Source organism: Mytilus galloprovincialis, chromosome 9 (genome assembly GCF_965363235.1).
Source record: "Mytilus galloprovincialis chromosome 9, xbMytGall1.hap1.1, whole genome shotgun sequence".
Classification (NCBI taxonomy): Eukaryota; Metazoa; Mollusca; class Bivalvia; order Mytilida; family Mytilidae; genus Mytilus; species Mytilus galloprovincialis.
In genome coordinates, this window is record NC_134846.1 from 61,968,064 (window position 1) to 62,024,135 (window position 56,072).

Here is a 56,072-nt window from a genome sequence, read left to right on the forward strand (position 1 = left end):
ACAATAGTACACATGACACAACATAGAAAACTAAAGAATAAATAACACGAACCCCACCAAAAACTAGGAGTGATCTCAGGTGCTCCGGAAGGGTAAGCAGATCCTGCTCCACAGGTGGCATCCGTCGTGTTGCTTATGTGATAACAAATCCGGTAAATAGTATAATTCGGTAGGTCATATTCATGAAAGGGAATGGGACTGTAGTTACGACGTAAGGAACATATCCGATATCATTTGTGAAACGGTTATTCCATAACGGTCAACCAACTCGTGATGGCGTCCGTAAAATTTACGAAGGGATGATTTCAACTTCACCATTTGGAACTCTTGGTTTAATAGCTGCCTTGTGAGCAGCAACCATCTATCAAGAAAATCATGATAGGAAATGCAAGCACGGGAATATCGTATCAATTGGGAGATATATACCCCGTATGCAGGTGCTGCTGGAATGTTGCTACTTAGAAATGGAAAGTTCATAATTGGAAAGCTGAAATCATCTATTTTGTAGTAAAGTTTTGTTTTCAACCGACCCTCATTGTCAATTTCTAGATGTAAGTCAAGATATGAGGCCGACTTAACTGTATCTTTAGTATCCTTTATCTCTAGTTCGATGGGATAGATGACAGTTGTTATCCATTCGTTTGATGTGTTTGAGCTTTTGATTTTGGCATTTGATTAGGGAGTTCAGTATTTTTGTGATTTTACTTTTTTCTTTGCCCATTTATACAAGGGTAGGTATCATATGTGTCAACATTTGTACACCTCGCTTATATTATGCTTATTACTGATGTTAAAAATGAGCATAGAGCATGGTATGAAATAATTATCAAATAGTTATCAAAGGTACCAGGATTATAATTTAGTATGCCAGACGCGCCAAATAATACACAGATTTGACACTTCTTACAGCTAAAGTTTTTTGAACACAGACAAACTAAGTCTCAATTAGAATAGTATTTTCTGATTTACATGGGATTTTAAAAAAGGACCATGATACAAATTGTATCGATCCAATAATTATTGGATAACAGCACACTAACATAAACATCGCATGTTTAAGTTCAAGTGAAGATTCTGTCCCTTTCAGCTGACTATATCCATATATGTCTAATATAGCTGCTACGAACATTGGAGACAAGGAAATCGCCGGTCTTCCTATCAATGAACTGGTTCCAAATACCATGGAAGATAAAGGTCTTCTGAAACATAAAGATAAGTTTTTAACATAAGCAAATTGGAAGATAAAGCAAAAGTTGGTAAAAAAATGAACACACACAAATAAGTCAGTTTAAGGTTCGTAAAGGGTAATCAATAATAACCATGCACTAATATTAGTTAGCTAGACATATCAAAAGTTATATTGCAGAGCTTTGATTATTTTTGTTCAAATTTCTAAAATGTAAAGACTCGGAAAGACTTAGATTGACAAACTGTATAGATGCCTGTTTATTGTTAAATCTGTTTGTTTTTGTTGCTGTCTCCTTCACGTATATCCCTTTTATTGTATGTATTTCGTATCTGTATGTATTACAGAAAAGGTCTTCACTTGGGCAACACCAATCGACTCATTCAATGTTTTTTTTTTAATTTACTATATTTATCGTTGTTTTTTTTTAATATCTGGGAAAGTGAGGTTGTCAATGCAGTAGCTGATTAAAGGGACATACGATATCAAATTCATTTCCACCAAATCGACACAAACTCGGTAATTTGATTGATGACATAAAAATATTTATCAAAATTTCAAAATTTTGCATGAATTACAAAAGAAATAATAACAATGCATGAAATCGACTAGATAAAATATTAACGTTTTGTTTTGTTTTGGAATTGTGGATCTTCTATGCTCTTCAACTTTGTATTGTTTGGCTTTATAACTATTTTGATATGAGCGTCACTGATGAGTCTTATGTAGACGAAACGCGTGTCTGGCGTACTGAATTATAATCCTGATACTTTTGATAACTATTTGTCTAAATTGTCCCCCGAGATAACCTTAGAACACTACTGATTGTCCTGTGACCAGGTATGAACCAGGTATGAACATAGATATGATTTTTTTTTGCAGACAGACAAGCAAGTACAAAAATATAACTTATATATTTTTGAAAAAGCAAAATAAAAATCAAATGGATACAAGAACGAGATAATCGTCAGTACATCTTGTATAATTTGTAGGAACTTGAATTATGTATTAGGAATAATAATAAAATTAATAGTAACAAGGGTGACCAAATACTAATTTTGAGTATTTGATGAGTATTTTGTGCCAATCTGAAATCCTGATTGACTGTCACCATGAATGGATATCGTGAAATTTCGGCATGTTAGAAAACATGAATCAAACCAAGCTATTATTATCCGCATCAATTTATGTCCACACTTGTAAAAATAGTAAAAATATCAAAAGTTCTTTATATTATGATATGTATTGCTTCACGGTTGTTTTCTCCTATGTTTTATCTTGCTGTTAGGTGTGTTTGGCGCAAATCTATCGAGTGAAGTATTTAAATATATTATTACATATTTTATGTCTGTCTTGTTTTTGGATTCTTTTCCTTTTTCTTTCATTCTTCTGTTGTACCAATGTTTGACTAGTTCGTTTCTTTCTTTTCTTTACTTTTGAATATTTTTTTGTTTTGTTATAGTCGTACATAGGTACTATATTTCTATGAAGAAGAATTAATTTAAGTAGTGATAACTTTTGTCATAATATATTATGTATTGTAAATCAAAATACATATTGATACAGAAAAACTTGAAATACTTACTCTCGTTTATATTTAGTTTTGTTGATATCAGCTAGATCTGCTTGTGCCATACCAAAGAAAGCGTAAACAACACTTATCGCACAGCTAAAAGAAAAATAAATATGTAGCAAATAATATTCATATCTCGGAGTCTTTCAAACCCCTATGATCATACATTGGACACTTTATGTTTAATGTTTTTTGAAATATTTCTACTGTTTTATAGGTTAATATTTGTGAGTTTATACTTTAAATGGTCTCTTTGTTGTTCGTTCTTTTGATATTTAGATGAAAATGTATAGACGTAACAAATAAAAGGATGAATAAACTTCCAACACTACATAAATATTTTTACCTATCAAGCATCAGGAATATGATTAGGCACCAAGTATGCTCTTGTCCAATATATAGCATAATAAATCCTGCTAGTACCATGGATCCATAGACTGATTGTACCACTTTGTAGTAAGAGTATCTCGTCGCAAACGACGCTCCAAATACCACACATATCTATGGCAAAGAATAGCTTTATTGGAGAAAACCTTCTATGTATAAATATACACAATTAATGAGTTATAATAATCTAAGAGAATTATGTAATTTGGGTAAATTTATATTTCGTGCACAAAAATTAAGATCTCTAACGTGATGTAATATGTTTCACACATTACCTTCTGCTATCTATGTATACTTTGTATACTTTGTGTGGTTTATATGTTGTATACCTATAGTTGTTATGACTTTGGTAAATAAAGATATAGTTATTGTTCAATAATAACAAAAATAAAAAACGATACCACGCTCGTTTCATATACTTTTAAGACTCTTCAGTGGTGCTCAAATAATAACCACAAATGGAGCAGGATCTGCTTACCCTTCCGGATCACTTGAGATCACTCCCAGTTTTTGGTGGGGTTCTTGTTGCTTAGTCTTTAGTTTACTATGTTGTGTCTTATGTACTATTATTTGTCTGTTTGTCTTTTTATTTTTAGCCATGACGTTGTCGGTTTATTTTCTATCTATGAGTTTGACGCTCCCTCTGGTATCTTTCGTCCCTCTTTCATAAAACAGTAAGAAGGTCATATTAATCAACGCATCATAGAATTACATATACTGTCATATAGCTTCTTGAACATGTATGATCATTCATTGAGTAACTTGTCATTTTATTCATAATATTACATTCACTTGTCTCAATTACAAATGCCAAAATCATACAGCTTGTCGCCGACACATCAAACCCCCAATATTCAACTTACTGCAGATATTAAAGGGATTCCACCATAAAAAATCTTTCTGGCATCTTTCGGAAACACATCATCTGGAATTAAGTGATCACAAACTATGGCGATGAAATTATTTACAAAATATTTATGAAAAACGTGAAAGAAGAAGGTGACAGCAAAAGCAATAAAGTTAGCATCTGATAAATACTGGCAAACTTGGGTGCAATAAGATTCATTTCCTTCTGAAATATTTTCACTAATTTCATTACCTTGATCTACATGTATGTCTGAATTAGTCCTTTTAATTGTATTCGGGTCATAAGGACTAGAAATATTAATTCCTGCGTAAAGAAATAATAAACCGGAACACACTGCTATCAGTAATGTCGTTATTTGAAAGGTTTTAAAGTTGCTAAGACTGTCCGATGTAAACTCTAGTAATAAAACCGTTGGCGTGCCTAATATACACGCAGTATGGTAATATTTCGTCAGTAGTATTCTGTCCTCTGTTTTGTCAGAAAGTTCTACAAACAATGCAGACATAGTAAGTGACATAAATGTACATACTGTGTCCCAAGAAACGAGACTTACAATTAGATGTAGTCCTACAACCCATGAATTATCTCCCCATGGTAACCATGGTATAATGAATGTTGTTACTAATATAGGCCCACAATATAAAATACTTTCTCGTCTTGTTTTTGTAATTCTCAATCTTTTGCTATCTAGAATATAACCAAATAAAGGATCGTTTATGACATTCCATGTTAGGTATACTAGTTGTGCCATCTGAAACCAATATGCCTCGATGTGATATAGATTCATGAACACTTTGACATAATAGAAACTGTAGGCTGTGCTAACCATCCGGAATGCTATTCCAGAAGCACAATAAGCTATGAGTCTATGTTTGTTGACTGTCATTTGTGAACCTAAAAGAAAATCAGTAAAATTATCCATAGATGTAATGTAGCATGTGCTTTGTTTATACTAGTAATCCTCACTCTCATTTCTCGTTTTTAAAACAGTACACTCTAAATAGATTTCCAGCACATTATCTAAACAAATGATTTAAGGTCAAGTATCAGTAAATAGGCTATGTCACATAATTTTGCATACAACTCTGTATGAATGGATGGATGGACTTCAAATGAAAATCTAAAACATAATGCATTTATCTAATTTATCCTTTGAAAAATTACTGATCGAATTTTTACAAAATGGGTGAATATTTGTATAGAAAGCACATAAATCGGCGAAAAACTTTCTAAAATTTGTCTTAAAATCGTTAAATCTCTAAGTCTACTCCATGTTGTTGATACATAAATTTCCGTTTTAACGATAAAAAAAATAAAGATAGGGTCACCGACTTCGTTTTTACGGTAAACATCTTTCAAAATCTGTTTAAGGTGAAAAAAAATCAATAAAACGTCGAAATATTCGTAACGTCATCGCGTTGCAGTCCGTAAAACGTTGATTTTTTTTTACGTTTTTCACCACAAAAAAGTTAACAATTTGATCACTAGACAAAAAACGAAGTCGGTGACCATATGAGAAAAATGCATGAAATATTACCAACCAAAATATCTGATTCCTGCATAATATGCAAGTCAATAAGAAAAAGTTAGATCTGATTTATAAATTAGAATTCATCAATAACTCTCTCGATTTATATTTTGTTTTATCTTGTCACATATATGACAGCTGCATGAAAATAAAGAGAATATAAAGAAAATAGGCATATGTAAAAGAGACACATACTGTATAAAGATCAACAACATACTATATCAAGGCCAAGAACAAACTATATAATGTTCAACAACATACATCATCAATATTAGTACTAATGTTTCAACTCAATCTATATATGTCACAGTGGATTTATATAATTAGAGATATGCAGAATCACTGATTTTCAAGGATTTTGCAACAAACCAATGACAAAAGTAAAATCAAAAAGATACTCAACTCCGAGGGAAATTGAAAACGGAAAGTTCATAATCAAAACGGCAATATTAAAAGCTAAAACACATCGAACGAATGGACAACAACTGTCATATTCTTGACTTGGACAGACATTTTCTTCTGTAGAAAATGGTGGATTAAACTTGGTTTTATAGCTAGCTAAACCTCTCACTTGTATGACAGTCGCATAAAATTCCATAATATTGATAACGATATGTGAACAAACATTGTAGATTAAAATGTAAAAAAAGGGGTACAGCAGACAACATTGTGAAAGTATATAAATAACTATAAAAACAAACAAAAAAATATGTAAAAACATTTACCATGGCACAATAACACAATGACGGGATGTATAAAGATCAACGTCATATGAAACAAAGAAAAACAAAAAGGCATATAGACCACAGCATATTAGCAAAAATGAAAGACAAGAATACAGAAATTATCATAGAACAATAACACAATGCGGGATGTATAAGAACAGAGCCATGTCAAATGTAAAAAAAAGTAACACAAATAGGCATATAGACAAAGAATATTCGCAAAATTTGAAGACAAAAATGCAAAAATTATGATAAAATAATAACACAATACGGGATGTAGAAGTACAGAAAATGACCAGTGATTTGTACATAATCATTTACCATTTTAAGAATTATTTCCTTAAAATGATTTCATAGATTATCAATAATATACATTTAAGGATTCTTCGTTTAATAAAAAAAAAAATCAAATACAAACAAATAAATCGTATGTATTACAAAAAGTATCCTTTTCTGGTTTAAGTGGTAATTTTTCATACCTTGCCCATTCATCAAATCTCATTTAAGTGAGCAGTTTTTTCCTGTGATATTCTATTTAACTGTAAAGAACCACATTAACTGATAACATGTCAAACAAACTCATCATAGATACCAGGACTAAATTTTGTATATACGCCAGACGCGCGTTTCGTCTACAAAAGACTCATCAGTGACGCTCAAATCCAAAAAAGTTTTAAAAGGCCAAATAATGTACGAAGTTGAAGAGCATTGAGGACCAAAATTCCTAAATGTTTTGCCAAATCCAGCTAAGGTAATCTATGCCTGAAGTATAAAAGCCTTAAATCATTCTCAACATTAAGGTTTTCCTCCATCATACAAAGATAGCATTATCCAGATTTTGCAACATTTGATTTTCGATCCTCTTCATATTTGGTTTTTGGTTTGTGATTCCAACCGTTTTAATTTGAAGGTCATTGAAAGGTCTTATATATTTTTTGTACACATACTTTACAATTTTACTTAGACAAACAAGTGAATAATATATATAAACCTTATATTTGTAAATATAGTCCATCAGCTAGTTTTCAAAAGCGCTCTAGTTAAGGAGTTTGTGTTACACCCCAGGGTACCGCGATTTTTTTTGATAGAATTCAACTTCATTATCTTATTGATAAAATACAAGGTGTTAGACTAAAAAAAAAGTGTCCAAAAGAAGTTTGAAAACGTCCCTTGCAATGGTCCCCTCATTTAGCTAACACGACTAAGTAATTTTGGTTTAAAATTTTTAATATAAAGCGATTTAAAAAAATTAAAGTATAGGTATAAACAGCTAAAACAGATATAAAACTATCCTCTTTAATGTAACACTGAAGATTTTTTGTTTAAAAAAAATGTTTATTTACATTACAAACAATCTGATTTTTTGGGTTAAAATTAATGCATATTTTCTCATTTCATAAAGAAATTCGTAATACAATTACCCGTATTCGTGAATAAAACTTTAGAATAGACCAGTATGCAATGTTTAAACTATTTGCAGTATTTTTATATCGTCTAAGATATGAATTATTCAATAAAACATATGTACGTGCAAATACTCGTAAAATACCGGAAATCATCACATTACCGTCTTCGATTCAGTCGACAATATATTCATACCTGAGTGCACACATCAGCACTTCAAGCTTATCAATTTGCAACTGAAAACACACATTAAATTGCCGATTATGTTGTTTTTGTGAGACAAATTATTTTATAAAGTAAATGTATAACAAAAAATTTTATGAAAAAATGACAAATTAAGGTTAAATTTTTGCGTTCTGAAAGGGTGCACTCTATCAAACTCAATAAAGGTGTGCTTGTTTACGTTTTGTGTTTTAGCTATGTGGTGATTGAATTAAGATTGTTAAGTCATTCAATCGACAAACATTGCTTTGAACGAAGGTCTAATAGTCAGTTGGGGAATTTGTTCAGACTTTTTACTTTCTTTGGCACAAAAATATGTCGATTTGACATACCATCTGGTTACTATTTATTTGCTTTTCGTAATGTATACATTGTTCCTCATTTGATAGTGTTTTTTTCTCATTTTCTTTCCCTCTTACTTGGATTTATTGCTTCACTATTCAATGAATTTAGTCTTGTTTAATAAATTTTGCACATATTGTCAACTGATTTTGTTACTTTGTTTGCATTCAGTTTTTTGCATATCACCTTTAAAACTATTTCCGATACATGTCAGTCTATTTGCTTCATATGCAAAATCTGCCAAATACCCTTCCTGATGCGCATCAATATCTTTCATCTAGTTGTGTTTTGTGTTCAGAGAAGCTCTCATGGATTTTCTAGATCTCCAGTTGACCAAATAATCGAGTAACAATTGAACAGAGATACAAAAACAAGAGGGGCATTGTTGGTTTCAGTTTAAATAAAAGTTTTGTTAATTGTTGGTTGTTGAATGCACATGAAAGAGCTTCAATATCATCAAAATGTCGAGATTTAGCAGGAATAGTTAAGCCTGAAACATCCACACAACAAGAACTTGGCAAAACTCAAATGAAGCGAGATAAAACTGACGTTTTGAAATTGGTTCAAATACTGCAAAGCTGGACAAATCCATTTGAGACATCTGAGCAGTTATCAGGCTTGTCGTCGGGTACTGTTGCTTCTTCTGATTTCTGTGCGACCTTCTGAACGCCGCGTATGAAAGGGGAAAGTTGGCATCAGACAATTTCATCAGTGGACAGCTTGTTCAAAAGTCAATCGACATTTTCTAACCAATCAAAGGACAATCATTGCTTACATTTTCAACAAAGGAAATAAACGGTAAGCAGTTAATGGCTGATAAGGACAATAACACATTGAAAGCAGATAGAAATATTTTTGGTCGCCTGCTTGTAATTGCCCAGACAAGACAGTTGGATACGCGAGAGGTCCTCCAGTTTGAATTAGGTCCTCTTCCATGGTCTCTTGCAAACGTTGATGGTACACCTGTAAAGACAAATAAATCTGTCCTGGCTGGTCTTTTAGAAAAGGGCGTTGAACAAATGCAAGCTATTCCTGAGGAAAGCATGTGGATATTTGATGGCATGGCAGTCATTCAATCCATCACAAGGATACCAAGTACTTTTTCTGATTTGGCAAATGTTGTTTTTGAAACCATCCTTTCAGTTTCAAAAAGAGCTCCCCGCATTGATTTTGTCACTGGTCAGTATCCCACATTATCCATAAAAAAATTAAAACGGGATCGCAGGTCCTTGGGAGGGCAAATCATAACAATAATTTCGAGACCATCACAATCGTGTCCTCGGCAATGGAAGAACTTTGTGTCAGTTGGTAGAAACAAAGTTGCTCTATTTGAATTCTTTGTGTCAGAATTGAGTAAACAATCCTATAGATTTACACTTGAAGGAATTGATTTATTTGTATCACATGGAAGTATGTGCCACAAAATGTCTGTTGAAAATGAAATTGTGACAAGTGTAAAATGCACTGAGCTTTAAAGCAAACAGGAAAAAGCCGACACAAAATTTGGTGAGAATGTTTGTAGAGCACTGCCAGGATTTCACGCTTTTAATGGTTGTGTTTCAGTTAGTGCTTTGTCCGGTAAAGGAAAAAGCAAAGCATTCGGCGTTTTGACACGTTCTGTGGAGTTTTCAGAAGGTCTATCCGGTCTTGGTGAAACTTTTTAAGAGATAGGCGAAGAACTGTCAAAAACACTCGAGAGGTTTTTGTGTGCTATATATGGCTACGAGAATAATAACATCAATGAATTAAAATTCAGTTTTTTTTTGCAATGCAAAAAACATTCATTGTCATTTATTTCTCCCAACAAAAGATGCAATGTTAAAGCACATCAAACGAACCAACTTTCAGGCAAAGATTTGGAAATCTGCTCTTCAACACAACACGGTTCCATCGCCAAACAACCATGGTTGGATTGTTAAGAACGATTTGATCAGCATCCATTGGCTAGACAAACCGCCAGCATTCTTCGATGCTATATTGATACTGATAAGCTGTTCATGAAAAACTGGTTGTGCCACCAAAAGATGTTCATGTGTTCGACAAGGTTTATCCTGGACAGATGGCTGCAAATGTACGAATGCTTGTAGCAACAAGAATAATCAAATCGTTGATATGGCTGACGATGACGACGAAGATGATGAAGATGATGGTGATAAAAATTCGGTAGATGGCGTTGACGAAATTGAAGATGATTGATCATTCTATGGATTGACCTTCTTCATGACCTTAACATGTGGTGATTCTGTTGTTAAAAGAACTTTAATATAGATCTTGAAACCCTCACAGTTCTTTTATTTTTTTAGTACTATGTGTGTTTTTTAATGACTGTGATGTGCATTGCTTATGTTTGTGTTTGTTATTGATTCCATGTTTTTTTCCCTATCTTACCTTTGAATTTTGTTCAACTGCCTTTAGTTACTTGATGCTCTATGTTTCAATGTAAAAAATATGCCTTTTTTTATTCAAGAAAACTAGTATGTATGCTTTGTTTCATTCAAAATCGTGGAGTTTAGATATAACCCTCCCCCCTTTTTTGTGGTCTTATACGATTTAAAAATTATGTAAAAATTAGCCTCCGTATTAATAAGATATGATTTGTTCAATTTAATCAGAGAAAAAGTACCAAATACTTGGTTGTTTTTTCTTTTTTCTGTATAAATGTGTTAAACAAAATTTTTTATATACTCTTAAATAAGACCCCTTGTAACCCCTTTTGGACACTTTTTCAAAAGTCTAACACCTCTTAAAATATTCTTCAGACATTACTCTTTAGATTTATGCAAAAAAATTGCGGTACCCTGGGGTGTAACACAGAACTGACATTTTACCTTACCAGCTGATGGACTAATACCGTATGTGTGCACATAACTTGAATATAGAGACAGGAAGATATTATAATATCGACAGGAAAGATAGATTATGTATTTATTGTAATACAAGTTCCATTGAAGACGAATTTCATTTTTTATTGGAATGTAATAAATATGCTGACATTAGGGAAAAATATATCAAACAATATTATTGGAGACACCCCTCTACTTATAAATTGATACAATTTTTATCTGTACAGAATATTAAAGAACTGAACAATCTTGGTAAATACTTAAAATTAGCGGAGAAACTACGCTGCTAACTTTTAATAATTTTATGAATTTCATACTCTGCGTTATACTTGAAATTGTATGGTATACGAGAATTTTAATGTATTTCAATGTAGTTAACATTTTATTATTATATGTCTGATTATTTAATATGGTGCATGTATAATTAATTTGTCAAAAATTTAATGTATATCCTATAAGCTGTACTTGCTTTTGGAATAAAGTATTATTATTATTATTATATAGAGGAAACGTGCGTCTGGCGTGCTAAATTCTAAACCTGGTATATTTGATGAGTTGTTGGCTACATATAGAAATGCCTGTACCAAGTCAGGAATCTGATAATTCTTTTCCATTCGTTTGGTGCATTGAGGCTTTTTATTTTGCCATTTGATAAAAGATTTTCTGATTTAAATTTTCCTTGGAGTTCATTAGGTTTGGTGTTTTACTTTCTTCATTAAAGAACTGAAAAGGATAATGCCTGGCTTTGAAACATGACATTTTGTTCAGATAATAAACTAAGATTTTATTCGAAATTTCTTGTTGACCTATTGGCACCTTCATATGTTTCTTATCTCTTCAATGCACAGTTAAACACGCGTTTATTTTTTCCATTGCATAATGGACGTTTTGAATTTCCTTTTGGAGGTCGGTTTTTTTTATGTTATTTGACTTTTTTACAGGGACAGTCAGATCTGCTTCATATGTAAATAAAGGCAACAGTATTATACCACTGTTCGAAACTCATAAATCGATAGAAAAAAAACAAATCCGGGTTACAAACTAAAATTGAGTCTTTTTTCTTGTAATGGACGCTGATATCAAACTCATAACACGACACATTGATTCGATTTAACAAAAGTGTATGGTAATTGATACGATATGACGGGACATAGTTTATCTATCAGTGTTAAAAGGTTAACTGCAAAACTACCCCAGTATGGTTATCATCATGATCGGTCTTAGACCGAGTTATTGATCATCACAATTGGTTTATATTTACAAATATCAGAAAAATCAATCTATGTTTTTGTATTTGATGTGATTTCTGTTCTGTTATAACCTCCCTAATGTACGAATATACATCTTATGTGTTAAATAATCATTTCCTATTTGATATGATTTAAAATATCAACCCCACTTTCATGGTTTGCTCTTATGTTGAGTAGTCTCAACACTGTTCCAGGTTCGGGATGGTTTAGCGCACACTTAGCACCACCTCATTCTATTATTAGTCTGTCCCATGTCTGAAGTATGTTATTCAGTAGTTGGTAATAGACTGGCATGTATGATTTTCGTTTATTATTTTAAGCCTTTTACAGGCCGTTGGTTGTTTTAAATTGTTTTACATTTTGCCATACCAGAGGAATTCATAGCTTACTATAGAATAGATGTGTTCTGTCCATACTGTTGAAGACCATACGATGTGAACTATAATTGTTTAACTCATCGTCAGTGTGTCTTTAGCGGGTGGTTGTCTTGTTGGTAATCAAAGCACATCTTATTGTTATATTCCTCATGAGTCATTTATAATATAACTACCTACCATTGTCACTTTTTTTTAAATCATTATAACCACCAGTAATAATGATGAGTATGTTTTTCTTACTATTATAAGACAATGGCTTTAGCAATTTTTAGTAATCTTATATCGTTTGTAAATTTCTAATTCAAACAACTTTAAATTTAGAAACTATTGTGAGGTTTATATTAATGCGAATAATGTGACTTGGTGACGTTACCGCAACGATAAGAACTCGCATTAGGATATCTGAAACACGTCTATGAAATCACAATAATTTTCTAGCATTTTTGTCCATTCTTTAAATATCGCAAAAACAAACACACACAATTATTTCTGACTTAAAAGTAAATTATAAGCCTGATATTTTTGACAAGTGTTTACAAGTACAACAACAAATCGATGTGATAGACAACGTCCTAGGGGCTGTCACTTGATAAGTGCTTGTTTTTAAAAATTCCAACAGGGAACACATACTTTACATTATTGTAGTATTTAATCAATTTTTCAGACGTTTCGGCCTTGGCCTTCTTCAGTTTCTTTATTTTTCTTCTGAACTACATGGCAGACATTTTTTTCTCTTTCAAACATTAAGATGTTATAGATTATCATTAAGATGTTGTATCTATAACAGCTTAATGATTGAAAAATAAAAATGTCTGCCATGTAGTTCAGAAGAAAAATAAAGAAACTGAAGAAGGCCAATGGCCGAAAAGTCTTAAAAATTGCCAAGCTGTCAACTCTGCAAACAAATAGCATTGGCGCAATCATATCTGGTTAATATACTGTTCATAAAATGTTAAAAACTTTCTCCACATTAAGGTTTGCTTCCCCATTACAAAGATAGCATTACCCAGAATTTGTAACATTTGATGCTCAATGCTCATCATATTTGAATTTTATTTTTCAACTGTTTTAATATAAAGGCGAATGAAGCGCTTTATGTAGAAAAAACGGGCGTCTGCGTTAACAATTATAAACCTGTTATCTTTGAAAAGGTTTTTCTTCTTCCCTCAGTGTATACATGTGTGTAACTCAGAAGGGTCACAAGTTTACGGTTGCCTGGCTTTTTTTTATACATTTAAGTGACAGATGAAGAAAGAAATTCTACAAACCTATATAGTTGAAAGATCAGGCATGAATACTTCCACACTAAATCTTATTTCGACATCATATTATTTTAATTCAGGTAAGTTGTAACCTTGGGATCATATCCGTGTAAATACAAATACAAGTGCATTGGCTTGTATCCTGGTTTATTGGAGATATGCACATTAATCATTAATTTAATGTTGACGTGTGTATCGTTACAGATGAATGAACTAACTTTAAATTGTTTAATAAAAAAATGAACCAAATTATAAACCATGACGCCGTATCCTCGAGTGTCACAGTAATGAATTTTAGTCCACTATCGTCTTAGCCATTCGACATCTTTTTTATACTTCACAAACCTGGAATCGATTAAACACTATTTTCTGTTTCGTATGTTTTTGCCGGTTTGTTAGCCTTTTGCAATTTACTCGAGACACCTTCCTTCCACTTTCCTAGTCAAAACTTATTATTGAAGACCTATATGTCTACTATTTGAGAAATTATCGCCTCCCAAAGGTAACTTTTAGGAATTTTTGGTCGTCAATGCTCTTCAACTTCGAACTTTATTTGGCCTTTTCAACTGTTTTTTTTTATTCGAGCGTCTTTTGTAGACGAAACGCGCGTCTGGCGCAAATGCTAAATTTCAATCCTGACATTACCCTGGCATCTATGATAAGTTTAGTTTAATGTGCGCCAAGGAAAATGTTGATTTTACAAAGATCAGTAACTTTGGAAAAGAATGAAAACAAGGAAACGAAATATGACAGATATTTATAAGACATTTATTTGTACTGTTTTCTGTTTAATATCAAAGAATATTTGTACTGTTTTCTGTTTAATATCAAAGAAAGACCAGGCAATGAGTTGCACTAATCCTATAGCTATTGGATACAGACATATAAGCAGGAACATGGCATGTTTCAGTTCATGTGAAGCTTCTACTGTGTTGTTTTTTAATTCACTATATCCGTAATGATTTAAGTGCCAGTCTTTGTAAGAATCAGGCAATTTAGGTAAAAATTAAAACATGATTAGAAAAAACCCACCGAGCTTATCATGCTATTTAATACTAACCATCATCCTGAGTTAAAAAGTATTAGTCTTTCGTTTGTGTTTGTCTGGTAATATCAAATAACTTGGTTAGAAAATTGGTTAGAATGATAGCAAATTACAGAGTTATCTCCCCTTATTTGTTAATTTCTAGTGCATTTCAACCAAATTGTATCTTCTATTACCAGAACAGAAAATGGAAATGAATGTTATTTTTGTGCATAACTACATATTATAAACTGAAATTAATGTCAAATAGGGTGGGTTTTTTTGGTCATGTTTTCACCACTGCCTGATTCTTAGGCAGACTGGCACTTAATATTGAGACAGTAACCATTGGTGACAATGACAAGGCTGGTTTTGACAATAATGCACTTATTCCAAATACAGTGGATGACATAGGTTGTCTGAAAAATAAGAAAAAAGTTATAATGGATTTTTGTCTACTTAATTCATGTTTCAGAGGGAAAATGCACGATTTTGTATATTCTATTTTGTTTACAAATTATTTGAGTAGGCCTACTGTACAAAGTTTAATATACTATTAAAGAAATATTCACCAACAAGAAGAATTACTAAACGTCACAGGAATAAATAAAAAAATCTTTTGTTAGTTCTACCTTCTTTACCAATAAGTCTGTACTGTACATTACTTGACCAAATGTTGAAATTGTTTCAAAAAGAGTAAAACGTAGATTTCAATTAAGAAACTACCAAATATTTGAGAGAGAAAAATGATGACGCAGACTCGATTGCCGAAATAGGGTTGAAGCTTTGAGTTTTTAAAGAAATGTTAGACGATTATTACTGTAATAATTTGAACAGAAACTATCAAAAATATGCTACATCTAAACCAAACCTCCAAATAAAATACCAAAAAAAAAATCAAATAAGATATTAAAGACATAAAACAATTAATGATGTGTATGACTTTAGGATTTATGAATGCAGCGGAGCTATACATGTTTTTGATCGCTCAATACACCCTAGACCTGGCAGAATGGTATTTATGGGTTTTATACAGCACAAACATAATAACAAACTGTAAAAATCAGTTCCAAATAGGGTAAATCAATAGATCAGTATAAAGCAATAAATACAGCTTACATAAAAGCAATAGAAATAAGCACCGATGTCACAGTTACCGAAAGCTAGTTCAAAGCCAAAGACACGAAGAAAGAGGTTCTTGAATTTTGAGAGGAACAATAAGATACATAGAACGAACATTGCCATCGATAATTTTAAAAGGCTTACATTGAAGTTACAGACGACTAAACGGGTAATAGTATAATAATACTATGCAAAGCGTATTGTAGATGCTCCCACTTTCTAAAATCTGATCCACGCTATATCAGCCGCTGTATTTCCTATGCCTGTACCAAGTCAGGAATATGACTTTTTTCACTCGTTCCGTTGGTTTATAGCGTTTGATTTCGTCAAATCTAAGGACTTATCCTTTTTTTAATTTACCTTGGAGTTTTTTACACTCTTTTTTGAAGTGGATTGTTATGATAATATAACACAATAAATTGTTCATATACTTTTTCTATTGTACAAGTTACAATGAAAACAATATTCAAATCACATAATGTCAGATGCCACCAGCCATAAATAATTAATATATTTTATGTTACACTTACTTCCTATTGTATTTGCTTTTGTTATCATCTGCAATATCAGCTAGAGGCATGTTGAATAGTGAAAATGTAGCGCCAGATGCACAGCTAAAAATAACATAATTTATCTCAAAAATACATTCAAGCGGTCACATAAAATATTTAAGTCTACAATTTATTTTAGAAAATAATGTCGTTTAAAAGAGCAGGAACAGTTTGTATATAAAAATAGCAAACTGGTTCAAAAGTTTGTAGAAAACGCTTGTCAAATCAATACCCATAAAGATATACATTCAAAATCTTATAGTGTTTTGATATTTATATTTGTCACTTGTCATGTCAAATATAATTGCTTAACACAAATGTTGGACAGATTTTAAAATGAGTTGAAATTATAGTAATCGTGACGTAAGAAAAAGAGTTGTCGTGAAGACGAATTAGCCCTTTATATCAATATTTTATTATTGCAGAAATATGGTTTATATGATAATGGAAACCACTGAACTGCACTTTACAGTTCTTCTTTACATCTTTATTATGTTAAGTTCGGACAAGTGAGATTGAACACCATGTTCTTTTGAGAGTCATATTAGTTTACCTATCAAATAATCCATATCAGAACAGTTAAAAAAAATAGTAAAGACTACATGTATATAAGGTTGTGCTTAATTTTTGTCATGGTTGATTTTGATTGCGGCACAGCATTTCCCAGTACTTTTTGGAGACTTATCATAGCGTTACAGGTCTGCTGATCAACATTATGGAAAGCCATTCCATTGATTCGTCCTTTTTGGTCTCCTTTGGATCGGTGGCTTATTTGAGGATAAGGCTTATAACATAAGTGAAATTTTATTTAAACAACAGCTTAGACGACAAATTATCTACCGTGCTTTAATACAAAAATGTCCTTTTCGAGTTCAACACGACATAAAAGGATTTTCAATTTGCACATGAAAAAAAACCGTTTCTATTTGGTGCACTGAACTATTTAATATTTTGGCTACCCAAACTTTATTCTTGTATGCACCTGATAGATGATATAACAAACATGTGTAATTTGAATCTCAGATAAGCCATAATAGTGTGCGTGTGTCCTTTGTAACCTTTGTAACGCTCTCAACATTTGGTGTGTCCTATTACATGTCCTCCGCAATTTACTCCTTTATTCAAAATTCATGAAAGGATAAAAGAAATGAAACAAAATTATAGCATACTTATCAGCTAACAGGAATACCATCAGGCACCAGGGATGATCTTGTCCTATATGCAGCATTACAAATCCCGCAAAAACGATATATACAAATGCAGACCTGATCACATAATAGTAGGAATATCTGGAGACAAATGTTGTTACTAGGATTATTACAAACTGGAAAAGAAAGTCACGTATGTAATTACATCTGATTAATTCATTAATTATTTTGAATACATTGATTGGTTGATTGATTGATGGTTTGATATATTGATTGATTGGCCGATTGATTGATATTTGACTTTGGCACCACAACGATGAAATATAACTTTGTCATTTATGATTATAGAAACCTTATGTATTAAAGAGTATACAATTAAAAACCTACAGTTGACATTAATGAAATTCCACCATAAAACAACTTTCGAACACCAAGTGGCACATCATCTTCTGAGATCAACTGGTCACAAACAATTGCAATGAAGCTATTTAGAAACGTTTTGTGGAATGCATGACAAAAATTTGATACGATAAATGCTATGAAATTCCTGTCATAGAAAAGCTGACATACTTGATTCGTGTACGTTTCCTTGTTAACATTTACACGCGAGTTCTTTGAAAGTTCGTATTTTTCTAATTTCTTAACATCATATTCCGTATGAGCATTAAGTCCTGAGTAGTAAAATAAACTGCAAGCACACACTGCAACACACACGGACGTTATCTGGAAGGCTTTAAAATTGTGTAAACTGTCTGAGGTAAATTCTAATAACATAACGCTTGGACCACCAAGTATACTAGCCATTTGTGCATATCGAGTTAACTTTATTCTATCTTCGGTATCCCGAGAAATTTCAGTGAATAATGAAGATACAGCTAATCCTATGAATGTAAACATTGTATCCCAAAGAAAAAAAGTTATAATCAAATGTAGACCAACAAGCCATGAACTGTCTCCCCATGGAAACCAAGGCACGATAAATGAGAAGGCAAACAGAGGACCACAATACAGTATGCTTTCCCGCCTTGTTCTTGAGATTTTAAGCTATGATCCATCTTGTATATAAGCAAACAACGGATTACTGATAGACGTCCAGATCATATGAAAGGTTTGAGCGATCTGGAACCAAGTTTCTTCAATGTGATAGTGGTTTATAAAAACTTTGACATAATAAAAGTTGAATGCAGATGCAATCATGTGAAAAGCTACACCAGCTGCACAATAAGCTAATATTTCCTGCTTTCTTAAAACCATGATCCATAGTCTACGTAGATACTGTGTGTTACAAAGTTCTTTTTTCACAGAAGTCTGAAATAAAAAAAAAGATTGTGCTTTGATAACAATATGTGTTGATGCCTTTCACAAATTAATAATTCAGCTCATGGATACGTCAGCAGCCAAAGACTTTCTTTAAAAGTTTGATGCTATACGCGAAAACGTACTATCTGAACGAAGATTCTTATGCTTTTTAAACTCGAGCGAATAAGATTAACATTAGCAGCTCAACACCACCTTCATAACGAAAAATTGTACAAATTTGTCTTACCGCGATACTCATAAGGCAAACCTGCAAGAAGGTTCAGATGATATTGCAGACTTTAAAATAACATTATACATTTGGTGTAAACTTTAAAAAAAGTAAAAATTCGATGGTATCATGAATTGGTAATAAACTCAGAGTCGAATTCAGGAAGATTGGATTAAGGCTCCGAACGGTACTAGCTTTCTTAGTTTATTGACCTGACTTTGCCTGGATACCGATCTGTTTACAAACGCCGCGGGGAAACATGTCAGCAATTTTATATTCTATACATTGACAAGATATAAAGTGTTTGATAACAAACGTGAAAAGCGAAATTCGGCGAAGATGATTACTTTGCCTGCATGTATAATAAGCGCAAATCTACGTCTGAACAATAAAACCTTCAAAATGTTAACCTTGCATTCACACTTTTCCATATGGGAACATAAGCATACCTAACTTCAAATGTTTCATTCTTTTGCCGTTTTCGAGATAAGCATAACGCCACACGCATGTTTTAGATAGAGTTTTTCCTTTAAGCCAAAAGTCACACTGTTACGTTTTATTATGTAGACGAAACGCGCGTCTAGCGCACTAAATTATAATCCTGGTACCTTTCATAACTATTTACACCACTGGGTCGATGCCACTGCTGGTGGACGTTTCGTCCCCGAGGGTATCACCAGCCCAGTAGTCAACACTTCGGTGTTGACATGAATATTCATAACGTGGTCATTTTATTAAATTTCCTTTACAAAACTGAAATTTTCGAAAAATTAAGGATTTTCTTATCCCAGGTATAGATTACCTTAGCCGTATTTGGCACCAATTTTTAGAATTCTGGATACTCAATGCTCCTCAACCTTGTACTTGTTTGGCTTTATAAATATTTTGATATGAGCGTCACTGATGAGTCTTATGTAGACGAAACGCGCGTCTGGCGTACTAAATTATAATCCTGGTACCTTTGATAACTATTTACATCACTGGGTCGATGCCACTGCTGGTGGACGCTTCGTCCCCGAGGGTATCACCAGCCAGTAGTCAACACTTCTGTGTCGACATGAATATTAATAATGTGGTCATTTTATTAAATTTCCTGTTTACAAAACTGAAATTGTCGAAAAACTAAGGATTTTCTTATTCTAGGTATAGATTACCTTAGCTGTATTTGGCACCACTTTTTGAAATTCTTGATACTCAATGCTCTTCAACTGTGTACTTGTTGGGCTTTATAAATATTTTGATATGAGCGTCACTGATGAGTCTTATGTAGACGAAACGCGCGTCTGGCGTACTAAATTATAATCCTGGTACCTTAGATAACTATTTACATCACTGGGTCGATGCCACTGCTGGTGCACGTTTCGTCCCCGAGGGTATCACCAGCCCAGTAGTCAACACTTCGGTGTTGACATGAATATTAATAATGTGGTCATTTTTATTAAATTTCCTGTTTACAAAACTGAAATGTTCGAAAAACTAAGGATTTTCTTATCCCAGGTATAGATTACCTTAGCCGTATTTGGCACCACTTTTTGGAATTCTGGACACTCAATGCTCTTAAACTTTGTACTTGTTTGGCTTTATAAATATTTTGATATGAGCATCACTGATGAGTCTTATGTAGACGAAACGCGCGTCTCGCGTACTAAATTATAATCCGGGTACCTTAGATAACTATTTACATCACTGGGTCGATGCCACTGCTGGTGCACGTTTCGTCCCCGAGGGTATCACCAGCCCATTAGTCAACACTTCGGTGTTGACATGAATATTCATAACGTGGTCATTTTATTAAATTTCCTTTACAAAACTGAAATTTTCGAAAAATAAGGATTTTCTTATCCCAGGTATAGATTACCTTAGCCGTCTTTGGCACCACTTTTTAGAATTCTGGATACTCAATGCTCCTCAACCTTGTACTTGTTTGGCTTTATAAATATTTTGATATGAGCGTCACTGATGAGTCTTATGTAGACGACACGCGCGTCTGGCGTACTAAATTATAATCCTGGTACCTTAGATAACTATTTACATCACTGGGTCGATGCCACTGCTGGTGCATGTTTCGTCCCCGAGGGTATCACCAGCCCAGTAGTCAACACTTCGGTGTTGACATGAATATTAATAATGTGGTCATTTTTATTAAATTTCCTGTTTACAAAACTGAAATGTTCGAAAAACTAAGGATTTTCTTATCCCAGGTATAGATTACCTTAGCCGTATTTGGCACCACTTTTTGGAATTCTGGATACTCAATGCTCTTAACCTTTGTACTTGTTTGGCTTTATAAATATTTTGATATGAGCGTCACTGATGAGTCTTATGTAGACGACACGCGCGTCTGGCGTACTAAATTATAATCCTGGTACCTTTGATAACTATTTATTCCGTTTTAAGGTCAAGTAACAGTAAATGAACGTCGTCTAGCGGATTCCGCGAAATGTTGCGACGTTTTGTACGAGTTACGTCGCTTAGACAAGATTTAACAATGTTGCAACCGGCAACTTTTCGACAGGACAACGCCGGCAAATTTAATGAGAGTATGTAACTTCTAGGAGAATTAAATTAATTACTAAAATTGAAGTATTTACGGGATTTTTAAAAAGAATATGAAAAAAGTCATGAAGACGATCTATAAAATGAAAATCGTGAACTTGGCTAGCGCCAAGGACAGACGTGGGGTGGTAAAGCTTAGATATCTCGGCGATCAGTGTGAAAACTGTAGCTAACCACTATTTCTACATAATTTTGATGAGGAAAACAGTGCTATCTCGAAAGTATGCTATGTAGTATGTCAAAACTGTCCCTACAGAAACTCGGCCTACATTCACTGGGGAAAGACATCTTGTAGCAGAAAATAAGAATTATTACTATTAAACTTAGTCTTGTTAAGATATCCCCTATTTTAAAAATTACAACACCAGTCGAAACAAGAAAGAATATTTTCAAATTTAAGAAATGGAAGTCACATAAAATTCTCAGCTGCGTCAGTCAGTTTTGAAACAAATGACACAATGGTTTTATATTTACATTAACCTTCTTCACGGTTGCAACAATCATTTAAAATGTATAAATCATAAGTTTTTAGACTATAACAAATAAATAATAAATACAAATGATGTTTCACAATTATTCAGATCTATTGCTACATTTTGTTTTCTAACGTTTTTGTAATGCTGCTTTCTTTCACGTCCGTAATTTTGTGGAAAATTGCGATCCTAAAATTAGAACAAAAATCTTTATAAAGATGCATGTATTAATAGTGTAGGCCTATGGTTTGAAGAGTATGGTATAATCTCTTAATAAAAGAACATTCAGTGGATCCTTAAAATAATTTTCTTGTGTTAATTCGTATGGTTGTCGCCTCAAAGGAAATTGCTAAACATACGGTAAAAATAAGCATTTGTACAGATGGACTTCGACAAGAGTCAAAATGTCCAGTCATGTCTCAGACTGTGTGCGTTTGTTTGTGTTTGTGGTTTTTATTGGTTTTTTTTTAATCAAAGTAAAGTGGGCAGGGGCGTATCCAGCCGTTTCTAAATGTGGAGGTCCCAACCCAGGATAAAAAAGGGATGTTCCAATTATATGTTCCAATTAAAACTTGTGCATTAATCGTTAAAAAAAATAAGAGTTACAACCCCCGGAACCGCCTTCTGGATCCGCCACTGATATGATTACATGACTTACAAAATACGGGATGGGGTGAACACTTTCATAGGGCATTTGAGCGAGGGGCAAATAGGGTCATCACTGGACATTTAGCTCTGCAATATTAGCCTCATCTGGATTTTCAATTATGACGTTTTGGCGAAATTTTCTGTGTTACAACCGACAAATTGGACCTGTTCTATTTATAGTAGTAATGGTAGTGCAGTCCTGGGTTGATCTCTTCGTTCCAATCAATCGGAATACGCGCAAAACGTAAAGCCGATGATGGAATAGCTCAACGTCCTCGAAAATTAGTCCGTACCGAAGTACAGAAATTGATGTGGCAAACCTCAAAAATGAAGGCATTAGCAGCGTTTTGAAGCTTATGTATAGAAAAAAAAGACATAACTCTCACTCTTCACTTGGAAAATCTAGAGGGGAACACACGAATCAATAACAGTAAGAATTAGCGTGGGACTTCGTTTTTTTTTGTTACAAAAAGAAGATGTGATATGATTGGCAATAAGATATACAAGAGACCAAATGATACAGATATAAACAACTAAAGGTTACCGTATGACCTTCAACAATTAGCAAAACCCATACCGAATAGTCAGCTCATTTTTATTTTCGCTCAAATGTCCTTAATATCGGCGCTGAAATGTATTTTCCTTATATATTCAATGTAATTTGGTACCCTCTCGGACCATTTTAAAAATGCCTTTTTCTCGAAAACGAAGTCGGTGACCTATACTTTTTTTTACATTTTCTGATGTATATTTACAATATCTAATTGAGTTCTAAATTTTAAAAAAATCTATGGAATAGTTCATTTACTGATCCTTGACCTTAAAATGCTACGTTTCAACAACGTTTTCAATAAAAGGTGTCCCGTTATTTTGAAAGCTATGTTTTACTAAATTTGTGCTACGTTTTTATCACGTTTTGCTACGTATTAGTACGTGTAGACACACGTTTTCACAACGCATTGATAGTTTCGATACGTAGTAAGCACGTTTTGTTACGTTCCGCAAAGATTTGATACGTATTTACTAGGTTTCTACTTCGTTTCAATTTTCGCTACGTTTGTTGTTGAATTTTCAAAACATACGGAGCAGGTCTCGTTTTGAACAAAGAATCACTACGTTTTGATACGCTTCGTTACGTATATTCCCATTTCGCTACGCTTTCAAAACGTAGTTAAACGTAGCTCTTGAAAGGTGACAGTGTGACTGACTCTTTAAGGAATTCAGTGTGATGATGTTTTGCGCTTTCATAACACGAGGCAAAAGTAAGCAGATTCAATGTTTATGTCAAGTTCTTCTTCTTCCAGGTAAGGAACCGAATTCAAATTTTGAATGTATGAGGTCCCGCGAAAACTAACGCAATGTCGGACAACACAGAAAGTTTTCTCTTGGCTATTTACAGGATAAAACGTTCTCTATATATATACAATTAAAACTATGTACAGGATGTTACTGTCTAAATTTTAGCAGAGCATGACTTCAGGGCAGCTCTGAATCCATCAACTGTGTCAGCTGATGTTGCTGATGTTGGCAGTTGGTTCCAGTCTCTAATGGTCCTTGGAAAAAATGATTGTCCGAAGGCGTCTGTTGTGGCCCTTTCTTGGAAGAAGCGGTTTTTTATACAAGTTCTATCAAGGACTATCAATACTTCAAATTTAACTAAATCTACACTTCTTTACGCGATTATTCAGTATCCAATATTTAAACCGGCTGCATATGCAGTTACTTGTGGCGTGCGCCCTACGTATACTTGAATGATAGTGAAATTGAAATTGTCGGCGCAAGTCAGTGTGGTCTGTGTAGTCAATGTTTAGCAATTACTGACAACAATTAATCACAATATGATGTTTTGTACATAAATATTTAGAATATATCATTCTAGCATAGTTCTAGTACATTATCAAAAGCTTCTGACAAAGGTTCTTCAAAACTATCACACTTTTTAAGCAATTATCCAAGATAACTAAACTATCACACTTAAATTAGGCCAATGATAACTAGTTCGCTGTAAAAAGTTTCAATTCCCACAAATTTCAAAGATGAAAGATGAGCATCCCTATGAATTTTCAACTAGTGTAGTCTAAATCCGTCCCCTGAAAATAATATATTTCCATATCCAATTAACCCTCTAAATATATATATTCCAGTGGCTCTCCATATTCCCGCACTTTCATCCTGGTCGATTCACGGTAAATATTCTGATTGTGGCATTTAATTGTGTACACTGTACGTATGGAAAATAGTATAATATCTGAATATAGTTGTCTATGCCACATAAGGAGAACTTCTCACCGTTTGCCATCAAGTGTACTATTATGCGTATATAAGGCTTGTACTTGACAAACATTCATTTTTTTTTATGTTGGTACATGTAGGTAAAATTGAGAATGGAAATGGGGAATATGACAAAGAGGCAACAACCCGACCATTGAAAAAAAAACAACAGCAGAAGGTCACCAACAGATCTTCAATGTAGCGAGAAATTCCCGCACCCGGAGGCGTCCTTCAGCTGGCCCCTAAACAAATATATACTAGTTCAGTGATAATGAACGCCATACTAATTTCCAAATTGTACACAAGACACTAAAATTAAAATAATACAAGACTAACAAAGGCCAGAGGCTCCTGACTTGGGACAGGCGCAAAAATGCGGCGGGGTTAAACATGTTTGTGAGATCTCAACCCTCCCCCTATACCTCTAGCCAATGTAGAAAAGTAAACGCATAACAATACGCACATTAAAATTCAGTCCAAGAGAAGTCCAAGTCTGATGTCAGAAGATGTAACCAAAGAAAATAAACAAAATGACAATAATACATATAACAAAAGACTACTAGCAGTTAACTGACTGCCAGCTCCAGAGTGTCAACTTCTATAGCTAATTGGTAAATGAAGTAAATGTAGAGCTTACAATACAGCAGAAATGGGCCACGATTGCAATAGTAATTAATAATCACCAGTCTGCTTTGTGGTATTTTGTTAAAGAAGAAAGAAGCAGGGGCGAGCAAGCCTGGGGCGAACAATCCTGGGGCGAACTAACAAAAAAAACAATATCAGGTTTTTCATTCGCTTGGTGGAAGTTCTAAATGTGGAAGCACATATGTTGGTTAATGAGCAATATTTAAAAACTAATATCAATAAAATACTTACAATAAAGTTATTAACTGTATCAGCAAACGACAAATTCAATCCAAGAGATGTTTACCGTTAAGTTTATTAATCGATCTATCCTTTCGATTCAGTCAATATTTATGTAACAAAATAAAAAAAATACGGAAAATTTTACCGGAAGCTACTATTTATGATTTTGTCTGTTACTTTGCTTTTACTTCGGGGCTCTTCGGACTTATCCATATTGATCAAAGACAATTCTGGAGAAAGCTTAAAATGTGAAAATGAAAAATGTTTCAGCTAAAAAAATATGCAAAAGATACAAATTTATATTGCTTGGAGTTCTAATTATACTTTGTATACAACTATCCTTATTTTCCTTCAGTCCCATCACAAATTCATCGGAATCCGAACCTTCAGTGAGTCAATTTTAAAAATTCTTAATTGCAAAAACAAATATTTTATAACTGCTTACTTCGCTGAATTAGTCACGGAGGAAGTCGTATTCATCCGATTTTTAGCACCACATCAACTGTCTCATCCAGTTATGCAATCAATGAATGGTCATATATATCTATGGACCCTAATACAAATGAAAATATAAGATCAGGCCGTTGAAAAATGAATGTTGGTTCCCCCTAAATTATAGAAAAATTACCCAGGGTGGGAGAGTGACAAGATATGCATGCAACAGACATCACCACACCACCAGTGTGTCTGAGATGTTAGACATCATGAAATGTCAAACATTTCAAGAAAGCTGACTAAGAACAAGGCTGATAATGTTCTACAAAATTATATAAAACAAAAATATTACCATCAAATCCATACCTGTCAACCTGTGACGATGAAAATGCAGGTCATGACCTCCATTGAAGAATGAAATCTCAGGTCATAACGCGTACGGACATTTTCGAGCTGAATTACAGTAATTAGGGGACATTTTTTTTTATAATTTAAATAAAAGTTTCCAAAACATGTTCACTTTATTAATCATTATTTCATTGCACTTTGAAAAGCTTTTGATAACTTTGTGACACTTACTCCTTTTCTTTGGTTAATGTTATTATTGACATTTCCACATTGTTCTATATGTATAGTATTTCATCCTCAAGTTGTGACTGGCTTTATTTTGATTATTTTTAGAAAGTTGTGACTGGCTTATCAGTCTTTGCTCATCAGCAGTTCTATATTTCTTTCGTAATTAGAGTATAGTAAAATAAAGTTAAACAGTTAAAGGAAGTATAGATGAAAAAAATAATTTTCAACTTTATTTTTATAATTGTATTAAGGTCATGTAAGGTATGAATTAAATGAAAAGTTATATTTCAATATGTATTTAAATTCTATTTGTAGTAGATTTGATCTTTTTTAACCCAAAAAACGTAAATATAAGGAACAATTTTGAATGGTGACCCAAAAAAAAGGGGAAGTAACTCAGTTGAAAAATGTTTGTAAAACGTGACAACAGTGAAATTTATTAACGACCTAAAGCTAAGGTTATTGGTGTTTTAACAGTGTGTTTGACACCAAAGCTGTCAAGTGAAGCCATGCACTTGATGGGTCACTTAATTTGACAGTTTACACAGATCTACACAGGTAGCTGAACTTCTGCTGAAGGAAGAATTACGAATTTGCCAGTATTTCAAAGAAAAATCACTTATGAAATCATTCTCTAGGCTTAGAAATCCAGGTGAAAACGGGTCATTTTTGGAATTCCCGGGCACAATACGGGTCAGTTGAAAGGTATGCAAATCACAAAATTTGTTACTGCAGAGTCAGTCTAATACAAGATCCACCAATAAAGATGCCAACTGACATATCCAATGTATCAAAGACAGCTGCAACTTTTCTTTCTTTTGTCAAACCATTAAAGACTGGAACAATTTATCTTCTGACATAACCAAAAGCACCACCACAGAAACCTTCAAGGGTGCACTCATTCACGAGTTGCTACTTGATACCCATCCACACCTGAAGTAAAAAAGCAATCATGTTTTTATCTTAATAAAAAAAAACAAAGAAAAATGTTAAAAAATGATAATCATGATAATATAACAAATATTTAACATAACAAAAATATGGAATACAAAAAATTGACAATCTAAGTTTAATAGTATTTGATAAATTACAAATTTGGAAGCATTTACTAGGCATGCGCCAGAAAGTAAACATGGTTTTCTGAAACTGAAGAAGAAGATTTAAGTATTTGATACCTACTAGTTGCTTGCTTTGCTGTCAGATCCAGAAACCAGGAGATTAGTGTGAACCTAAAGCACTGTTCCTTGTTGAGTTGCCCTGCTGCAATCATAATTTTTGCAGAGAACATTTAAGATCATCTTATAGATCTTATGGTTTAGATATTACCAACTATGCCCACTGTTATCATACATGATAAGTCAATTAATATACACCAAACTTGAGTTGTTTTTCTATGAATGAGTTGCACCAGTTGACTGAGGTTAATCAGGTGTAAAGGACATCACCATGATCATAAAAAATTAGTTTAATTTGGTGTATTAACCAGCATTGTGACATGGACAGTTTCAGTAAATTACACTTATTTGAAAGTTGTCTTTCTTGTATTGTTTGTATAAAAGTATTATGTTTGCAATTTTGTTATTATTGCCCATGAGGGACTGTAAGTGGAATCAATCAGGAAATAGAAAATAAATAATATGCATAATAAGATAATCAGAATAAGAATTGCACATTAAGGATTACATGTACAAAATGTATGTAAAATAAAATGATCAGAGTTTTGAAAAGGTGAAAGGGTGCCATCATGATCTACAATTTTTGAAAACAAAGAAGGCAGACATTAAACAAACATCACAAAATCAAGTTTTTTTCTTGTTTCTTGCCTCTACTAGTATATCCTGTCCAGCAACTTTTCATTCTTGAGTATAACAGTGGACAAATCAGTTCTGAATTCGGGGATAACATGTATTTCATGAACTATCTGGTCAATAAGTTTGTATCCAGAATTTTTTATTAACATGATAATTAAGACATTGGAGAATTTTACTGAAAATCGAGGGGACATAAACTTCTCCATTGAGGTTCTTTAAGGCTAAGTGGGGAGTCCTAGGAAAACATAGTTGCTCACTTCGCCTGGTGTGGTAATCCCCGAGCACTGTTAATTTATAAACATGTCCTGTGTATTTGTAGTTTGAACTAATATACCTCGATCTGTTGGTATTGGTTTAATCAGGCTATATAAAAAAAACATCTTATTTTTTCATTTTTTAAATAGAGATTGATGCAAGCTCTTCCATCAACATTTTCTATCCTAATGTAACAGCTACAACATTGTACAAAGTTCAAAGTTTGTCAGCTCTAACGATTTAGAAACAAAAATTTCATGCAAAAAGTGTTTTAGATAGGTAAATTCTTGACAATTTCAAAGAAGATATCATTCATTAACAGTAAAGGAAGATACTATTTTGTGCAACCTAAAGATTTTTTTTCTTTTTTTAGTCTCGTGTTTCCATAAATAAGCCAACAGACAGAAACAAAACCAACGGGTCGGATCCACCATTACAGATTCATGATTCTACAGACAAAAAGTCTTTCCAGTTTCAACCAAAGTGCCATATAACTGTGAAGGACTCTTTATCTGCAATAAGCCGTGCCAAAACTGAACTTTGTAAACAGGAAATTGCAGATGTTTCTTGTTTGTCATTAGAAGGAAAACTTTTCCCAAAGGATATACCAAATTATTGTCCTTTCAAAGGTAAAGAATTAGTTGGGTAAAGGGGAGGCAATCAATCAAATTTTCAACAAGAAAAGAAATTATTTATTAAAATAGGACTGCATATGATGTTCAGATGCTTCTTACTTATGTGCAATTGGAACAATTAATGGTTTACCATGTTCATGATGTTTGCTGAAGAACAAGACAAATATATCAAACAACTAGTGCACAATCCATAAATGCATCTAACAAAACCATTACCTAATTCAATGATTGTATACAAATTCATGTAGCATTGTATCCAATCTAATTAAAAACAGATCTCTCATCGCTCCCGTTTTCTTATATGTCGCATGGGAGATCTAACGAAACCCGCTTTTAGGTCACATGTGAGTGACCTCGTAGGTGTGTCTTTTTCGACCAATGAAAATGAGTCTTCGGCGATCTTGAAAGTTTATCGTGAGGTAAAGGGATGTAACTCATTTTATTTACGAAGAAATGGTCAGTCCAAAAAATGCAAAACTTTTTTGATTGGTTTATTGATAGGTCATCAACCCATTTGCATATCATTATAAATATATTACTCACATGTGACCTCAAAGCGGGTTTCATTAGATCTCCCACGCGACATATCAGAAAAGGGGAGCGATGAGAGATCGGTTTTTAATTAGATTGCATTGTATCCCACTAAGATACAATACATATTGCTTAATGTTTTACTCTTTTTCAAAATGTATATTAGGGAAAAAGAAGAAATATTTAGTATTCTTTTTGTGAAAGATAGAATGAGCTTTAATAAATTTTTAGGGCAATGATAAAATTTGGCATTAAACTCAAATCATGCTTAATGCATGGAAAGTTGTCTCATTGGCACTCATACCACCTCTTCTTCTTATTATATATCTATTTAAGTCTTTCAGAAAACTGAAGAGCAAATAGTTTTACAATAACTATGACGACATATAGATTTATCCATTTAACTTTTTGAGATAATAATTATATAACTTTATATACAAATGACTAACATATTTGTATGTTACAAGCAGTGTTAGAATGTCAACCATCTACTGTAAATTCTGATATGATTGTAAATTATTTATTACCAATAATGTGTCTGAGTGAGAATCACAATAATAATGTATATTATCATATTTAATTTTTACAGGAAATCATACCTCTGGATTTTACTATGGATGTTTTGGAGACAAGACAGAACAAAGAGATTTGTCTCATCACAAAGAATTTCCAGATACAAACTCTCCTAAGAATTGTATAAAATATTGCACAAATGGAGGTATAAATGTAATTTCTAATCCTGAATTTTAATATCAGAAGAGTTTTTTATACCCCTGCCGTAGCGGAAGGGGGCATTAAGTTTTACCCTTGTCAGTCTGTACGTACGTCTGTACGTCCCAAAGTTGGTTTCCATTCTCTAACTTTAGTTTGCCTCAACCAAATGTTATGAAACTTTTTACACAATGCTTACTACCACTAAATACAGATCAGGTTTGAATTTTGGTGGCGTCACTTTTTCTGTTTTAGAGTTAAGCCCTTAACTAACAGAAAAATTGCTAAATTTGTCTTTCTGTTCTCTAACTTAAGTTTGCCTACACCAAATGTTATGAAACTTATACACAATGCTAAGTTCTATAATATACAGATCAAGTTTGAATATTGGTGCTGTCACTTTTACTGTTCTAGAGTTCTGCCCTTTTCAAATGGAAAAATTTCTGAAAAATTTCAAAAATATCTATTAAGTATTTTTTTAATTTAAAATTGGAGTTATCTTCCTTTGTCCATAATTATAGTTGATTCAACTACAATCAATGCTTTTTAAAATCTTCTTGGAAAATTGGAGTTATCTTTCTTTGTCCAGAAAAGTAGTTGAATCAACTAAAACCAATGCTTTATTCATGTTATTCAAATCAATTTTCCATTTTACTACCAATTGATAAATTAAAGCAATCTTTACCATTCAGTGCTTACAAGCATTTGGATTACCATTCTAGGGTTATGCCCCTTTACAAATGGAAAAATTGCTGATTTTTTGTTTGTTTCTGTTCTCTTAACCTTAGTCATTGTTAGTTTGTCTCAACTTAATTTAATGGAATGTATATATAATGCTTATTACCACTAAACTCAGTTTAATTTCAAATTTTGGCAGCTTTACTTTTACAGTTCTTGAATTATGTCCTTTTATAACGTTATATGCTAGTGGGGGTATCATCTGTGTCCCTATGGACAGATTACAATTTTTTTTCAATTTTCATAAACTGATACCATTAATTTTTTTTTATCAAACTATGAATGATCAGTTCATGATATAGAAATTGAAATACATTTTGCTTTTAACACTTACTGATAATATATATTTTGCATTTATTGGTGTAGTCAACAAAAGCTTAATATTTGTGTCTTATCACAGGCAAATTTTTCTATATTTCTAGGTTATTTATATGCTGGGTTACAATACATGAAGGAATGTTGGTGTGGTGACAGATTTGGTAGCCATGGTAAAGTGGACACCTCATTGTGTAATAACCAGTGTCCTGGGGACCCATCTAAACCATGTGGTGGGTACCAGGCTAATAGCATCTATACAACTGGATTAGGAGGTAGGTCATAGTGTCGCTGTTGTCTTTCAGTAGAAATGATATGTATGATATAAAGTAAACAAGTAGCCATGAGAACTTTGACATGTATGTAAAATACTTTATAAATATCATTTATATCACATGAATTGATGCATGATGGTTAAGTAAATGGACAAATTCACATATATATTTTAATGAAAGTTTCCAAGCAACTAGACAGTAGAAAATAGAATATAGAATGTAAATGGGGAATGATTCAAAGAGACAAAAACCTGAATAAAGTGCAGAAAACAGCAAAAGGCTCCCAATGGACCTTTAACGCAGTGTGAAAATCCAGCATAACTATAACCCAAACAATATAGCCAAAAAAAGGGTCAGTAATATGACTTTATGGATTTCCTTGTAAAACAATATGTTGTTGTCCTTTAGGAATTAGAAAAGTAGGAAGAACAATAAAGGTAAAGAGATATATTTGGGAAATGACACTGTTGGTGAAATAAATTTTAAGTTAATGGCACTGCCTCTTTTTTGTAGCAAAAATAAAGAACCCAGTTGAGTTATTAGGACCAATAACTCAAACCACTCAAGTAAAGATTGTATTTGTATTGACCTTGAATGGTCGTGCTGTCAGACAGGTCAGAAGGTTACTGAAGGCAATCTACCACAGAGATCATTTCTACTATATTCATGTTGATAGTGTAAGTATTGTAAGAATTTGAGACTTTTTTAAAGACACTCTTAGTTTGTAAGTAATCACTAATTACTGACATATAACAGTGCTATAAAAAAAAAAAAACAGCAAAAAAATTTAAAAAAAATTTCATTGCAAATTATATTTATTACACTACTAGTTATTACTTTATGATATGGTACAAAAATCAACCAAAAAAAATCAATAAGTTTTGACCCTAGTTGACTTTTAAAATATTTATATCATTGGAAAAAGCTCCAAATTATCTCCCTTTTGTTAAAAAATGTATTTTTTGTGTTTAAATTGAAATATCTCTTTTAATTCATTGGTGACCTGTATTTTGTATTACTTTTGTCAAATAAGGTGTACTTAAACTTAATTATCGTAAAATTTAAGTGAATTCTGTAATTTAGGTTTTTTTTTTATTTCGATATTACCTTTTCTTCTACTATTAGTTCAACAGAAAAAACTACCTTAACAAAAATGCATACTTCTTCAAAAGGCAGATTGTGAGCTTAAATAAACGGTGACCCCATGTTTTTATTTAGATTTTTTATTAAGTATAGGATAAAGTTTAAAGAAAAAAACAAAACAGAATCCTATATTTAAAAAAAAAATGAATTTTTATTAAAGTTATTATTTAAAACATCACAATAAATTGTGAACATACCATAAAAAATATACTTTTAAATCTGCTTTAAAATTACAAAATATAACATCTGAAGTTTCAAATATAGCTTTTTCTATAAAGTGATTTTTTTACTTATTTAAAGATTGCTATTTTCAGAGACAACAGTATTTATATGATGAACTGTTACCTTTAGAATCAATGTTACCTAATGTAAGGCTGACCAGGAACAGGTTTGCTACCATATGGGGAGGAGCAAGTTTACTACAAGCTCACCTGGCATTCATAAAAGAGCTTCTAGAAATGACCGACTGGACATGGGACTATTATATAAATCTAAGTGAAAGTGACTATCCTATAAAGTAAGTATATAACATTAAATCAAATACTCACTAAATTTGTGAGTCATTTGTTTAAAGACAGTCCGTCAGCAGTACTGATAACTGAGTCTACAACCTAAAACATCTGTAGAAATAAGAAGATGTGTTATGAGTTCCAATGAGACAACTGTCCATCTAATTTACAATGTGTTAAAAATAAACCATTATTGGTCAAAGTACAGCCTTCAACACTTAGCTTTGCTCACACCCAACAGCAGGCCATTAAAAAAGGGCCTCATATTGACTGGTGTAAAATCAATTCAAACAGAAAAACCAACAGTCTTATCTAATATAAAAAAAACAAGAAACACATGAACTACACCAACAAACGACAACCACTGAACAAAAGGTTTACATGTTGACATTTATGTCCAATTTTCATAAAAGAAAGACCTATTCAACTTTTGCTTAGGTTTGCTTGATGTTTTCACATTAAGGTAACGAGTGAGCCACCTAATATAAAATTTTAGTTAGAAATGTCTCAGCAATTCAGAAAAACCAAAGATCATTTTCCAATTAAGGTGGTACCCAACACATTCACTAAAATTAATTTGGCTTGTTTAATTTTCCTTAAATTTTGACAAAGTATTTACTTTGACCCTTTAACAAAAATATAAAAATTTCAAAAATTTTGAACCAACCGTTTTATCAGAAAAATTACACTGGTTATATAGCAGTTTGACAAGCACCAATTTTGATCTTTCAGAAGCTTATTATCCCCATTACAATACAACGTAATTAAAACGTTTAGCTGATTTTACAGAGTTATCTCCCTGTAGTGTTAGGTACCACCTTAATTGTAACCTGTCAGCTGCAGCTATTGTTATTACCTCCACATTACGTTAATAGAAACCTTTATGTTAACATGAGAAAGATATAATTGATGGTCTGGTTCTTAAAAGCTTGACAAATAATGCTATAATGAATTTATCTTATAGAAATTTAGAAACCCTTGTGAATTTTCTGACAAGATACAATGGAAAAGTTTTTATGAAATCTCATGGCAGAGACACACCAAAGTGAGTATAAATTACAGTGTGAACAATTCAGATTATTTTACACATAAACCATCGAAACTCTGTGAAATTCTTGATTATATACTGTTCATACAATAACAACTCAACTGTCAATTAATAACAATAAAATTGAGAATGGAAATGGGGAATGTGCCAAAGAGACAACAACACGACCATAGAGCAGAAGGTCACCAACAGGTATGTTTTTTATTTTTTTTGTAATGTAAAGCTACATTTTTATACGCCTGTCAAAATTTTGAAGGGACGTATTATGGTATACAAATGTCCAGTGTCCGTCTGTCTGTCCGGCGTAAACATGTCGCACCGTAACTTGAGAACGACTTATCCAAATTTCATGAAACTAAATATAGTTGTTTCTTATGATGGTCAAATGATCTGTATACTTTTTGGTGAAAATAAGATTTAAACTTTTTGAGTTACAGCACTTTGTAACTAAAACAGGGGTGTGTTTTTTTTTTCACATGTCGCACCGTATCTCAAAAACGATTCTTGATTATGGCTTAAAACTTTATACACTTTTTAGTTATATTAACCTTAATATCTGTATACTTTTTTGGTGATGATTCAAAATTTAATTTTTGAGTTATTGAGTATTTTGTTTAAAAGGGGGAGGGATTTTTTACATGTCGCGCCATATCTCAAAAACTTTTTGTGATTATTGCCTAAAACTTTACACATGTCTTTTTTATATTAATCTAAAGATCTGTATAATTTTTGGTGATGACTCAAAATTTTATTTTTGAGTTATTGAGTATTTTGTTATACAGGGGAGGGTTTTTTATATGCCCGTCAAAATTTGACGGGACGTATTATGGTATACAAATGTCCGGTGTCCGTCCGTCCGTCTGTCCGTCTGTCCATCTGTCCGTCCGTCCGTCTGTCCGTCTGTCCGGCGTAAACATGTCGCACCGTAACTTGAGAACGACTTATCCAAATTTCATGAAACTTAATATAGTTATTTCTTATGATGGTCAAATGATCTGTTTACTTTTTGGTGAAAATAAGATTTAAACTTTTTGAGTTACGGCACTTTGTAACTAAAACAGGGGTGTTTTTTTCACATGTCGCACCGTATCTCAAAAACGTTTCTTGATTATTGCTTAAAACTTTACACACTTCTTAGTTATATTAATCTTAATATCTGTATACTTTTTGGTAATGATTCAAAATTTCATTTTTGAGTTTTTGAGTATTTTGTAAAAAAGGGGGCGGGTTTTTTTACATGTCGCACCGTATCTCAAAAACGATTTATGATTATTGCTTAAAACTTTACACACTTCTTTGTTATATTAATCTAAAGATCTGTATACTTTTTGGTGATGATTCAAAATTTCATTTTTGAGTTATTGAGTATTTTGTAAAAAAGGGGAGGGGTTTTTTACATGTCGTGCCGTATCTCAAAAACGATTTATGATTATTGCTTAAAACTTTACATACTTCTTTGTTATATTAATCTTAAGATCTGTATACTTTTTGGTGATGACTCAAAATGTTATTTTTGAGTTATTGAGTATTTTGTAAAAAAAGGGGAGGGTTTTTTTTACATGTCGCGTCGTATCTCAAAAACAATTTATGATTATTGCTTGAAACTGTACACACTTCTTTGTTATACTAATTTAAAGATCTGTATACTTTTTGGTTTGATTCAAAATTTTATTTTAGTGATATTTGTAAAAAAAAAACAGGGTGGGGGGGGGGGGGGGGTTGGGGTTTCACATGTCCCGCCATGTCTCAAAAACAATAAATGGTTATTGCTTAAAACTTCCTCAGAAACTATTTATGATTATTGCATAAAACTTCCACACAAGACGTCGGGCGTATCATGCGCTCATGGCGCAGCTGTTTATTTTACATGTCGCGCCGTATCTCAAAAATAATTTATGATTATTGCTTAAAACTTTACACACTTCTTTGTTATTTTAATCTAAAGATCTATATACTTTTTGATTTTAATTCAAAATTTTATTTTAGTGATATTTAGTTTTTTGTTAAAAAAAAAAACAAGGTGGGGGTTTCACATGTCCCGCCATGTCTCAAAAACAATATATGGTTATTGCTTTAAACTTTCTCAGAAACTATTTATGATTATTGCTTAAAACTTCCACACAAGACGTAGGGCGTATCATGCGCTCATGGCGCAGCTGTTTATTTGACAACAGACTCATAAAGGTTCACAGAATATCTAAAATAAAACATTTCTTTGGAGGGTAACACCAAATTACCTTTGAAATTATTGTCTTATTTCACCATTAATATTGTATACAGTTGATTTATTTATTTTTCAAAAAAAAAACAATTTTGTGGATTCAGGAATCTTGTATTTTTACGGATATTTTATTTTTATATGCCAAAGTCTGTTTACAAGCCTTTAGAAAATGTGCACTTTTTGAACAATTAAAATCGGGTTTCCATATATACCCATCAAATACAGTAAATTCAGACATTATTGCATGCATTTATTATTGCGATTTTGTCATTGTAAACTGAATTTAAAGTACATCAAAATTAGTATCCAACAAATAATTACAAATCCCCAGTAATCATTTGGTTTTGTTAATCTTTAAAATTTTCTCAGTACCCTAAATTAAAATGACTCAACACTTTTTTAATTACAGATTTTTGAAAAAGCAGGGACTTGACCAAATTTTTCATGAATGTGACAATCATCTTTGGAGACTTGGGCCTAGGGAACTTCCTAATGGGCTGCGTTTTGATGGAGGAAGTGATTGGGTTGGACTACACAGAAAGTTCTGTGAATATGTAATTACCTCGGATCCTTTATTAGATGGACTCAAGGAATTCTATAAATACACATTACTTCCTGCGGAGGTAAGACAATACACTTTAAAACACTGAATCATAATCTTATCAATAAAATGAAATATTATATAAAAAGTCAACTTTACAAAATATTGAGAGAAGAAGTACAATCTCCAGTAATAGACCAATGTACAATCTGTGTGACACACTCTAAAATCCGAAACAAGATTAAATAAAGACAATAAAAGAATTTTAAAGAACAACCAATAAAAAAAGTTTCACAGGAAGGTTCCTGATGATACCATCAGCTTGTTCTATTACAGAAAACTATGACTTGCCTTAAGGTGGTACCCAACACTTTCACTAAAATTAATTTGGCTCGTTTAATTTTCATAAAATTTTGTCAAATGGTAATATAGCAATTTGACAACCACCAATTTTGATCATTGAGAAGCTTAATATTCCTTTTACAACACAAGTTAATTAAAACGTTTAGCTGACTTTACAGAGTTATCTGCCTGTAGTGTTAGGTACCACCTTAATTGTTATTTGAGGATAATGCTCAATCTGTTTTACTGTGGATTCAGTTATCTTCATGGGTAACAATTTTATTGGATTAAGAAAAATAATGAATCCACAGTTAAAAGAGGGCATAAAGTGGCCCAAGACAGTGATGTACAGCATTTATATTCAGATCAGATTTTTAAGCATTTTTGTTTATTCAATCAGGAAAATGTAAAAATAATTTCTATCAGGCCTTGTGGGCATGAAAGTTTAGTGTACCATTATCAATTACTCTGCCTTGAGAATTCAATCAATCAAAATACTGGATTTTTGTGTTTTTCAAACTCCCATGAATGGATTAATGTTTTATGAGAATAGGCCCAACCGATTTGATAAAGCATTTGCAAGTCCTGATTTTAAAAAAGCCAAAATGATTCAACTTGTAATGTTTAGTCTTCCTTTTTTCCCATCAAAATTCTGTATGAAAATTCAGTCAGTCATAACTAATGTAATCACACACAAGTTATTATAAATTATTCACTTTTTAAAAAAAAAGGGGGGGAAGCAATGGTAATTCCTGCTTTTGTGATCACTTATGTACTGACAAATAATTGTTTTAGAAAAATATTGTCTTGTAAATTTAAATCATACATCTGTCAATTAAATACATTATTTGAAATCTGTCATAGGATATTTTGTTTGATTTGTTTATCATTCCTGAATGTTTTATTTTCAGTCATTCTTTCACACAGTTCTTCAGAACAGTATTTTCTGTGATAAATGGATGGACAACAATCTACATGTAACAAACTGGATTAGAAAGAAAGGTTGTAAATGTCAGAATAAACACATTGTAGACTGGTGTGGATGTTCTCCAAATGATTTCAAGTCTACAGATTTACAAAGACTAATGGTAGGTAAAACTTTGCTGGCATATTATTACTGAAGTAACTGTAAACCAATAAAAGCAGGTATTTCATGCAATTTATTGTGACGATTTAAATGTACATTACATTTTACTTGTGGATTTGTGGAAACAAATGCTGACAAAAATTATTTAGTTTTTAGTCATTTTGATATTTAATCTATGATATGAATGTAAATTGAGAGCCAAGCTTAATGTAAGTCTCATATGGACAAACTTTTTAAGTGTAACACAGTATGACTGTGTCTGAAGTCATATCCACCATCAGACATTTGATTTTTGACTTCAATGAATTAAGCCTCAATTAGAGCCACTAAAATGAAAATAGGTCTGCAAACCTTTCAGAAATGTGAAGATAATGCTTAAAATAAAACTAACATATAGGATAAGGATCTTCAGTTTTCCCACCAGAGGTGGTTCCCTAAGGGTATTTCTGCTTTAGCCTATGTAAACTCTGACTGCCATGAAATTGTACAATAGTGTTGAATGTGGCCTTAAACACAAATCAGTTAACCAATCAATCACAGTTGTAAGAAGATGATCTGGCAAACTTTCAAATTTGATTGTAGAATACATGTTTAATTTGAATTTGTTAATATAATGCGGTTGAAAAAATGGAATATAACTTAAAAGGTGATATTTATTTCTCACTTGTTAGTTGCTATCATTTTAGATAGTTTAAACATAAATAAAATGGTTTAACTTGAAGGACAAAAAGCCATTTTTAGCTCACCTGGCCCGAAGGGCCAAGTGAGCTTTTCCCATCACTTTGCGTCCGGCGTCCGTCGTCGTCCGTCGTCGTCCTGCGTCCGTCGTCGTTAACTTTTACAAAAATCTTCTCCTCTGAAACTACTAAGCCAAATTTAATCAAACTTGGCCACAATCATCATTGGGGTATCTAGTTTAAAAAATGTGTCCGGTGACCCCGCCAACTAACCAAGATGGCCGCCATGGCTAAAAATAGAACATAGGGGTAAAATGCAGTTTTTGGCTTATAACTCAAAAACCAAAGCATTTAGAGCAAATCTGACATGGGGTAAATATAGAATAACCATACATTGTCTCGAAATATCAATGTTATTTGTACAAGGCTTAGAAACAGGTAGAAAGCGAGGCTGTGCCGAGCATTTCTACCTGTTTCGAGCCGAGTACAAATAACCGATTGATATTTCGAGACAATGTATGGTTATTCTTTATATACTGCAACTCTTATAAGTGTTTAGGGTAAAAACCATCATTTTTTAATTTGAAGCGGACGACGTAAAATTTCCGCGAACCTGTATGTTTTATTGACGTCATAAATAAAACTCTACGGAAACGCATTGTCAACGTCATAAACAAGGTGATATACGGTCAGTGACTGTATATCACATATGAATATACAGTCAATGTAATTTGACTGCTCAAATAGGACAGCTGCAGTATATAATTGTTTATCAGGTCAAGATCTATCTGCCCAGAAATTTTCAGATGAATCGGACAACCCGTAGATGGGTTGCTGCCCCTGAATTGGTAATTTTATGGAAATTTTGCTGTTTTTGGTTATTATCTTGAATATTATTATAGATAGAGATAAACTGTAAACAGCAATAATGTTCAGCAAAGTAAGATTTACAAATAAGTCAACATGACCGAAATGGTCAGTTGACCCCTTAAGGAGTTATTGCCCTTTATAGTCAATTTTTAACCATTTTTCGTAAATCTTAGTAATCTTTTACAAAAATCTTCTCCTCTGAAACTACTGGGCTAAATTAATCCAAACTTGGCCACAATCATCTTTGGGGTATGTAGTTCAAAAAATGTGTCCGGTGACCCGGCCATCCAACCAAGATGGCTGCCACGGCTAAATATAGGACATAGGGGTAAAATGCAGTTTTTGGCTTATAACTCAAAAATCAAAGCATTTAGAGCAAATCTGACATGGGGTAAAATTGTTTATCAGGTCAAGATCTATCTGCCCAGAAATTTTCAGATGAATCGGACAACCCGTTGATGGGTTGCTGCCCCTGAATTGGTAATTTTATGGAAATTTTGCTGTTTTTGGTTATTATCTTGAATATTATTATAGATAGAGATAAACTGTAAACAGCAATAATGTTCAGCAAAGTTAGATTTACAAATAAGTCAACATGACCGAAATGGTCAGTTGACCCCTTAAGGAGTTATTGCCCTTTATAGTCAATTTTTAACCATTTTTCGTAAATCTTAGTGATCTTTTACAAAAATCTTCTCCTCTGAAACTACTGGGCTAAATTAATCCAAACTTGGCCACAATCATCTTTGGGGTATGTAGTTCAAAAAATGTGTCCGGTGACCCGGCCATCCAACCAAGATGGCTGCCACGGCTAAATATAGGACATAGGGGTAAAATGCAGTTTTTGGCTTATAACTCAAAAATCAAAGCATTTAGAGCAAATCTGACATGGGGTAAAATTGTTTATCAGGTCAAGATCTATCTGCCCAGAAATTTTCAGATGAATCGGACAACCCGTTGATGGGTTGCTGCCCCTGAATTGGTAATTTTATGGAAATTTTGCTGTTTTTGGTTATTATCTTGAATATTATTATAGATAGAGATAAACTGTAAACAGCAATAATGTTCAGCAAAGTTAGATTTACAAATAAGTCAACATGACCGAAATGGTCAGTTGACCCCTTAAGGAGTTATTGCCCTTTATAGTCAATTTTTAACCATTTTTCGTAAATCTTAGTGATCTTTTACAAAAATCTTCTCCTCTGAAACTACTGGGCTAAATTAATCCAAACTTGGCCACAATCATCTTTGGGGTATGTAGTTCAAAAAATGTGTCCGGTGACCCGGCCATCCAACCAAGATGGCTGCCACGGCTAAATATAGGACATAGGGGTAAAATGCAGTTTTTGGCTTATAACTCAAAAATCAAAGCATTTAGAGCAAATCTGACATGGGTAAAATTGTTTATCAGGTCAAGATCTATCTGCCCAGAAATTTTCAGATGAATCGGACAACCCGTTGATGGGTTGCTGCCCCTGAATTGGTAATTTTATGGAAATTTTGCTGTTTTTGGTTATTATCTTGAATATTATTATAGATAGAGATAAACTGTAAACAGCAATAATGTACAGCAAAGTTAGATTTACAAATAAGTCAACATGACCGAAATGGTCAGTTGACCCCTTAAGGAGTTATTGCCCTTTATAGTCAATTTTTAACCATTTTTCGTAAATCTTAGTGATCTTTTACAAAAATCTTCTCCTCTGAAACTACTGGGCTAAATTAATCCAAACTTGGCCACAATCATCTTTGGGGTATGTAGTTTAAAAAATGTGTCCGGTGACCCGGCCATCCAACCAAGATGGCTGCCATGGCTAAATATAGGACATAGGGGTAAAATGCAGTTTTTGGCTTATAACTCAAAAATCAAAGCATTTAGAGCAAATCTGACGGAGTGAAATTGTTTATCATGTCAAGATCTATCTGCCCTGAAATTTTCAGATGGATCCGACAACCGGTTGTTGGGTTGCTGCCCCATAATTGGTAATTTTAAGAAAATTTTGACGTTTTTTGTTATTATCTTGAATATTATTATAGATAGAGATAAACTGTAAACAGCAATAATGTACAGCAAAGTAAGACCTAAAGATAAGTCAAACATGACAAAAATGGTCAGTTGACCCCCTAAGGAGTTATTGTCCTTTATAGTCAATTTTTAACAATTTTCATAAAATTTGTAAATTTTTACTAACATTTTCCACTGAAACTACTGGGCCAAGATCATAATAGATAGAGATAATTGTAAGGAGCAAGAATGTTCAGTAAAGTAAGATGTACAAACACATCACCATCACCTAAACACAATTTTGTCATGAATCCATCTGCTTCCTTTGTTTAATATTCACATATACCAAGGTGAGCGACACAGGCTCTTTAGAGCCTCTAGTTTTATCTTTCCAGGTCTTTGAACAGCGACCCAGATTTTTTGCCAGGAAATTTGAACCAGCTGTCAATCAGGACATAATCAACAGTTTAGATCTGTACTTGTTTAAAGACAGACCACAAGATATGAAATCCTACACAAAGTACTGGCAGAATGAATTCCATTTCAAAGATAAAACAAGCAACAAGACAGATACACTTCTTAGTTTTTATGGCTCATTTCAAAGAAAGAGTTTAGAAAGTCAGAAACTTTCATCCTGTCACCTGAAACCAGTTCGAACATTAGAATCCAATGCTTACTTTGTAGAGGATCACTATAATGGGGCTTTAGTCTTATATGAAGCTCAGCATGAACAATCAGGGAAGATAGTTACATTAGAATCTCATTTTACAAGAAGACGTCATTATATCGTGAGTGATCCCCAGGGACCAGCTGGTAGATTACTTAGCTTAGAGGTAATATTTTGTTCTGAAAATAAGTAGAAGCAAATATTTTTCTTACCAAACTGCTGTACTTTTACTTAGAAAATGATTTTGGTGTTAACATTTCAGCACCTGTGCAGTTCACATTAGCTAAAATTTTAATTCAATCTTTCAGACAAGTAGCATGTTGAACTTAAATTTTATAATACAACAAAAGTTTAATTCTTATTAGCACAACAATTATTATTTAAGATAAAAATATTGGTAAAGGGAGATAAGACAAGAGAGAAATACTTAGAAAAATAATTTGACCAGCGCTAAAAAATAATTGAGAGGGTTGGAAACCATATGCTATTTTTTTCTGTGGATAGTAGAATTTTTATTTATACATGGCATAATAACCGTTAATTCCTTTTACAGATAGGCACTGAATATGATCTGAAAGAAAATATATTTAGAAATTTTGGACAAGTGATAGGTCCATATAGTGATTTGACATTAGAGCACAGTTGGTCCAGTGGTTCAGACTTCACAGTATCTGTAGCCTGGATAGACCCAACAGATGTTGTAGCAGCATCATATGACATTGAAATTCCAGGGACCAATCATATAGGTTCTCTTAAGCCTGACTTAAAAGTTCCACTTAGACCCGGTGTATGGAAAGTGAAATTAATGCATAAATGGGAGGTTGTAGCAGAAACATCATTTTTAGTAGTGCCATTAACTACATTCCAACATAGGCCAGTAAAATTTCAACAAGTACTTTCATTTCATAATGGACCAGGTAGTCTGTATATTGATAAAGATTTTAAAGATTTTGACACAGTCCTACAGGTAAACAGGACTGTTCAGTTACAAAAGGATGCAGATTCTAATGGTAGGAAAACAGGTGGTCAGCTAGACCAATGGGTTGACAATTTAACCAAAGCATTCTGGGAATATCAAAATATATGTATATCTGGTGAAAGTTCTATAGGTTGTTTAGAGTTAGATATTTGTGAGAAGACTTTGTGGAGTTCAAGGTCAGAAGATCCGAAATCAGAGCTCCATGGAATAGATTCTAAATCTGGTCGTTTAAGATAGCATTAATCAAAATTAGTCTTTTAATCTATGCATTATTATAATTAATAGCTGTGGACCACAGGAGTAGGGGCAATAAGGCCCTTATTTGGCCCAAAAAATACTGCAAATTTAAAAGTTATCATTCATATTTTTAAATTACTGAAAAGTATCTCAGGTAGAAGGTATTCAGAAAAACTAAATAATTTTGAACATTGAGAAGTTACCATGGCAACAAATCATGCCATAATTTGCATATTTTGTAAAATTTTGTGATTTTCCTTGTTTTTCATCAAAATTTTAAGTAAATTTTCGATTGGAAAAGTATGTGCGCACCCAAGAAACAGCTTTATATTTGGTGAGATTTTGTCAATAGTAATAATAAAGCTTCATTTAAATTATTTTGTTGTTTCTTGGCTGCGCACGATGTTTTCACAACAGAAATAAAGATAGAAAACTGCATAAATTCTGAATTTTCATCGTTTTTGTGAAAACAGTTCATATTATGACGTAATTGTGACGTCATCACATAAGAATCTTAATGTTTTTCATTTATTTTTCTTGACCCTATGCATTTCTAAAGATTATGTGCCAATTTGAAAAAGTTATCAAACATTTTATTTTCTTGGGCCAAAACCAGGCCTTAATGCCCCTACTCCTTTAGCATGAAATACTGAAATTGCCATCACTTTGCATCTGTCGTACAGAGATAGAACTTAAGACTTTGGCAATGGTAGCCCACAGCTTTAATATACAAGAAAAGCAGAAATTTCAGTAGCCCACACCAAATTTTAGGGACCATTGGCCTGTGGGCCATGCTAATTTCATACCCTGGTTGTATATATGTTATATGAAAACTGTCAAGTTTAGTCCTCTCTCTTTTGCATAATAGGTTCTTTATCTTAAGGTATAATAAGATATTGTAGCATAATGAGCAACATACATGATAAAAAAGTTACAGCCAGAGATTCAGAAATTGCTATGACATCATTTTTATATATGACTAAATGGGAAAATACACTGGAGATTTTTGTCCTCTGAAATAACTAAACCTGTTTTAACCTATTTCTTTAGAAGTGGGACAGATTTCGTAATTAAATTCCTTGCTGGCTAGTGGAGAGCATAATTTAATGCACATTGGGTCATTCTTGTGAAAGAGAACGATACAGACTTCTAAGAGCCTACTGTTATTTAATTTCAATGAATGAGACAATGAATCATACATGTGCCAATAATTGTAATTGCTTGACCAAGTTGTAACCTTAATAAGTGATATATGTTGTTAAAACTATTTATTGATGGAGAATTTTATGTTTTATTTTTTATTTTAATTAATTTTCTTTCTTAATTTCATTTGTCATTAAAATATGTGAAATAGGTTAATCAAGTCTCTGATATTTTAATTATCTATTTCATAATTCAATTCAATTCAATATTTTATTTACGTCTCACCTTGTGCATAAAATTACACAATACATTTATAAAAGATACATTTTGTATACATAAGCCAATCAGTTCAGATTTATGAGAGACGATAATCAACTAAAACAATATGTATATGTACATAATAAATATTAAACTTGAATGGTAAAATTATACAACAATAGTATTCACTTATTATTTACAATATAAAACTTCTCAACATCTTTTAAGAATAAAATTACAGGTTTTGGCACATAGTCTTATAATATCTTGATTCGAAAATAAAAATACCATTTTCTGACAATCTGTAAAACTATTAAAATGTTCATCAATTTTTAGAGACTCAGTGAAAAGAACTTGTCTAAGATTGTTATAAACAGGACAATGTAAAATAACATGATATTCATCTTTGACAGTATTAAAACAATTAAAACAACATCTCTCTTCCAGCAGCAAATTTTCATACCTCCCAGTTTCCAGTCTAATAGGAGCCACATCTAAATTTTGCAAAGGCGCTTCTTTCACTAAAAAGGCATTAACAGTTTCACATGTTTTAGGTACAAACTGAAATTGCATGTATATTTTTGATTTTTAAAATTAGTGAAATTCATCAGTTTTACAGTTTAGCTTAATTTTAATCCATTGTTAAAATATATTTCCTGTAATATTGTAAATATGAGATTTTGAAAACATTGTAAATGAAAAAGAAACTAGTTACATATCACTTTGAAAGTACTTTCAAGCTTTAAACTAAATGTGTCTTGTATTGCTTAAATCCTACAAAATCATTCATATACATCTGTAAATTTTTTTAATTCATAACTTTTATATTAATTACCATAATTTCATAATTAAATCTGTTACAGAAAAACCACAAATAATTTTTAAATTATTGAAAAACAGAAAAGTTTGTTCATCATGACATATTTAATTAAAAGGTATATTGTCATATCCCATGCAATTGTTTTTCCCACAGGGCAAAGTTATCAAGTTTATGAAACCCTGTTAAATTTGAATATAAAGAATTACAATTCACTTTATTATTAAAAAAGTATTTTACTTACAAAATGTACATGTATATATCCATTATATCAAAATGTTATTCAAGGCTATATATATATATATTTCTATAAAAGAATATTTTTTTCCCAATATATGCTTTTTTTTCAAATTATACATGTTTGGGGTAAAAATTTGCATTCAAAAGACATAAAAAGAGGAATTAATTAATAAGACAATCTAACTTTAGCAAACAACCTATTTTTATTGAGTACAATTTGTTTTACAACTGTACATTTAGAATAATTGATATATGTATATTCTGGTCTTCACATTATACAACTGTGTTCATTACATTTAGTATTTACTTTTTATGGTGCTATGGTAATATTTGTTTTCAAACATGTATGCTTATTTTATTTTTTCTTATTACATGCTAGATCTGTTACATTTTGTACATGCTTCAAAAGTTAAGATTATGTTTTCCTGAAATTATATATATATATTTATGCATGTATCATCTTAAAGTCAAAGATGTCTTTATTTTTTTTAGATTGTATTACTGTTGTCTGGTTCATTATTATTAAAGCAAATTTTAATATTGTCTGCAAAGATTATCTTAAAGTGAAACAGAGATGTTAACATAATAATGACAGCCATTTATTAACACACAAGGGGGGAGGGGAAGTCCCGGAAGAGTTAACAATCCAATTTGTGGAAATTGGTGTGACCTGAATCGTAGCATTTCCAAACGTTTAAACATCATGAACATAGGAGTAATTTGTAGTTCTATGTCAGCAAACACAGTAAAAGAAAGAGCTACTGTTCTGCAGCTAGCATTAGTTATCAGCTGGTGCAAGCAGTTTAATAGACCATGCTTAAATAACTAAAAACTTGCCTAGCTTTAACAGTCATTGATTATAATGTAAAACAAGTTACCATTCTCCTTTAAATCTTTCTCTTTTGTCTGAATATACTTTGTGATAAAGATTGTTATACAATTTTGTTGTACAAACAGTTTGTTTACAATATTTGGGAGAAAGTTATGACAAAAAAATCTTGATAGACAATTCCTAATTGGAATTTTATCATATAAGCATCTCTAAACTAAATCTTAATTCATTACTTCATAATATTGCTTTAATATTTATTGATGAACACATGCATTAATTGTTATTTAATCCACATTTATACTTGCAAAGTTTGATATTATGAAGATCCTGTAATTGTCATGTCCTTCAATAAATCTGTACTTCCATTCACACCATAAACATTCTGAAACTAAGAATGTGACTGTCTGACAGGTACACTCACAAATAGTAAGAGGATACATGTTTACTTCTAAATCTTTTAACAATTGTATAAAGATGTTATTTTGAATATCTACCTTGATGTTACAAATGATGGCAGGCTCTGGAATCATATTGTTCCATCTTAGTAATAAAGACTCATTGTAAGCACTATATACATGAAATCATTTGTTCTTTAAAAGTCACACTTCTTAAAATTGACACTGTTAGTACATATAAGTGTAATTAACATGACTTGTGCCATGAATATTACAGAAAGTAGTCAGTTGTTTTGAACTTGTGATAGAAACTTGTTTTGTTTAGAGTATTGTACTTTAAATATTTATATGTGTTTTGACTATTAAGCTTTAAATGTGATGGTGTATGTATGTTTTATTTGAAATTTGTATTTTAATTCAATGCTTGTACTGCCTTTTCCCAGGTGCAGGATTTTGCACACTGTTTCCTGAGGCTCTTGTATAAAAAAACGTTTGTGGTTTGGCTTGTTTAGCAAGAAGCACTTAAAAGTTCATTAAGTCAAAGACAATAAGATTTGGTATGGAGTTCTAATAGCATTGGCACCTCTCTTTTCCTTGGAGATTTTTGCCCGTTCGCTCAATTATGGCCAATGGCTTTGAAACTTCTGTTTACAGTTGAACTTGATTCATTTATTTTTATGGGTATCAATTTTGGGGGTTTAGGTAAAAATTGTATTCTTATGGATATTGGATTTAGTTTGCAATCAGTCTTCATAAAATTTGATTCCTTGAACAGTTTAAATTCTTGGTTAACTTATAACCATGAACTCCCCAAAAGAGGATTTCCCACAGATCCACAGTAGTTTACATGTTTAAGTTTGTGGTAAGGTAAGTTGACAGTTAGTACTAATGGTAACTCAGTGACATTTTTTAATTCATTCGTATATTAAGTATTAGCATGTATCTCATTTCAATGTCCTTCATATGGCCCTGTCCTTTCAGTCATTGTTTAATGACTTTTAAAGTTTTGCATAGCTCACAAGTTTAGATAACTGTAATTTTATTTCGACTTTGAATTGTACCCTCTGTAAAGCGGGAGATTTTGACTCCTGCCGGAAAGAATCACATGTATGCCCTCAAATGCAGGCAAGACATATCCCTTTGTGTTAATGGTTTTGAAAACATAATCACTGCCTTCATTTAGAAGACAAAAAAATTTTTTTGAACGATAGAGTATTAAATTGTCATTTTAAACATTAAGCATGGTAACTCTTTTCAAATACCAACTGCAAACTTAGGATGAGGGCAATGAATTTCGTGCTATTATTGATTTTTACCCTAAAAGAACTGGAACAAGGAAATCACAAGATATTAGTAATTCTAATTTAGATAAATGAATAGCAGATTTAAATAGATAAAAGTCATGTAGAATTAGATAAAATATTATTTTTAGTAATTCACCAAATAATGGCTGTGATTATATTATTAGATTTTAAATTAGATTATTAGACATTGTTATTTAACACCAATGCAACTTACTATGCTGTATTACTTAATCTTTTGATAACATATTAGTTTTTGGAAAGGTCTTTTTGTCGAGCCTTCGACTTTAGTCGAAAAAGCGAGACTAAGCGATCCTACATTCCGTTGTCGTCGTCGTCGTCGGCGGCGTCCACAAATATTCACTCTGTGGTTAAAGTTTTTGAAATTTTAATAACTTTCTTAAACTATACTGAATTTCTACCAAACTTGGACAGAAGCTTGTTTATGATCATAAGAAAGTATCCAGAAGTAAATTTTGTAAAAATAAAATTCCATTTTTTCCGTATTTTTCTAATAAATGGACTTAGTTTTTCTGCGAGGAAACATTACATTCACTCTGTGGTTAAAGTTTTTAAAATTTTAATAACTTTCATAAACTATCCTTGATATGTACCAAACTAGGACAGAAGCTTGTTTATGATCATAAGATAGTATCAAGAAGAAAATGTTGTGAAAATAAATTTCCACTTTTCCGTATTTTACTTATAAATGGACTTAGTTTTTCTGCGAGGAAACATTACATTCACTCTGTGGTTAAAGTTTTTAAAATTTATTAACTTTCATAAACTATCCTTGATTTGTACCAAACTTGGACAGAAGCTTGTTTATGATCATAAGATAGTATCAAGAAGAAAATTTTGTAAAAATAAATTTCCACTTTTCCGTATTTTACTTATATATGGACTTAGTTTTTTTGCCAGAAACAAAACATTCACTCTGTGGTTTAAGTTTTTAAAATTTTTATAATGTTCTTAAACTATCCTGGATTTCTACCAAACTTAGACAAAAGCTTATTTCTGATCATAAGATATTATTCAGAAGTAAATTTTGTAAAAAAAAAATTCACTTTTTCCGTATTTTACTTATAAATGGACTTAGTTTTTCTTCCAGTTAACATTACATACAGTCTGCAGTTAAAGTTTATGAAACATTTATTAGATTCATAAACTATCCTGGATTTTTTCAAACTTGGAAGCTTCTTTCAATCAAAAGACAGTATCGTGAGGGAAATTTTTATTGATGTTTTTCCTCATTTTTGTTGAGTCTGCGATTAACAGAAAAAGTAGGCGAGACACCGGGTTCCGTGGAACCCTTACGAATTTTTTACTATTAATGTATACACAAATATTTTGAATTGTTTATATATAAGTTGTTCTTCCATGATGTTGTTAAATTCTACTTATGACAAACTTGTTTACTACTACAGCAAATGTTTAATGTTTGGGTTCACTTTTAATTTTTTCATGTACAAATGTACCAATTTTTTTTATTGATTTGTTTTACTTTGTGTAATCCATCAGCGCTAAGACTTAGCAATCAGATAGGTGCTATTTTTTTGTTTGCTTGGATTAAAACTGTGAAAAACTAAGAAGTTGAAAAATCATTTTTTTTTTTTAAATTGTAAAAATTGGTACTGATCTAGTTCAAATAATTTTAAAATGTTATTAATGTTAAACTTCTCAAGAATAAAACTTTTTACAAATTTCTTCACATTTCATCCAATGTTCATATTATACAGAGATACTCAGCACTGAGATTCAAATTCCAGTACATTTATATCTTAGGCTACTTCTACTGGAGAAAAAGGTCCTATGTGAACAGGATTGGACAATGGCTTAAAATCACAGGGTATCAAATAATTATTGGCGTACACAAGAAACATTACCTATTTTGTAATATATTCGCATCCAGGAATTACTTCAACACGCTTCAACAATGACTCAACTAAAAGTTGCAACTGAATATCAGAAAGTTTTCACTTATTATTGGCTTACACAAGAAACCTGGTCTATTTTTTAATATATTTGCATCCAGGAATTACCTCAACACACTTCAACAATTAAGGCAGCAACCATTTGATTTTCTGGGGGGGGCTATGGTTTTTTTTGGAAAAAAAAGTTTGTTTCCAGGTTTTGGTGAAAAAAATAATTTGTTTTGGACCCTGAGTAAAAAAAATTGTTTGTTTCACCCTCAGCTGCCACTATATGTAATGCTAAAATTGAAAGAAAAAAATTGTCTTCGGTTTGTCGCTAAAAAAATAGATTGTTCTTCGCCGAAGGCGAAAAAAAAAGTTTGCACAGAAAAAAAAACCATAGCCCCCCCCAGAAAATCAAATGGTTGCTGCCTAATGATTCAACTAAAATCTGCCACTAAACACCAGAAGGTTCCTTCTAATAATGGGCTTCCTATTTACATAACAAAACTTTGTAAATATTTTCATCCAGTAATTGTAGATCAACACTTATCAACAATGACTTGACTAAAACTGCCAATGGACACCAACAGATTCCCACATTGTTTTTAATCATATAAGAAACTTTGTAAATTTTGTTTTATATCTTCATCAAGTAAAAATTACAAATGTGCATTCTTATCTGTGTTTCTCATTAGGGCCATTTCAACTCTTTGCTACATTCGTATATGTGTTAGTTAATCCCCATTGACTGATATGTTCTGCATAGGATATAAGTAACAACTTCATAATTTAATGAAGGAGAAATTGTTTGATTTAATAAAAATTATGAAGGCTTTTGATAAATCTGAAAGCAACTTCTTACTGTAGTGGTAACCATTCCTTTTCAATTTTGGACTTAAAATAAGAGCCATCAGCTCTGTATGCAAATATCACCACTGAAGGAACAGAATGTGTTTTGCAATCAGTTGGTCAGTCCATTTGTTCATCAAATCATCAAACTCAACAAACCTGTTCAACAGAATGACATTGGGTCAGTGGCTTAACAATGATGACTTACAACTTGTTCAACAGAATGACATTGGGTCAGTGGCTTAACAATGATGACTTACAACCTGTTCAACAGAATGACATTGGGTCAGTGGCTTAACAATGATGACTTACAACCTGTTCAACAGAATGACATTGGGTCAGTGGCTTAACAATGATGACTTACAACCTGTTCAACAGAATGACATTGGGTCAGTGGCTTAACAATGATGACTTACAACTTGTTCAACAGAATGACATTGGGTCAGTGGCTTAACAATGATGACTTACAACCTGTTCAACAGAATGACATTGGGTCAGTGGCTTAACAATGATGACTTACAACCTGTTCAACAGAATGACATTGGGTCAGTGGCTTTACAACGATGACTTACAACCTGTTCAACAGAATGACATTGGGTCAGTGGCTTAACAATGATGACTTACAACTTGTTCAACAGAATGACATTGGGTCAGTGGCTTAACAATGATGACTTACAACCTGTTCAACAGAATGACATTGGGTCAGTGGCTTAACAATGATGACTTACAACTTGTTCAACAGAATGACATTGGGTCAGTGGCTTAACAATGATGACTTACAACCTGTTCAACAGAATGACATTGGGTCAGTGGCTTAACAATGATGACTTACAACCTGTTCAACAGAATGACATTGGGTCAGTGGCTTAACAATGATGACTTACAACCTGTTCAACAGAATGACATTGGGTCAGTGGCTTAACAATGATGACTTACAACCTGTTCAACAGAATGACATTGGGTCAGTGGCTTAACAATGATGACTTACAACCTGTTCAACAGAATGACATTGGGTCAGTGGCTTAACAATGATGACTTACAACCTGTTCAACAGAATGACATTGGGTCAGTGGCTTAACAATGATGACTTACAACCTGTTCAACAGAATGACATTGGGTCAGTGGCTTAACAATGATGACTTACAACCTGTTCAACAGAATGACATTGGGTCAGTGGCTTTACAACGATGACTTACAACCTGTTCAACAGAATGACATTGGGTCAGTGGCTTAACAACGATGACTTACAACCTGTTCAACAGAATGACATTGGGTCAGTGGCTTAACAACGATGACTTACAACCTGTTCAACAGAATGACATTGGGTCAGTGGCTTAACAACGATGACTTACAACCTGTTCAACAGAATGACATTGGGTCAGTGGCTTAACAATGATGACTTACAACCTGTTCAACAGAATGACATTGGGTCAGTGGCTTAACAACGATGACTTACAACTTGTTCAACAGAATGACATTGGGTCAGTGGCTTAACAATGATGACTTACAACCTGTTCAACAGAATGACATTGGGTCAGTGGCTTAACAATGATGACTTACATGTGGCTTAACAATGATGACTTACAACCTGTTCAACAGAATGACATTGGGTCAGTGGCTTAACAACGATGACTTAAAACTTGTGAGCTCTTTTCTTACTCCTATTTCTACCTGCCTATACTTTTAGTTTTTCAATATATTGAAGTTTTAAAAAAACAATGATGACTTACAACCTGTTCAACAGAATGACATTGGGTCAGTGGCTTAACAATGATGACTTACAACCTGTTCAACAGAATGACATTGGGTCAGTGGCTTAACAATGATGACTTACAACCTGTTCAACAGAATGACATTGGGTCAGTGGCTTAACAATGATGACTTACAACCTGTTCAACAGAATGACATTGGGTCAGTGGCTTAACAATGATGACTTACAACTTGTTCAACAGAATGACATTGGGTCAGTGGCTTAACAATGATGACTTACAACCTGTTCAACAGAATGACATTGGGTCAGTGGCTTAACAACGATGACTTAAAACTTGTGAGCTCTTTTCTTACTCCTATTTCTACCTGCCTATACTTTTAGTTTTTCAATATATTGAAGTTTTAAAAAAATCTCTCAATCAGCAACTTTCAGTTAAAATGACTTTATATCTGGTCAGCAGCTAAGAAGTGAAGAGTTGTTAAGTGTGAGAGCTTCTGGATCTGTCGGATACAAATTTTCTGTATACCCATATTGTTAATTATGAGCCAGGGAATACTTAAAACAAAACAAAATCACAACTACTTGTTTATGTCAATTTGAAAGTTAAATATATTATCCTGAATGAATAAGTATTCATACGGGGACTTGTGGTGCCCTCATATTACAGATTAATTCCTTTCCTGTTGTGAGTTGCAATTTATTATTAAACATCCTAAAGAACCAATGTGACACCAGTTGAAAGACAAAGTTGTCTTTATCAACATTTTATCAGTTTTTGCTGTTTTTGGCATAGATCTTTAACGTTAAAGCAGTAATTAGAGTAAATCTGAAATTGGTGAAGGATCAGCAGGTCATCCCACGAAATATAAATAATATTCAGAAAACCCACTTTGTAATGATTGCCCTTAGAATCTTTCAAAAAATGTGACAGTTTGTGTCTTTTACTTCAAAAGCTAACACAATGATAACTAAGTTGGCATTATAAAAATCTATCTCATATTCAGAAATATCGGACAACCAAATCTAGAGTTATTGCCTTTTTAGTGTATTTTTTAGGCAAATTTAGAGTTTTATGGTAAAATTATGACAGATGATGAGAAATATTGCAAGCAAGAGTTACCAGAACATGTAGATTGAAAAATATGTCAGCTGGACATAAATCGTCCTTTGACCACAAATATGAATTACTGCCTTTGAATTATGATTTTTACTTCTTTTGTTATTTTTTGTTACCGAAACTTAATTAAATAGAGAGAATCCTACACTATTATAAATGTTCAGCAAAATATGGACTACATATATAAATCAGTATAGATAAAATCACCTATTGACCATTTGTAGGAGTTATTGAACCTTATAGCGCTAAAGTAACCATTTTATGTAGAAATGAAACAGAAAAATTGTTTTATTAAAAAAAATGTTCAGCAAAATAAGTGCTACAAATAAGTCAACACAACCAAAATTATCATGTGAAGTCTTATACTCATTTTGAAGAAACCATAGATAGATAAACTGTAAACAGTAAAAATGTTCAATAAAATATGATTTACAGAAAAGTCAGCATGTACAAAATCATCAATAAGCCGTACTTTGGAGAAATTGCCATTGAAAGTCGAGTTTTTACATAAGTTGTTTGAATAAGGAATTATTTCGAAAACTTTTATGGTTAAGTAAGATCTGGACACAGCACAAATGATCATCAATACAAGATTTGCAAATGAGAAAACATAGCTTTTTTTTTACATAAATAAGGCCATTAGTTTTCTCGTTTGAATTGTTTTACATTATCTTATCGGGGCCTTTTATAGCTCACTATGAGTATGGGCTTTGCTCATTGTTGAAGGCTG

At 32.5% G+C, this 56,072-nt stretch overlaps 1 protein-coding gene and 2 long non-coding RNA genes across 3 annotated transcripts; 1 reads left to right on the forward strand and 2 right to left on the reverse strand.

Moving 5' to 3' along the window:
* Nucleotides 1–236: 236 nt before the first annotated feature.
* LOC143047005 (uncharacterized) lies at nucleotides 237–4,645 on the reverse strand. The gene is made up of 4 exons (XR_012969358.1): nucleotides 4,010–4,645; nucleotides 3,106–3,260; nucleotides 2,772–2,855; nucleotides 237–1,199 (listed from the first exon to the last, which is right to left on the reverse strand). It is a non-coding gene; the product is annotated as an uncharacterized LOC143047005 (long non-coding RNA).
* Nucleotides 4,646–15,318: 10,673 nt separating this feature from the next.
* On the reverse strand, nucleotides 15,319–26,411 carry LOC143045539 (uncharacterized). Its single transcript, XR_012968973.1, has 5 exons — nucleotides 26,165–26,411; nucleotides 18,200–19,120; nucleotides 17,834–17,988; nucleotides 16,644–16,727; nucleotides 15,319–15,410 (listed from the first exon to the last, which is right to left on the reverse strand). It is a non-coding gene; the product is annotated as an uncharacterized LOC143045539 (long non-coding RNA).
* On the forward strand, nucleotides 26,354–49,681 carry LOC143045538 (xylosyltransferase 1-like). Its single transcript, XM_076218118.1, has 11 exons — nucleotides 26,354–26,544; nucleotides 29,606–29,861; nucleotides 30,988–31,116; nucleotides 32,270–32,437; nucleotides 32,951–33,114; nucleotides 33,895–34,097; nucleotides 35,054–35,134; nucleotides 37,768–37,981; nucleotides 39,153–39,329; nucleotides 43,276–43,713; nucleotides 44,101–49,681. Exons 1-11 carry the CDS (start codon nucleotides 26,410–26,412, stop codon nucleotides 44,761–44,763), a joined length of 2,628 nt encoding a protein of 875 aa, XP_076074233.1. The 5' UTR covers nucleotides 26,354–26,409; the 3' UTR covers nucleotides 44,764–49,681.
* Nucleotides 49,682–56,072: the final 6,391 nt, after the last annotated feature.

Excerpts from the sequence above, each read along its gene's own strand:
- LOC143045538 (XM_076218118.1), top strand. The coding sequence starts at position 26,410 with ATGAAAAATGTTTCAGCTAAAAAAATATGCAAAAGATACAAATTTATA. Across the intron at positions 29,862-30,987 it reads AAATTATTGTCCTTTCAAAG|GAAATCATACCTCTGGATTT; the intron begins GTAAAGAATTAG and ends TAATTTTTACAG. Across the intron at positions 34,098-35,053 it reads GAAAGTGACTATCCTATAAA|AAATTTAGAAACCCTTGTGA; the intron begins GTAAGTATATAA and ends TTTATCTTATAG.